Source organism: Cynocephalus volans, chromosome 7, assembly GCF_027409185.1.
Source record: "Cynocephalus volans isolate mCynVol1 chromosome 7, mCynVol1.pri, whole genome shotgun sequence".
NCBI classification, from domain to species: domain Eukaryota; kingdom Metazoa; phylum Chordata; class Mammalia; order Dermoptera; family Cynocephalidae; genus Cynocephalus; species Cynocephalus volans.
In genome coordinates, this window is record NC_084466.1 from 19668331 (window position 1) to 19740419 (window position 72089).

A 72089-nucleotide genomic window follows, 5' to 3' on the forward strand; every position below is an offset into this window, starting at 1 on the left:
CTTAATGCACCTAAAGAAGGACTAGACAGATTAGAGCTATGGGGAAAATGGAAAAATTAAGGATTTCTATAATTTATTCCCTTTAAATATTTTCCTTTATTTAGATTTTTCTGTTAAACCCATAATGCATATCGTCTATATATTGGATTGGGCAGTGATTAAACAGATGCATTTTCACTTACTAGTACTTGTTAAAAATTGGCTGCAGCAAAATGTGAGCACTGATAGGGAGGTGGTAACTTTTCTCCCAATGAAAGGTGAAAATGAACTTCACACAATACTTGCCTGTGTTTTACTTTAGTAAGTGAAGAATGTTAAGTAGCTAATCCTCAGAGCCTAAAAATTGTCAAAATGTCTAAAAATGTGCAAGAGAGATTATGAAACTTATTACATTTATTAAATGGAAATGAATGATCTTTGTTTGCATATTCTATCCATCATGTGTATTATAAGTCAACATATTTAACTTAATATTTCAATCTCTAAATATTTTGTGTAAGTTGTTTTTTTTTTTTTAAGTAGACATTCCATTGGCCCAGGGGATCTCTAAACAAAATATAGGGAAATAGCCATTGCCATCATCCTGAATAAGAACATTAATATAATTCATGAAAATAACCATAAAACACAGCACCCATGGGGACAAGTACCTGTGTTGGGGTGATGGCTCTCTGCTTGCCTTTGTGGTGTTCTCAATTGGAAGTTCATATTCAGATGGGACTATGTAACATCATTAATATATTATTTGCTGTACTTTGGGTTAATAAGACATTATGAAAATAGCACGTGCATGTGTTAGGAGAGAATATTCTCATATTGAATTCAAGCAGGGAAATTATGTGGATGTTGGACATAACAGTTTCATCTTTTGTGATCCAGAATGTAAATTTTTCCATTCTTGCATTCCATCTCCTGCTGTAAATAACATCCATACTCATTCTCTCTCAAACCCTCAATTCACTGTTCCCCCAGTATCTACTTCCATGTGACATATAATAAGGCAATGTGTAGTTTTCCACTTAACATTAAGTTTTCCACTGTAGACCTGTCTAACGGCAATTATGTCAGTTCTTTCTGTCCTTGTTCCTGTACATTTTCTGATTATAAATGCTGCTGTGTTTTTCCCTTGGTGTGTATATTTTTTCTTATCACCCACTTTAAGATTATATATATATATATATATATATATATATACATATAAATGATGTGTGTGTGTATAGTGTGTGTGTATATATATATATATATATATATATGATGTTACTTCATATATACAGGATGGTACTTCAAAAAGTTAGTGGAAAAATAAAATTAAAAAATACGAATCTTTCCATGAATTTTTTGAAGTACACCATATAGACACGCGCGCACGTGTGTGTGTGTGTGTGTGTGTGTGTGTGTGCGTGCGCGCATATATAAGGTTTTGTCACATTTGGATCTATACTCATATATTGATCTCGTCCACTTGATTTTAAGCCCCTCAAAGTGGTGAAAGTTGTGATTATATTTATTTTTGTGTTCTATTCCTTGGACTTATAAATAGCTATTCAGAGCATCCTATACTGGATTATTATAATAATAATCCTAAAGTGGATTATTTTTTGAATATATGACTTACTGCAAACAAGTTTGATGTGTAAATGAGCACTTTATTTTTTCAAAATTTATTTATTTATTTTTAATTAATTAAATAATTACTTATTTTCTAAAGACCTCAAATGGCTTTTTTGCTATTCTAGAATCGAACAACACATCATTAAGTAAAATAGAATAAGTGTTCCAATAAGCTGAGCAGAGGAGGTTGGCTTTATTAGAGTTAAACTTCCAGAATTCATGCTAGAAGGCAATGCAGGCAATGGGTCAAGCCCCAGAAACCTTAAAAAAATTCTTACTGTCACTGAGATTCAGTTTTATCATCTGTAAAATTTGCATGATAGTAAGGCCTTCTCCCAGGATAGAAGAGAAAATTAAATGAAATCATAAATATGCAAAACACTTTGCAATATTTTTACATAACACAGAAATATGGTTATTATTTGAATATTAGAGGCAAAGGCAGGAAAAGTGAGTTGACAAGCAAAGGTCACTTGGATGGTAAGTGAGAGAGACAGAAACACCATGCCAACCTCCTGACTCCTAGTCTGGGCCTGGCAAGGTAACTCATTGCTGGAGCACAAACTACCTACACCATTAAAAAGCTACTCCAATGTCATATAACATAAACAGAAACTCAATAATTTAGAGAAAATCATCTCTATCATCAAAGAATTGTTACCATAAAAATAACCAAACTACTTATATCTACAAGTACTTAAATTTCAAAGTTCAACAAAGGTGGTTCATTAATTTATGTGTAGGTTGAGCCGGTATGAAGTTAACACTTGACACATGTAGAATAAATACATTTCTACAAGATCCAGCCTCAATGAACATCAGCTACATAGAGACAATAAACCTTAATACAACATACTCAGCCTCTCGTGTTTTCCTGTAAAGACAGCAGCTTGCTTGTTTCCAAGGAATTTGAGGTAAACTAAGTTCTCCTTCAGGTTTTCCCATGGAACTCTGCTCCCTGACTATTAGGAGAGTGTGGGATGTTTTTGCAAAGCAGCAGATTATTAATTCAAAAGTATTCTGATGTAAGAAAGAAAACTGGCTAAGTGATAGGCATCGTTCTGAGGAAGGGTCAGTTTCAGTACAGAATGAAATGGCAAAAAATCATTTCTGAGTGTAAAATCCACAGAGAATATGTCCATAAAGATGGACTTGGACGATACTGTCCGATGGAATGTGAGTATATGGGAACCAGAGAGAAATGATTTTCCATGATCATATCCAAGAAGTCTTAAACTATTTACTACCTCTGCATATAAGGGCAAAATATGGGGTGTATAGTTCTAACTTCAACAAGTAATATATCATTAGTAGGAATGGTCAATTTATGAATATTAAAAGAGAAAGACTGAGATGGATATACTTTTTATTTATAAATAATAGTATGTAGTACATGTGCCTTTTTAAAAACTCCATTCACTTCTGTTTTCTAAAATTTCCTTGGATATGTGAAGCAAAATTTAAGCAGCTTGTGCAGATAAAGCTTTTAGAAGTTATTTAAATATTAGTTAAACCAAATTTATTGTATGAAGACTGTCACTTAACAACCAGATGGTACACATTATGCACATGATAAAGGTCTTTCATAACATTCTCACTAATATTAGCTTGTTTATGGAATACTAAAGCTGTGACACAAACTGTCAAGATTTGGGATGTTGTTATTCTAGTCCTAATGCATTCTGTAGGGTGTAAATAGAGCAGTGGTTGTAGATGCCAGAGAGGATGGCAAAAGTCATTACAGCAATGGGATTCAATTAAATTAAGAACAAAAAAAATCCCATACTAAAGAACAAATTTATCCTTCAAACAAAATCTATACTTTATTAAATTATTGTCTTGAGACAGTGTCTGTTTTTCTATGTAATATGGTTTCTCAATATTATTTGTGAAACTTACAGCCATTGTAAGTAGAAGAAATTTTTTTAGAAAACTGATTTTAATTGCAATGTTAGTTAAATATGCATAAATGTACAACTATGTACAGACTCTTTATAGTGTAGAGCTAAAATAAACTTACAAATTAAAATCAAACAATGATGAAATTAATAATATTAAAAATATCATTATATTAATATGATGGATGACTTAATCATCCCAACTCTAAGTCCCCCTGTACAGTGAATACATACAGATAGTGTGATGGTTAATTTTATGTGTCAACTTGACTGGGCCATGGGATACCCAGATAATTGGTCAAACGTTACTTTGAATGTTTCAGTGAGGGTGTTTTGGGATGACATTAACATGTTAATACATAGACTGGGTAATGTAGATTGCATTCCATGATGTGTGTGTGTCCCATCCGGTTAGTTGACAGCCTGAATAGAACAAAAATGCTCACCCTTCCTAAGAGAGAAATCTTTCTGTTTTTAAATTGGGACATTACTTTTTTCCTGAGTCTCAGGCCTGCCAGTCTTTGGAGTGGAACTACATTATAGATTCTCCTGGTTTCAAATCCTTGGGCTCAGAATTAGAATAAAACCACAGGCTTTCCTGCAGCTCCAGCTTGCAGACCCAGCTTGCAGACCCATCCTGCTGATCTTGGGACTTGGTAGTCTCCATAATCATGTGAGCCAATTTCTTATAATAAAAGTCTGCTTCTCTGTAGAACCCTGACTAATACAGATGTCAATAGTGCAAGTCCTTTTTATTTGGGCATACCCATGCTTCCATATGCCATGAGATAGCTTAATTCTTGTGCTTATTTTTCTTTGTGTAATCAATATTAAAAATATTGATTTCTCTGTAAAGCAAGATGACATTTGGCTTTCACTTGATGGAATCAGAGCATTTACACTTTTCCTTCACTCTATTCCTTTCTCATTCATTAGAACATTCACTCTGTTTCTTTCTTATTCATTAGAGGTGGACAAATAAGTAATACTTTTTTTAAAAATGTGATTCTAAACACATATATTGACATTGATGGTTTCCATTTGATTATAAAGCTGTTTTCTAGATGATCCAAACAGCATGGACATTGACATAAATTAACATAAAATATTTACTTAGAAAATAAAGTTTAAGTGAATCACAACCTTGATAATCATTCATGGATTTTGGCAGTGTTCTGCATATAACTATGGGTGAAATACCATATTAAATTGGAACAGTTAAAATGTAGAAAACAGAATCAGTTAAACCTCAGCTTAAATCCTGGTTATTTTGTTTATTAGCTATGAGCACTTGAAAAATAGGACAGTGCATATATAGCATTGAGCAATGTTGCTGGCACATGGTAAGCAATAAATATCAGCAGTTTTATTGATAAAGAGTGAACAATTCAAGCCTTACAAATTTGGAAACTTTCTAATCCAGTGCCTTTCTCTGCATCTTATATTCTGGAAGACCTGTTCTGTTCTTAACATTGTTCAATCATCAGCATGGAGCCACTCCTTCAGTGCTCAAAACTATACAAAGAGAAGAGAAGCTCTACGAAACTCTGTCAAACACAATCCAGTTGTTTTCAAATTTAGTTGCCCGTTAGTGTCATCCAGAGCAAATTCAAATATCCAGGTCTTGTCAGTGGACATCTTGATCTAATTGTCCTAAGTAAGGTCCTTATATTTACTATTCTTTAAATGCAGATAAGCATTGGGAGATGCCAGGTATGTAATTATTTTTCCTTCTCTTCTTATTCCTTTCTTAGGTGATAGTAGTCTTTAGAATTTTAAGGCATATTTTAGGACACTGTGTTTGGACAGATGTTCAGAAATGTTAAAATTTTTTCCCTTAGGGATTTTACTGTTTATGAAAAATGACAGACAATTGCAGACTAATGAAATATCATAGACCAATTGTACTTTGTTGATGGTGGGGGCCAGTCAGATGGAAGTGGTAGGCATCTTTCCAATGGCTTTGTTTGGCAAGTAAGTGCTGATGATGCTGAGGAGAATATCCAAAAATGACCAATAGGACTCTAATTCCAAAACTTTAATGGACAATGGAGAATAAACTAAAGTGATTTTATTTTAGTGCCCTCAAAATTTCAAGTACATTGAGAATACGATTGAGTTTGTTGAATTTTTTTTTTTTTTCACTTTCTGCCCTTTTTCAGCTAAATATAGTATGGGTGTTAACCAATCATTGATTTAATACTATTCTATTTCATATTTATTTCTTAGAAAGCCAAGAAGTGCTTGGAATAATATTTTGGTAGTATTTAAACACCATGTATTAAAAATTGAAATGTAAGTTTTGAATTTTATAGGTGAGCTATCTTGCCGAGATATAACAGGAAGGAGATTTTATATCAGCGTTCTAAAAGCATAAATGCTGCGATGATGCTTAAGTGGAAACCACTGCTTCTGGGCTTTGACAGCAATAGGAAATCTCATTAAAATGACCACCTGTATCACATCACATCTTTATGTAACTCTAAATGCTTATATTGACTGGAAGAGAATTTAATGAGAGTAGAGTTCAGGTGAACTCCACATAATTTTTTTCTTATTTTTAGCATGTAATATCTGATCATTCTTTATCTTACAAAAAACAATTTCTTTTGAATAGACTATATGCATGGATGTGGAAAGGGAGCCTGCACATTGGACCTGTTGTTGTTAGAAAATTTGGACTCATCTACGAGAGAATTTATTAGTCTAATACAAACAAATTGACATTGAGATTATTCAATAGAACTAACTCAGTAAATTAGAACTGTGAGAAACATGTCATTTAGGGATCATCAGATTTACCTTACTTAGTCTAGTTTGAATCAAATTGGATATTTTATTGTTTTTATTTCTAAAGAATGCATGTGGTCTAAAGTGATGGACCCCCAGCTAATAAATCTGGCGGAGCTAGGTATTTTTTGCTTCTTTTTTATGAGATTAAATAATAAATAAAACACAATTCTACTCTTTTGGGCACAGCATATCACATCAATTAAGTTCCATCTAGAACAAGGCTGAGAACATGGAGGTTAGGGATCAGTCAAAGGCACATCAAGGTAGCATTCGCTGGGGACATTGTTTTCTTACCATCTTTTAAATTTATGAAATATTCAGTCTATCAAAGGGCTTGTGCTCCAGTTTTGCATTTTTGAAATGCACCATGAAATATATTACATAAAGAACATCTCCTTTTTTCCCCCTTTATGGATAGTAACATATTCAACTTCCTCAGGAGGAATATAGAACATTATAAGTTGTCTGGCCATACCATGACATGTCAACAATTTTCCTCAAAATTTGCTGAGAAAAAAACACGGCAGCCCATGAAGCACTTACATCCCCAGTTGTCACAATTGGTTACCCTGCATGCACAGGAAGAAAAATGGAGACTCAGAATTATTCTTCTCCCAATTGTATCTTTGAGTAGCATAGTCATGGGAAATGTAAAAGTTCAGGAAACATTTCTTGCTCTCTAGAGTTTCAGAGATAAGCTTTCTCATCTCTCTTGGAAATATATTGGGCATTTACTGGTAGCAGTATTTAAATTCAGTAAACATTTGTTAGTTTCCTACATTTTTCCAGGAACTGGACTAGGTAATTTTGTATGTCCAATTGCCATTTATTCACATATGTTTTATAGATGATGCCAATGAGAATTTCCAAAATATTAAGTTAATATATTTGGGAAGTCAAAAATAATTGACTAATTGTTTACTTCACGGTGCAAATTACCTACATCCAAAGTCATAATAGAGGGTAAAGAGCACATAAGCATTTATCTAAATGCATAAAATCAGGAACTCCACACACACACACACACACACACACACACACACACACACACGCACACACACACACACACACACACTACCTTTGTAAAAATACAATGAAAATGCAAAAAGATTTGTTAAGAAAATCTATTCTATCTTTAGGTTTCTGTTTGGATTAACTCTGATTAAGCCCTCTGCCAGCTTTCCACTACACCTCTTCCTAAGTACTGTCACATTCTGTGCCTATGAGCCCTGGTTTATACCCATGCTTGCTTTATGTGGTAACTGAGCTTTAATTAGAATGTTAAGTAATATACCGCATTGTAGTTGAGGGTAAGTGTCCTAGCAGCAGAAATATCACTGAGTTCGTTTCTCTGTGACTGAGATAACTGGTACCTGATTATAAACAATACCCTTTTTCACTGCAAATTCTTTCTGAGAATTAATATGAAAAGCAGTCTCTGTTTAAAACAAGGTTCTTAAATAGCAGGTTCACAAGACAACAGTAGTCACTCACAAAATCAGTCAAGCCCAATTCTTTCCCCACCATGCTCCCTTGACATCCTAGTTTCCTAATTTGTAGAATAAGATGGTTAGTATAGATATCTTCAATGTGTCTTCTAGTTCTAGCAAACTAAGTCATCATTATTTGAATCACGTTACTGCCTAACAGCCAGAGGTAAGGGGTGGATGGCTAAATCCTGACCATATGAGGTTCTGTCCCTCTGTCCTAAGAGTCTGCCTTTCATATAAAGATAACGGTTGCACCCTTATTCTGTAAAGACTACTTTGAAGAGAGTGAAACTACATAGTTACATCAGCCGTGTAATTTTCTCACTTGCCATTTAGCAACATTGATGACAGATTTAGTCAAATTACAGCTGTTTTTTCAAGGACAAAGACGATGTCACGCACGTGTAATATTTGGAAGCAGCGAGTGATGTATCGTTAATGAACCAAGAAAACTTCCTTTCTTTAGACCTTATAAAATGCAGAGCCACATCCTGCTTTTGGTCAGTGTGCTCTTTGTGATCTAACCCTTCAGGTGTGAGCTATTTTTATATATGCTATCTATCTAAGATTCTCTCTAAGAATACCAAAAGAGTAGATGGAAGGTGGATGCCTTTGGAAATATCTTTGTCTTTCTTTAGTCCCAAATTCAATTGTATAAAGTTTATAGTGTTTGCTATTCCTTTTGCTGTCCCTGATCTTATTTTTGGTATTGATTAAGCACAGATATACTTGGATCAGTTTTATTCAATGCAGCTGAATTCAGTATATTAAGTATTTGCTGAAGGGTGGGAGAATTATATCAGAAAGTTTAGTTTATGGTTCTAAGGGATTGTATAGCATTTAATGTTTAATACAATGAAGTCACACTGGTTCAGCAGGAGGAGTAAAGTTCATGGTTGATACAGACTGGGGTGTTTAAGAGATTGACAGGAGAAATATAGGTTGTGCTTTTAAACTACACTATAAAAGGAATCAAAAAATATAAAAACAATCCACATTATAATTACATGAGTTAGTCGAATTTTAATTACTGAAAATAATTTAACAAACATTGCTTTTTAAACAATTACAATACTAGTGGCAAGAAAAATGCTTGGCACATAGTTGGTGCTCAAAAATATTTGTTGAAGCAGTTAATAAATTAATGGGTCTATGTGAGCACTATGTGTGCATGTCAATAGTAGCAAATGGAAATGATAATAAAAAATAAGAGATTTGGGAAGATAAGTCCAGAATATCTAACAGGTAAATAATGGGATATCCAGAAATAGAAAAGGCCTTAAAAGGAAAAGAATAATAATTAAATAAAAATTTAACCAAGGTGGTGAAAGACTTGTACAATGACAACAATTAAACATTGCTGAAGGAAATCAGAGAAGACACAAATAAATGAAAGGAATTCTATGTTCGTGGACTGAAATACTTAATATTGTTAAAATATTCATATTATCCAAGATGATCTGTAGATTTAATGCAATTGCTGTCAAAATCCCAATGGTATTTTTTAAGAAATAGAAAAATTCATCCTGAAATTCATAAGAGTTCTAAAGGGATCCCAAGTAGCCAAAACAATTTTGAAAAAAATAAATAAATAAAAAGGCTCACCCTTCCTGATTTCAAAACATATTACAAATTTATAGTAACCTAAATGGTGCAGTACTGGCATGACTACCAACAAATAGAACAATCGAATAGATTAGAGATCGTAGATATAAACCCTTGGATTTATGGCTAAATGATCTTTAACAAGGGTGCCAAGATTAGTCAATGTGGAAAGAACAGTCTCTTTAACAACTTGTGTAAGGAAAACTGGATATCCATATCCAAAATAAAAATAAATGAAGTTGAAACCTTATCTTACAAAGCATACAAGAACTAACTCAAAATGGATTAAAGACCTAATCATAAGACCTAAAACTGTAAAACTCCTAAAGAAAATATGGAGGAAAACTTCTTGATGTTGAACTTGGAAATGATTTCTTGGATGTAATAACAAAAGACTGGCAACAAAAGCAAACATAGATAAATGGGACTACATGAAACTTAAAAAAAACTTTTGTGCATCAAAGGACATAATCAACAGAGTGAAAATACATCTTACAAAATGGTAGAAAACATCTGGAAATCGTATATCTGATAAGAGGTTAATATCCAGAATATATAGGGAACTCCTACAACTCAACAACAAAAAATCAAAGTTAAACAATCAATTTTTTAATCAAATAGATTAAAAAATGGGCAAATGATGTGATTATATATTTCTTCTGAAATAATATGCATCTGGCCAACAAGAATATAAAAATTGCTTAACATCACTGATAATCAAAAAAATGAAAATCAATAAGGATACCAATTAGGATAGCTACTATTATCAGAGCATAAAGTAATAAGCGTTGGTGAGAATAGATAAATTTGCTTTGTTTTTTTAATTGGTGATGAATATTCGTGGGGTACAGAGCAAATTGTCATCAGTCGTGCCTAAGCTGTGATGGTCAGATCCATACTGGCAGCATGCCCGTTACCACAAATCGAGATTATACCCGCTGCCCCCACCCAATTATCCCCCAAGCTATCCCTGACCACCCTCCTCATCCCCCTTTCCCACTCCACTTTGTGTCCCTAGGTGTGTTCTCTCCTCTGCAAGTCCAGTACCCCACTGTGGCTTTTCCTTTTCCTTCCTTCTTTCTCTCTTAGCTCCCACTTATGAGCGAGTACATATGGTATTTATCCTTCTGTGCTTTGCTTATTTCACTCAACATAAGTTTCTCCAAGCTCATCCATGTCCTTGCAAATGGGAGAATTTCATTCTTTTTTATGGCTGAGTAGTATTCTGTGGTGTATATATACCAGTTTTTCCTTATCCAATTGTCCATCAGTGAACATTTAGGTTGGTTCCGTATCTTGGCTATTGTGAACAGAGCTGCAATGAACATAGGAGTGCACGGATCCCTTTGACATGATGATTTCCATTCCTTTGGGTATATACTCAGAAGTGGGATTGCTAGATCATATGGAAGATCTATCTGTTATTGTTTGTGAAACCTCCATACTGTTTTCCATAGTGGTTGTACTAATTTATAGTCCCACTAACAGTGTAGGAGTGTTCCCTTCTCTCCACATCCTCAACAGCATTTATTTTTCTCTTTTTGATTATAGCCAGTCTCACCAGGGTAAGATGATATCTCAGTGTGGTTTTAATTGGCATTTCCCTGTGACTAGTGATGTTGAGCATTTTTTCATGTATCTGTTGTCCATTTTTATGTCTTCCTTTGAAAAATATCTATTCAGTTCATTTGCCCAATTTTTAATTGGGTTATTTGTTTGTTTACTGTGTAATTGCTTGAATTCATTGTATATTATGGATATTTATCTCTTGCCAAATGCATAGTTAGTAAAAAATGTTCTCCCACTCTGTAGGTTGTCATTCCACTCTGTTGATTGTTTCCTTTGCTGTGCAGAAGCTTTTTAGTTTGATATAATCCCATTTGTTTATTTTTCCTTTTGTTGCTTGTGATTTCAGGTTTATGCTCATAAAGCCTGTGCCCAGACCTAGTTCCTGAAGTGTTTCACCTATATTTTCCCTTAGTAATTTTACAGTTTCAGGTCTTATACTTAAGTCTTCAATCCATTTTGAGTTGCTTTTAGTGTATGGTGAGAGGTGCCTGTCTAGTTTCATTCTTCTGCATATGGATATCCAATCTTCCTGGCACCACTTACTGAAGAGGTAGTCTTTTCTCCAATGTATGTTTTTGTTCTCTTTGTCAAATCTCAGATAGCTGTAAACCTGAGGGGTGAATTCTAGGTTCTGTATTCTGCTCCACAGGTCTGTCTGTCTATTTCTATGCCTTTTTGGTTACTATAACTTTGTAGTATAATCTGAAGTCAGGTAGTGTTATGCCTCTGGCTTTGCTTACTATGCTGCTTTGGTTACTACAGCTTTGTAGTATAATTTGAAGTCAGGTAGTGTTATGCCTCCAGCTTTTTTTTTTTTTTTTTTTGCTCAGAATTGGTTTGGCTATTCAGGGTCTTTTATTGTTCCACACGAATGTTGAGATTGTTTTCTCCATTTCTGTGAAGAATGTCATTGGTATTTTGATCGGGATTGCATTGAATCTGTAGATCACTTTGGGTAATACAGGCATTCACAATGTTAATTCTACCAACCCAAGAGCATGGAATATCTTTCCATCTTCTTGTGTCCTCTTTAATTTCCCAGTGGTTTGTAGTTCTCTTCGTAGGGATTTTTCACATCTTGGTCAGCTTTATTCCTAAATATTTTATTTTTGTTGGTGGCTACTGTAAATGGGCTAGCTTTCTTGATTTCTTTTTCTGCATGTTCACTGTTGAAGTTTAGAAATGTTACTTATTTTTGTGTGTTGATTTTGTATCCTGAAACTTTGCTGAAATAATTTATCAACTCTAGGGTTTTTTTTATTTTTCTCTGAGTTGGAAAAAGCTATCCAGACATTTATATGGAACAACAAAAGACCACACATAGACAAAGCAATCCTGAGCAAAAATGAATAAACAAACAAACAAATAAATAAATAAAAATAAAGCTGGAGGCATAACACTACCTGACTTTAAATTATATTACAAAGCTATAATAATCAAAACAGCATGGTACTGGCATAAAAATAGACACACAGACCAATGGAATAGAATAGAGAACCCGGAAATCAATCCACACACCTATAGCCATCTGATCTTTGACAACGGCAGCAAAGCTACATACTGGGGAAGAGACCACCTTTTCAACAACGAGTTCTGGGAAAACTGGATACTCATATGTAGGAGAATGAAACTAGACCCATATCTTTTTACAAATGTTGATATTTCTGATAAGATGAACTGCTCAATTTAAAAATGTATTATATGAAAATTTTAAATATAATTAATATGCAGGAGGCACTAACTTTGGTACAATTTTGGTTTGTAAACTATAAAGTGATGTGGTTCACATAGTTTTGGAAATACTTTGTATATTATATTGTACTCATTATATATAGAACATGTGGAATGAGTATAATAATGCATGTATAATTTTTCAGGGAGAAACTGTTTAGTGAAAATGAAAGTTGGGAATTCAAACATGTTAAAGAGAAAGAGATTATTAAGTTATAATATTCTGATCACATGAAAATGTTGAGTGAAGAACACAGCCAAATTGTTTATAAAATAGAGCGAACATTTCAATTATGAATAATAAACACAAGCTCCATTCTTGTTTATTTCAGTAAACAAACTCCATCTTTATTTCAATATTATCACAATAAACCAATTCTTAGGCAGAGAAAAAAATACTAAGTTTTTGGAGTGATATGTCATCAGGAGAGTCCTATTCAATGGGATCTTGAGTGGACTTTGGAAGAAATTGGAAGAAAGGAAAACTATTGGGATATGTGAAAGAGTTTGGGTTATGGGGAAAAGGGAATACAGTCAAACATTGGCTAACCTAACCATACTTCTGATTCATTAAAGGGATTTCTATCTCAGACATGTATTTTAAATGTAACAGACACATAAATACATACAAGTTTCTTAGGTATTGAACATTACAGTTAATGTAAGTTTTTCTTATGACCTGTCAGTTAGTACCACGGTGATTACATTATCATAAGTGCTCAGGCAGTGAGTGCTGATGATCCTTGATATACTTGACTCAATTGAATGGCACTTTCCAGGTGGTTCATTTAAGTCACTATTGGATCACCGTTTTGCAAATATTTTGTGTTCTTGACTCATATCTAATAACAATTGTGAAAGTGATTGTGATGGAATTGACAGGGATGAGTACTGTACTGAATTTAAAATGCATGTTTTATGCAGCTGGAGGTCTGTTGATTCTTTAGAGTTTTTAAAAATTACGTTTTATATGGGATTTATGACTAATGTAATGTCATATTTTTAGATATTGCATTTTTAGTTCTATTATGTGCATTTTTATACATGTTCAAATTCTCTGTGTAATTTCCCATCTTCTTATATATTTTCTACAGCTTTTTAAAATGTTCTTACACGTGTTAGTCATAGTTATTTTAAAGAACTTGTCAGACAACTTGTACATAAAGATCATCTATGGGTCTGTTTATGTTGCCTATTTTTTTATCTTGGATTTTAGTCATATGTGTCATTCTTTTCATGTGTCTACTAAGTTTTGCTCGAATTGTGTATAAAAATTACAGAGGCACCATGTGATATTGTTTTCTATTGAGTAGGTTCACCTTCCTGTGCTACACGTAGGGAAATGGCTAATCACTTTCAACCAATCAAGAGAGAAGCTGAGTAGAACCAGGATCGTGGTCTTGTTAAGGCTCACTTTACCTCTGGTTTATTCTGGCTCTCCAGAGTTTCCATTAGGAGTCTAGAGTATTATCCATTGTCCTCTATCTGACAAGTTTTATGCTGTGATGTATATCTCTTAAGACTGCTGAAGAGGATGCATTGCTTTTCAGATGTTTTCTTCTTAAATTTTTAACCCTTCCCCTACCTTTCAAAGCCCCAGAATTCAGCAAATATATTGAGAGAACATTTATCATTTGGGTTTTCCCTCCCCATAGTGTTCTATCATTGTGTGTGCAAAGCCTAGAATTTCAGTCTGCTGTTGGACCTCTAATTGGCAACTACCCCTGCAAGTAAAAGTCAAGTTAAAGCTGCTGCATAAATCAGCTCATCTTTGCAAGATTTCCTCCTCTCTGAAATCTTAGCTTCCCCAGTTATTATTGTCTCAGTGGTTCTTTGCTGCCTTCTAAAAGATGATCTACATTTCCTAATTGGATTTCCAGTATTTTTCCAGTAAGAGTATGTCTGCTGCTTACAACTCCATTCCATAGGAAAGTGAAAGTTCTTGCTTTCTGAATCCTTCCATTTGTATAAGTGTGGTTGGGTACATCTCAGGGTGCATTTCCTTTTTCTCAGTAATCTACAGATGCTGTTCTGGTATTGTCTAACTTCCAATGAAAGAGATATGAAGTTGATTCTAGTCTGATTATTTATCCACTGTAACTAATTGTATCCATCAGTCTGGAACTTGTAAGATTTTCTTTTTATTTTAGGTGCTGGGGCCTTTCTAGGATGTGCCTGGGTATACGGATTATTTTTTTCCATCCATTATTCTTAGATCTTAATATGCCTTTGAAATATTTTCAGGAAAATTTTCTTCTGTATTTAATTAACTATATTTAATTATTACTCTTGTCCTTTTAAGGACTTTTCTCTTTCTGGACATCCCATTATTTACCTGCTAGATGTTCCAGGGTTATCATCCAAATCCGTTATTTTTATTATCATTTCCATTTGTTCCTATTGACTTCAAGATATTTCTTCCATTTTAGCATCTAGGTCTGTACAATGATCATCAGTTTTATAAATATATCTAAAAATATTAATTTGGGATATATAATATTTAAAATAATAGTCTTTTTGTTACTCTTGGATCTATTTAAGTATTATATTGAAGAATGTCATATAAAGGAATAAACACAAATATACTTCAGACAGCACCCTATAAACCTCAAACGAGAGGAGGGAATTGCCTTATTGGATATTTGAGCATCCTGTAAAACTACTGTAACCAAATGTTATGGAATTGTCATAAACAAATAGACAAGTGATACAGAATATAAACACCAGAAAAAAAAACCTATATTTTTTGACAGCTTAAACAAAAAAATCTCTTTTAGGCTAGTGAAACTAAGATGGATTTTTAAATGACTGGTTCTGGAACAACTGGAAGAATACAAATTCAGATTTCAATCTTGCATAATTTTTAGGAACAAATTCCAGATGAAATTCAAACTTGAATAAAGATATAAACAGTAAAAGTCCTGAAAGAAAACCTTGGAGGACACTTGTAGAGTCCAGTAATAAGAGGACAATATTGAATAAAACTGGAAATCATAAGCTATCAAAGAAAAAATATATATTAGAATAGAAAAATTAAGAACTTTAGTAACACAAATTATACCTAAACAAATAGACAAAAAAGCAAAGTTTTGTAAAATATTTTAATGCCGAGGAAACATGACAAAATAAAAGTCATTCCTGCAATCAAACAGTTGAATTGACAAGCAATCCAATAAAAAGTGGTAAAAGGACATGGAAAGGAAATTAATATGAAAGCGGATGTCATATAATAAAATACATGACAAAAATGTTCAGATTCTAATTTAGGGAAGTAAAAATTAAATTTACAGTGGGATAGCATTCTATACCATTCATAACTGCATAAAATAAAAAGACACACACGATACACATATTGCTGTTGGGGATACATGCAAGAGGGATGTCACGTATACTATTTCTGGTGAAGATATCAATTCTTAGAGCTCTTTAAAAAACATTCTCATAATATTAAATTTTAATTATATTAAACCACATGTTAACTATGTCAACTATTTGAAGTAATTAGAAATCTATTTTATAAAAATAGAAGTACTATAAAATAAGGATGTATTCCCAATCATGTTTATTGCAAAATTTTACAATGACAAAAAACAAAACGAAAATCATCGCAAGATACAAGGTGATTATCTATCAGCAGAAAAATGTTTAAGTTATGATGCAATAATAGTATGAAATATTATGCAATCATTAAAAATAATGCATAGGAGCCAACCAGGTTAACTTGGAGAGATTTCCTTATATTGTTGTTGACTGAGAAAATCAAAACACAGAAAATGAGTACATCCCCAATTTTTATAAAACAAAAAGATGATCTCTATTGATATTTACGTATTATTACTTGAGGATGGAAAAAATGTGAAAAATTTTACTTAAATCAAGGAAGGGAATAGAGTCAAAAAGGAATAGCAAAATTATAATATAATAAAATCATGTATTATATGGATTTATATGTAATTGTATTAAGACATGTATATTTGTGAAAATGATATTAAAATAATTTAAAAAGTAGCTTTGAATAAAATTATTCATGTGGGAGGATCTAACCTTGGTGATAAATTCAACAATTAAGAGATTCTGTATGGTGGATTACCTGAGGTATTACTATGGTGGGTAAAAATTTGGAAGTACAATGCTCAGTTGACATTACGATAATTTCCCCAGCTTTACAAACCAAGCTCAATAGCTAAGAAATTGATAGTCAAGACTTTCTCTTATTCTCTCCTCTTAGTCATGACTAATAAATGCAGTTTATCAAAAAATGAAACTATAGAGGGTGTACCCAAGGAAGATTTCCTGCCTTTGTGGTAAATTTGATTCTTGCCAGTCTTTACCCTTTAGCCAGTTTTACAATACGGCCCTACATGGTTGGATCTGCAGTCTAGTCTAGTTCACTTTCTGAGATAATAAACTGTAAATTAGATGCCAATTAGCTTATTATATATTTTCTTTAAAGTATATACCAGTTTTCTTTTTTATAATTTGTAATTTGGGGTCTCTCAGACCAATATTGTATGTGGGAGCATGGACGATAGATGTTAGAAATAGCTATTTTAATACTGATCCCTGCTATACTCTTTGTCAACACATGAAGCAATCTATTCAGAATGACACTGAGTTTTTTTTCTTTTTTTTTTGAAACTTTTATTGAACCTTTTTTTGGCCTTTGATTCTGTGGGATGGTATTGATTATAGACTAACTTTGTGACTTCTATACAGATACATGTTACTGATGCTTTAATATGACCTTGGAAGTCAGGGTCAGTAGAAATAATCTGTGGATGAATCATACAGCAATACCTATTGGGATAAAACTGTGGTACATCTTAATTCCTTCTTTTAAACCTGGTAAATTACCATTCAATGACATGTTTGGGTAAAATGTGTGATTTTTTTTTTCTACCATTGAAATAGAGAATTAAAAACTTAGAGTTCTCTTGCAAGTAAATGAAGTGGCTTTATTTCATAAACTAGAAATTGTCTTAATAGAAAAATTGCTTTTTCATTTATTAACTACCAGGAAGTGAAATCTTCCTGTTTTTCCTCTCCAATTAATCGCTGAGTCTTGGAAAGTTTATTCTCTGTCTCTTGAATCCATCCACATCTGTCTGATCCCACTGCGACTGTTCTCATCCAGACCATTATTGGTACTTTCCTGACTTCTGAGCTAGGGCTGCAAAAATTCAAATCAGATTATATTGTTCCTATTTCTATTGATCTTTGGATGAAATCTATATTCCAGTATGACTTACAAAGCCCTTTGTTATCTGATTTTTGACTCTTTCAATAACTTTAAATTTGTTCCTATAGATATACTAAATTTCCTTCAATTATGTAAAGGTTTTATAGCCACACACTTGGAACAATCTTCACCTTCCCTGTGTCACCTTGTACCCTTGCCTATCTGTGAGGTTGTTTGTGGTCTCCTTAATTGGCTTAGCATTTTTTGCAATAATATCCCACAATACAGTAGATGCCCATAATAAGTATTACAGTAAAATAGTAATGACATTGTATTGTAAAAATGTGAATTACAGTAATTTATTGCATGTTATAAACTGGCTAGAAGAGAGAAACTTAAATGCTGTCATCACAAAGAAATGATAATTTTTTGTGATGACAAATAAGCTAATTACCCTGCTTTGATTATCACACATTATATTCAAATATTTATTGAAATATAACTGTACCCACAAATATGTACAACAAATATGTGTCAATTAAAAGATAAAAAAAAAAAACATTAAAAAAGTGTGAATAATGTCTGTATCACTTCCAACCCTGTGAGTTCAAGATAGAACAGGGACTGTTTATACCTTTCACATGCTGTATCCCACAGTGCAGAATAACAAAAAAAATCAACAAGCTGTCAAGGAATCAAGGAGTATATAAGTTAATGAACCAGTGAATGAAGACTATGTATATTAACGATTTATCCAGATTTTCTAAAATCTATTCTAAAGTTAAATAGATAATCAGAGGATCAGATATTTGGATTACAATACTTTAACTCTGTATCAACTTGGTTTTCTAAAATCTGTTTAGATGGCATGCTATCACCTTACATATTGTTCCATTTCCTGAGAGATACTCTCCACCTTCTTACACTAGTCATGAACAGTTCTGTAGCAATCCTCCCTGGCTTTGGTAGCAGTTACATCCATACTATTGCTAAGCAATTAGTTTTCTTTTACATATATAGATATCGTGAATCATGTAAGTATATGACCTAGTTTCCTCTTTCTGTTGACTTCTGGAAAGCTCAGCTTCCCTCAAATATTATAGGTTTTAAAGGAATAAATTTTATACATTAACCTAACTTCAGGTTTTATTTTAATTTCCCAGTTTCCTCTACTTCATTGTTAAATGTATCTCATTGTGCTATATTGTGGGCATTTTTGGAAGCCACCTTGAATCCCCCAAATCATGGGAAAATTGAATTAAGGTGGATGAGGAGGTGATGGAGTGGGGCACCATGAGGGGTGAGCAGGGATTAAAATATGTAGAATTTAACTGTGGTGAGGTGTATGGAATTTAGGTAAGGGGGAAATGAAGAAACTATAAGATTGAATAGCTACTTTATTCAAAGACCTATGATAGCAATAGTCTGTTAAAGAGGATTAGTGAGAAGGAGGAAGAAAAGCTTAGTAATACAAACAAAAATATTTTATTTTAATGATCCCCGGCAAATCCATTATATAATTGGAAATTTACTCCACTAAGTTGACAGAATTCGTGTTCTAGTTTTTAGTTCTACTATCTTTGTGAATGCCCAAATTAATGTCAAACGCAGGAAGCGCTGCTTAAGAAATACATGCACACAAATACCAAGTTGATCTTTAATAATTCATAGTCACATTGAGCTCTATGTTTAAATACGTTATTATTTTAAATATGCATATAATAGGTAAGTGGATAATTCCCAAGAGTATTTCAGTGAAGTACATGCATGGTTGGTCAGCTCATCTACCTGGATAGTGATGTATTTGGCATAAGTGTGTACATATTTCAAGCAAGGTCAGAGTACTTTTCTGCTTCAGGTCTCAAAAAGACAATCATAATTACTTTGTACACATAAGCTGTGAGGGTAATTAACTGATACTATTTTTGGCCATCTTACCTGGCTACATGGAATAAGCCATAAATAGAGGGAGAGAAATCAACAGGAAAAAAGAAATCACATCTTAGAAATACAGAGAGAGCTCAGATGACATCATTGGGGTACCTCAATCTGGACATGCCTGAAGTCAGACATATTCTGGACTTTTCAGTTACATGGAATCAATAAATTTCCTTACTTCTTTAGTTAGTTTTAATGCTTTTTTTTGTCGATTCAGACTCATGATTATTATAGTCTTCATCTCTTTGATGCTACAACTTCTCCCAAAAAAAAGTCTGAGTCAAAATAATTTAACATGCATCTAAAAATTTCCAGTCTTCCTAAACATTTCTTTGAATATGAAGATAAACAAGAGGAAGATTCTGAGCTCCTAGCTGGGAGTAATCTTATAATAAAACATTATGGCACAAAAAGGCCAATTTAATTAAATTGATTGGAATAAATAATTCTAAAATGATACCTATTTCCCAAGTTAGAAAAAAAAGTGAAAAAGTAGTACGAAAAGATTTATGATTTATGAAAGAAGATTTAGTTAAGTTCAAGAATAATGATTTCCCTTAATTTGGGATAATTAAAATATGCTGCACACCTAATATACAGCAACAGAATTTTGATTTTATCACTTTACTGATTCAAGCCAAGCCTAGCCATGAATACGACTTTGTGTAATTTTCTCACTGGAATCATTTCCTGGTGTTATTGCGAACATGAAATCCTTGTGAAAGTAAGCTTTCACCAACCGAATGAGTCTTACATCAAGTTCTAAACCTAGAGCAAACAAGTTACTGTTCTCAGAACATTTTCTTTGGATTTGTTACCAAACAGATCTACGTTGAAACAGCCAAGTACCACTGCTCTGAAATAGAAAACTCTTCTTTAAAAATAAAAAGGCAGTTTTTCTTTCTCCAAGTTAAATATGTTCTACTTTTCTGACAACCCTTTTTCAATTTACTATAAAACAGATTAACTGTGTTTTAAAATTATTTGCAGTTGATACTTGGAGAATTCAAATGTTTTGCTATTTCATAGTCTAAGAACTAGTGTAATATCTGCATATTTAATTTTTTTTTCATTCGATAGAATGCCAAGCGTGGCTGAAAAGAAATTGTCTTAAAAGAGGGGCTTCTTATAATTCTCAATAAGTAAAACTCCTTTATAGTGATTGTGCAAAGTATTTAAAAATCCCACAACACGTAGAATGGTATTATAGACTTAAATAGCAGTGCTCTGAACATATATTTAAATGTAGACTTGGCTTTCTGAATGTGGTTTATTCTACCTATTATTCTGGAAGTAAAAGATATAAAAGCAATGCAGATCTCTGGTGTTTCTGTTTTGAGGTACTATATTCAGAAACATATTAATTTCTGGACCACTGGTGATTTAGAACACAGATTGAAGTGTGGGCCTTTGACTGGATAATCATGTGAACCAAGCCTCTGAACTCTGCTATAGAAAATTAGCCAGAAATGTAAAGGGATATCATGAAGTGGATCTTGTAGAATCCAAGGATATGCATCAAATATTTCCAAAACATCCTATTTTAACTTACTTTGGGTTATGTAGACCAATCTTAACCTAGAGACCAAACATGGAAAAAAGACCATGGAAAATGATTAATCGAATTTAAGACATAAAATAGGAATTATGACATAGTCAAGGACATTTACACAATCACAGATAATAAATAAAATTTGGAAGGCCAGTTGCAGATGCAGTTAGAAACAATTGCTCTTCTGGTAGTTATGTGGTCATGAAAGCCTCAGTTTGAATATTTCTGACTTGTTTTTGACATTAACCTGAACACTTCCAAGTGTCTGAATGACTCTTATCCTTTTACCTTGAGTTGAGCCAAAAATGTTAATTTGTATTTGAAACAAGCCATAAAAATAACTTAAATAATTGAAAATTAATTTGACTGGAATATTTTACACTATGTAAATTGCAAATACAATTACTAAAAAACTTATATACTGCTTTGCAATCTTTATCTCCCTTTAATAGATTTTCCTAAATACTTTTCTTGCTTAAAAAAGAATCAAGAAGATGTAAAATAAAGGCAAAAACCAGAGACCTTATTTTAATGATAGACAACATTAAGGGGTACCCATTCAGAACCTAAATCACATTTTATATGCATATTTTTGTATTTGGATGTACACTATATTTAAATTAATTTCTCAAAGACATTATGAGAGACAACAATGGGTGAAAATATCATGAGATTAAAATTTCTCTACTGAAAATTGTATTCTATTTTGAGTAATAGAATATAAGACTTGAGAAGGTTGTCACATGCATTTTGTTCTGCAGAAATTATGCTCTGGCAAAACAAAATATAATAATGAACTTGAGATTTTCCTTCATGTTCACATTCAGCAAATTCAGAATAAAGTAAGCAAACCTTTAATTATTTCTGTAGTGAGTCTGACCATCTTCTGAAAAAAAAAAAAAATATGTCTTGATTTGAAATAAAACTTTCTGGTGTTTGTGGCTTGGTACTGTTCTGTCAATAACTTGTATCTGAACAAACTCATCTTCCAGAAATATTTCTGGGAACACCTAGGTCAAATGATTTCTGTTTCAGAAAATGTATCCTGGCATTGTGATGATTCTCTTTCAGTGTTCTGGACATAGATTCTGGGGTAAGTATTCAGAGCATGGCTATGGTGCTTTGTGTAGATATATATTACATCTGTTTCTGTTTCTCACTTAGATTCCTTGACTGTATTGGAAGATGGCTCTGGGTGGTACATCTGCCATGATGAATGTCTCCTGAGGGTGCATTTTAATTTAATGCTATGCCTGTGAAGTTTTAGTAGATGTCTTTGAATGTGAGGTGGAACATTATGTTCATTTTTATAAAGTACCAGCCTGAGCTCTAGGATCCTTCTAATAGTACATTAGAATTGAGCTGAGATTTCCTACTGTGCATGGTCATGCTTCACCAAAGATCATCACAAGACAAATGGAGGTCCAGGGGATCTAAGTGGTATTAAATGACTCATAGCTGTGTCGGGTTATATTGTAATGTTTCTAAGTGTTTGACTGACTCTATATCACATCAAACATACAGTGAAAAAGTGCAAAATATAGCCAGTCAGCCAGATGTTTTGCATACAATTGGGCAAACATGTCAACATGTTTGGGTGAGACATCTGGAAGTTTTAAGTGTTATTTAACTGACATTATGAAGGAAGACATTAATATGAATAGCTAATTTAAGATAACTAAATGAAAACAAAAATGTTTTTAACTGTAAGTGGTCACCATCTTTGAGTGCCCTCATATTTACACAAAACAGGGCAAAATGTTTAAGTCACACTACCACGCAGATGTGCAGGGGGGAAAAGCAGCTTTTTTATTTTGTTTTTAACCAACCTAGTCTTCCTTCTGAGCCTTCAGCAGCTGGTTTGGGAACAGGATGAATTGGGATGGAGAATTAACATTTAAACAGTCTTGTGTGGTGGTGCTCAGTTTCTTTTGGATAAGAATATTCAGTTTTCCAGATGTGGGCTTCCCTCACTTCTTCCTCTATGATTTGCCTGCATGGCTGGAGGTGCATGTAACTTATGAGTCTTCAGATAATAGGCATAGTGTTGAAATCCTCAGATGTGGTATCCTGTGGCTTCCTCAGTGTCTCTGGTGCCTCTTCCATCTGGAAACGGTTGGTAGAACTTGGGCTCTCTTCTCTTTTGCTTTTCTCTCTCTCCTTTAGTTTCCTGGCACCCCACAGTTTACTCTACCCGGACTTATTCCTGGCTCTGTCTCCCCTGTAGTTTTAGTCCAGGAGGTCTGTTCTGTAGCCTCTGTGTAAGTGTAGCAGAATCTCCCATTGACTTCCAGTCAGGGCTCTTAGCTACTGTAACTTCCAACTATGTCGTCAAGGAACCAAGAGGACTTTAGAAAGGTAAAAAGATTGTGCCAACTGTGACTGCTGCCTCAGCAGTAACCCAGATGGGTGGGGGTGAACACCCGGTATAGTCTCTTCCTAGAGTCTCAGATTCGCAAGTGGGGCCGGAGCTGTCTCTCTCCCTCATTGTTATCTCATCCAGCTAAAGTTCTTCCCTCTCTCTCTTGCAATTCAGAATTGAAAAACTTAAAACACATGCTTGACCTACTTCCATTATCTCCCCTCCAACATCTCTCTCGTTGGAAAGTTGTAAGGACATGGTCTTCTCCCAGTCTCATGAGTAATGTCCAGAGATATTTTTGCTATACCTGAGAATGCTGAGTCTAAATCATCCAGAATTAGCCAATGATATATATATATATATTTTTTTTTAATTTTATTTTGTCGATATACATTGTGGCTGATTATTGCTCCCAATCACCAAAACCTCCCTCCCTTCTTCCTCCCCCCCTCCCCCCCAACAATGTCCTTTCTGATTGCTTGTCGTATCAACTTCAAATAATTGTGGTTGTTATATCTTCTTCCCCCCCCCCCGGTTTGTGTGTGTGTGTGTCTCTGTGTCTGTGTGTGTGTGTGTGAATTTATATATTAATTTTTAGCTCCCACCAATAAGTGAGAACATGTGGTAATTCTCTTTCTGTGCCTGACTTGTTTCACTTAATATAATTCTCTCAAGGTCCATCCATGTTGTTGCAAATGGCAGTATTTCATTCGTTTTTATAGCTGAGTAGTATTCCATTGTGTAGATGTACCACATTTTCCGTATCCACTCATCCGATGATGGGCATTTGGGCTGGTTCCAACTCTTGGCTATTGTAAAGAGTGCTGCGATAAACATTGGGAAACAGGTATACCTTCGACTTGATGATTGCCATTCCTCTGGGTATATTCCCAACAGTGGGATAGCTGGGTCGTATGGTAGATCTATCTGCAATTGTTTGAGGAACCTCCATACCCTTTTCCATAGAGGCTGCACCATTTTGCAGTCCCACCAACAATGTATGAGAGTTCCTTTTTCTCTGCAGCCTCGCCAGCATTTATTGTTCATAGACTTTTGGATTTTAGCCATCCTAACTGGGGTTAGATGGTATCTCAATGTGGTTTTGATTTGCATTTCCCGGATGCTGAGTGATGTTGAGCATTTTTTCATATGTCTGTTGGCCATTTGGATATCTTCCTTAGAGAAATGCCTACTTAGCTCTTTTGCCCATTTTTTAATTGGGTTGCTTGTTTTCTTCTTGTACAGTTGTTTGAGTTCCTTATATATTCTTGATATTAATCCTTTGTCAGATATATATTTTGCAAATATTTTCTCCCACTCTGTTGGTTGTCTTTTAACTCTTTTAATTGTTTCTTTTGCTGTGCAGAAGCTTTTTAGTTTGATATAATCCCATTTGTTTATTTTTCCTTTGGTTGCCCGTGCTTTTGGGGTCGTATTCATGAAGTCTGTGCCCAGTCCTATTTCCTGAAGTGTTTCTCCTATGTTTTCTTTAAGAAGTTTTATTGTTTCAGGGTGTATATTTAAATCCTTAATCCATTTTGAGTTGATTTTAGTATACGGCGAGAGGTATGGATCATTCTCCTGCATATGGATATCCAGTTATTCCAGCACCATTTGCTGAAGAGGCAGTCCCTTCTCCAGTGAATAGGCTTGGTGCCTTTGTCAAAGATCAGCTGACAGTAAGTGTGTGGGTTGATTTCTGGATTCTCTATTCTATTCCATTGGTCAGTGTGTCTGTTTTTATGCCAGTACCATACTGTTTTGGTTATTATAGCTTTGTAGTATAGCTTAAAGTCAGGTAGTGTTATGCCTCCAGCTTTATTTTTTTTGCTCAGCATTGCTTTGGCTATGCGTGGTCTTTTATTGTTCCATATAAATGTCTGGATAGTTTTTTCCATTTCTGAGAAAAATGTCTTTGGAATTTTGATGGGGATTGCATTGAATTTGTATATCACTTTGGGAAGTATGGACATTTTCACTATGTTGATTCTTCCAATCCAAGAGCATGGGATATCTTTCCATCTTCTTGATTCATCTGAAATACAAGGAATCATTCGAGACTACTATAAACAACTATACGCCAACAAATTTGAAAATCTGGAGGAAATGGATAAATTTCTGGACACACACAAGCTCCCAAAACTGAACCGTGAAGACGTAGAAAATTTGAACAGACCAATAACAATAAAGGAGATTGAAGCTGTTATCAGAAGGCTCCCAACAAAGAAAAGCCCAGGACCAGATGGATTCACAGCAGAATTTTACCAAACATTCAAAGAGGAATTGACACCGATTCTTTACAAACTATTCCAAAAGATTGAAACGGACGCAAATCTCCCAAACTCATTCTATGAAGCAAACATCATCCTGATACCAAAACCAGGTAAAGATATAACCAAAAAAGAAAACTACAGGCCAATATCCTTGATGAATATAGATGCAAAAATCCTCACTAAATTACTAGCAAACAGAATACAGCAACACATACGTAACATTATTCATCACGATCAAGTGGGATTCATCCCAGGGATGCAAGGTTGGTTCAACATACGCAAATCAATAAATGTGATACACCATATTAATAAACTCAAACACAAGGACCATATGATCATCTCTATAGATGCTGAAAAAGCATTTGATAAAGTTCAGCACTCATTCATGACAAAGACCCTCTATAAGTTAGGTATAGAGGGAAAGTATCTCAACATAATTAAAGCCATATATACCAAACCCACAGCCAATATCATCCTGAATGGGGAAAAGCTGAAAGCTTTTCTTTAAGAACAGGAACTAGACAAGGATGCCCACTCTCACCAGTCCTATTCAACATAGTGTTGGAAGTACTAGCCAGAGCAATCAGAGAAGAGAAGGAAATAAAGGGCATTCAGATTGGAAAAGATGAAGTCAAACTGTCCCTGTTTGCAGATGACATGATCCTATATATCGAACAGCCTAAAACCTCTACAAAAAAACTGCTGGAATTGATAAATGATTTCAGCACAGTAGCAGGATACAAAATCAACACACAAAAATCAGTAGCATTTCTTTTCTCCAATAGTGAACAGAAAGAGAAATCAAGAAAGCCTGCCCATTTACAATAGCCACCAAAAAAATAAAATACTTGGGAATTGAGTTAACCAAGGAGGTGAAAAATCTCTATAATGAGAACTACAAACCACTGCTGAGAGAAATTAGAGACAATGATATATTTTTTAAAAAATTCTTTCAGTAGTTAATGGCTTGAAAGTCTGCTGTAGGGATGCAAAATCCTACTCTGGAAGGTCAGAAGCCGATTATTTTCTGCCTTCCCCTTTGTATTCTTCCTGTCTCATTTCTAGTCTGCTTCCTGCCTCCTACCCTCTCCCCCTCCTTTTTTTTTTTAATGGATGAGACCTTAGCCTTACTAGGCCTACAAAGGCATGTACTGACATGATAAGTTTCGTTATAAAAATAATAATTTTCAATTTTTAAAAGAAAAATATTAAAGAATTTTATGACATGAAAAGTAAGGATTTACTCCAACAAGTTAACTTGAAAATAATAGATGACAGGAAAAACATATTTGAAATGTCTAGCATTAATGAGGATTAGGCTATCCAAAAAACTACAAAACAACAATAAAATGTCATCAAACTTTGTGATAAACTGTAATATGAACAATAGCCCATTGAAGAAAAAATTTTAAATAATAATATTAAACAAGCAAATGAAAGTTACCTAATCTCACTAGTAATTACAGAAACACAGCATATCAATAAAATGCATTTTACATCAATTATCCTAGTAAAAATTAAAATGTAGGTAGGGGTGTCGGATTATAGGAACCTTACATCCTGATAGTTACATTATATATACCTGTGTCTAATGACCTAGAAATTCCGTCTCTTGGGATATATCCTAAGGAGAATTTCAAACATGTCAACAGGATGTATTAGTTTTCTATTGTCATGGAATAAATTACTACTGTCTTGATGGCTCCAATGACACAGATTTATTGTCTCACAGTTCATTTGCGTAAGAGTCTAGGTTTGTCTTAGTTGGGTCTTCTGCTTAGGGTCTCAAAAGCCGATACTTTAGATACTGTCTGGGCTATGGTATTATCTGAGACTCAGGTTTTCTTCAAAGCTCATGTGGTTGTCAGAATTTATTTTTCCACAGCTGTCGAACTCATGGCACCTTGGTTTTTCAAGGTGAGTAAGAGAACTGTTATTCAGGAAGGGCCAAGTTTCTGTCATATGGGTTTTTACCCTATTAAGTCAAGCCAGCCCAGGATAATCTGTCTTTCCACTAACTCAAAACTAACTGATCTGGGACCTTAACCACCTATGCAATATCCCTTCATTTTTGCCAGGTACCATAATCTAATCACAGGCGAGAAATCCCATCGTGTTCACAGGCCTTGACCATCCTTAAGTGGAAGAGATAGACAAGGGCATGGATTACAGGTCATCTTAGAATTCTGTCTTCTACAAGATTATACATGAGAATATTTAACGAAACATAGTCTGTCATGGCAAGATATTAGAAGCACTCTTGAGGCCCATCAATAGGGAATAGATAGATAAGAACTGAAAAATATATTCCAAAGAAAAACCTGCTGTTTTTAAAATCAATTGATTTTATGTATTCATAGCATAATGAATAAGTATGAAAAACATAGCACTGAGTAAAATAGATATGAAATGGAATTAGATCTATAGCATAATGCTATTTATGTACACCCAAAATGCGTGTACGTCAAAATGATTTACATTTTACAAAGACATATAGAGAACAATGAAAAAATGCCCATAAACATAGTATAAAAGTAACAATGAGGACAATCAGAGGAAGAAAGAGAGTTAAAAGAATATGATTAATTAAATAAGTCATATATGAAATTCTAGGTAGATAACACTTTTTTACTCTGCTCAGTATGCATTTGGTATACATACTATGTTTAGGCAAGTGTTTAACTCATGCTATACAGTGTATACAGTGTTATATATCCAGCATAACGTGGGGCTATTTTGGCACTTTCTTTGGCAAAATGCCAGTTGGAGTTTTGAAAGTGACTGTAATGTATATTGAATTAATAATGTTCACATTGTTTTGTTTTTTCAGAATTATTTTACACCACTTTTGTCTTTGTATTCTTTACCTGTAGATTACAAGTACTTTTGCATTGATTTTAATCTTTAGTGCATGTAAAGTTTTAGAAATACCTTTGGTGTCCTTAAAAATTCAATGTAAATTTATATGCACCATAAATTATGAAATTTCCTACTGTCTAAATCTTCATTCTTAATGTCTTTTGACTTCCACCAGAACCTCAGAAAGGAAGGAAACTCAGGCAAACTGATCGTGCTTTGATTACATCTGGAGAAGGGGTCTTCCCAGCAACACGGCTGGGAAGACGTGCTGCATATTTGATAAAAGATCATAGAGATTAACAAAACTTCAAATTCCCTCTCCAGGAGATTTCTTAGCCTCCCAAGTAGAATGGTGTGCCTAAATAATACAGTTTGTCTGACTTGTGTTAATAGATTAAAAAAAAAAGAAAAGTTTTAAAATTTCTAGTTCACCTTGGACAAGCACTGAGTCAAAAGTTTCTTAACGGTAAAACATTCAGAAAATTCCACTGCTTTTTTTATGCCATGACATACAAAATATATTGGAACATATGAAGTATTATTTAAAGTTTTATATTTTTCTTCCTGATGAATGTAACTGTGGACATAGGCTTGTAGATTGTTTATCATAAGGGATAATCTTTTCTTTTGGAAGTATATGCATATTACGCTAGAAGATGAGAAGATTTTTTTCAAAAGGTGTTTGCTTTTTGACGTTAGAATAAGACACTGATTTGAATTCACTGTGTTCACTTTACTGATACATTAGTGTATACGTCAGCAAAGAAACTTTGGTTCACAGAGCCAAGAATGTTAGTGTCCTTCCTTCTAGCTGCTTCTATTTCATATTCTCCTTCTGTTTAACACAAATGTTTGAGCACCTAATATGTTCCAGGGGACTGAGAGTTTTGGATTCTTACAGTAAGAATCTTACATTCTAGGTAAGCAGCGAGAGGGCTTCACATGAAACTATAGCAAGCAAGAAAAGAAAGATGTGTTAGAGGACCAGGGAAAAGCAGAAGGTGGTTGAGGACTGGACACTGCCAGCACTGGCTTCACAGGAAACAGGAGTCTTCAACGCTGGGTTCAGAAAGCTGGGCCTGGGGTCAGGGGTCAGCTTCAGAAAGTGTCTGTCAAGTTTGCCAGATGTGAAAATGTGAAATTTTTTCCTAGAAAAGAGGATGTTTTGTCTAAAGGGCGGAGGTCTAGTAGGGACTAGGTAGGTGGAAAAGAGAAGTGTAGACTGGAGAAAGGACGTAAGAGGAGATGGAAAGCAGAGGGGGGAAAAAAAACCCCTAGAATCTGAGCAAACAAATGAAGTTTTATAATATAGAATTTAAGAGCTTTAACTGCAACATCAGGGAGAGAAAACTAAAGAGGTTTGCCCCAGGCGGTTCTGATGAGCGTAAATGAGAGTGCAATGTAGAGGTATTGATAGGAGGGCAGGCTACATAACAATTGAAAGAAAAAAAAAAATCAACTGTAGTGTAGAGGGAAAAAAAAGAATCAGGAAAAGGAATAACCCTGATACTGGTCCAGAGAAATTGAGCTTGTATTGAGATAAATTGTATTGCCATAAACAGAAATATAAGGGAATTGGGGAAAGAAATAAATCTTTTATGTCTTTATTTAGGTTATGTTTTAATAGGATGAGGCACATATCTATATATAACTTTAATATAGTGTGCTATTGCCATTATTATAATTCAGTATGGTGTTCTTTGTATAGTTTCTTAGATCTCACTGCAGTTTTTTAATTGCAATGCTATTAGTTAAGCACAGCTTGTTATACTTTTGTATATGAGCTTTTCAATATTAATGACATTTTTGGCAAGCCCCACATATTTTTAAGATGATTTTATTTTAGTATATTTCCTTATTGTGGATCATTTACCAGAACCAAACAGATGGAATGAACATGGTGGTACATTCCATGCTATTCACGTCCTTCTGAGATCATTTATTTCTCTGGTCACTCAAGGTTTAATATAAATTTCTGGGCTTACTCTTTTACTTTCATTAAACTACATTATAGCAAATGAACCAAATCCAAATAATTATTCTAATAAATTGTTATTTGTGTGGTCCTTTATATATTCTCAAGTCATTTTTATACATTATATCATCTGAAGGAAAGTAAAATTTTATACAGATACTGACATTAAAAAAATGCTTTATTTGCACAGCTGATAGATGTTTGTTGTAGCCAGCTATTTTTCTGTGCACCTGGCTCACCTGTTTTTACAGAAATATTCTAATTCTTTACTTCTCAATTTTTGTTGCGGCAACCTTTTTGAAATGACAGTTTAATTGCAAAGTGGAAAAAATATAGTAGTTTCTATCTAGGGGTCATTTTTGTCCTTTTACTAAATATGGTTATCTCTTTTAACCTTTCAGTTGAAAAAACTACTAAGAGATATGGTTCTATCTTCTTTGGCACTCACGACTTTTTCACACTCTCTCAAAAAGCATTTACTGCAAAGAATCCAGCTTCTCTTCAAGTAATACTTTTTAATGAAAAAAAAAAAATCACTATCTGGGTTTTGACTATCTGCTGAACAGTTACCACTATGACAAAACTCAAGATATAACCCATAAGAGTTCCACGTTGCTTTTGAAATTTCTATTGCCATAAGATATGCCTGCTTCTCTTTGGGAAGTTCAAGGACAATCAAGATTTTCTTTTCTTTTCTTTTTTAAAATTTTACTTCTCAAAATGCATTTTAGTAGATTTTCATGCCCCTTTACCCATTCCTCTCCCCCCACTCTCTTCCCCCGCTCCTCCACGTCGTATCTGTTCACTTGACTTAAATAGTTCAAGGAATTTTTGTGGTTATTCTGTATTCTTCTCCCTGCCCCCTTATTTGTTTGTGTGTTTAATTATTTATTTATTTTTTGCTCCCACAAATAAGTGAGAACATATGGTATTTCTCTTTCTGTGCCTGACTTGCTTCACTTGATATAATTTTCTCTAGGTCCATCCATGTTGTTGCAAATGGTAGTATTTTGTTCTTTTTGATAGCAGAGTGGTATTCCACTATGTAGATATACTACAGTTTCCTTATCCAGTCATCAGATGATGGACATTTGGGCTGGTTCCAGCTCTTGGCTATTGTAAAGAGTGCTGCAATAAACATTGGAGTACAGGTACCACCCCAGTATGATGATTTCCATTCCCCTGGGTATATTCCCAGCAGTGGGATAGCTGGATCATATGGTAGATCTATCTGTAATTGTCTGAGGAATCTCCATATCATTTTCCATAAAGGCTGCACCATTTTGCAGCCCCAACAGTGAATGAGAGTTCATTTTTCTCTGCAACTTCTCCAGCATTTATCATTCTCAGTCTTTTGGATGTTAGCCATCCGAAGATTTTCAATTCTTAATTTGTTCCTCCTCCGCAGGTAAAAATACAGGTATTTTATCCACATAATATGATGCTATTGCCACAGGACACAACAGAAAAAGTCTTTTAGAATCCTCGTTTCACTTACATTATCTCAGTTAATGATTACACATTGGTCATAAATTTAAAAACATTTTGGGGTTGCAGTTATTCTAGTTTCTATTGAGCTGCCTGCTCTTCACCTTCAACTTCATGATAGTCACAAAAATCAGGGTCATTTACCAATAAGGAGCCTAAAATATTTTATAACCAGGAATGTAGAGTATAGTCTATTTCAAGTAAATTTCAAGTCATACTTGGTTTGAGTCAGGAGCTCCACCACTTACTAACTTCTCCATTTTTCAAATCTTTTTGTCTTTAAAATGGAAATAATAGTAGCCGCACTCCCTTCAGCTATTGTGAGAATGAGTGACAGTGTAAAACTTTTTAGCCCAGTGACTGCCATATACTTAGTACTAAGTAGCATTTTATGATAGTCATTTTACTTATTCCATAAATTTTACTTTGGGAAAAAACTTACATAGAAATAATTTGACAGATAATACTAAAGTTAATAAAAAATTAGCATTTATTTAATTTTTCTGTTTCATGTATACTTGACTTTAATTATTTGAGGCAATTGAGGGAATTAGTTTTATTTTACAGGGATAAAAACAAAACAAACCAAAAATCAAGGGTCTGAATAATTTTAAATAACTTGTCCCAAATTACACAGGAATAGTTTGTTCCAGTCCTAAAGCCTATACAGTTTCTATAATACGTACATATTAGCGTGGTTCCTGTCTGGTAACTATATACCCTCCTAAAGATGCTCAACCGTGAATCACAGTTTATTCTTTTCCATTTTTTTTCCTTCTATATGAGCATTCTTGGAAGTGAAATACAAACAAATCATGAATTTACAATAAGATTATGTTTGTAAGCCCATTTCTAGACCCATTTTGGGGGACATGGAGTTAGTTTTACCATAGGGAAAAAAATATTTAAGGTGGCACTTGGGTTCCCGGAAGAGCACAAAAGTTAACTAATATATAATGACTTTTAATTTAAATAAATTAAATTTGGCTATTTCATTTGAATAGCTTCAGTATTCTGGTAAGTTAAATGCATAATTGTGGGCCAGCTTACAAATACAAACATATTTGCTAAATTATTGGTTTATAAGAAAGGGCCATGAAAATTCATTACATTTGGTAATGTTGTATATGCTAATTATCCTGTTTTGAGCATCACATATTGAACACAGGTATAGATATTCAACTCTGAACCCCACAGATATGTACAATCAACTATGTTTTATTTTAAAAAAAGAAAGAAAGAAAGAAAGAAAGAAAAGAAAATGCATTCTGGCAAATGGTGAGAAAGCAACACGGATGATAGAGGAAAGACTGGGCTTCCAACTTCGGCTATGCTAACTGCTTGTCTAGAAGTGGAGTTCTCTGCCATGAACTGACCTTGCCCAGTGCTGTGGAATCACAGCCAGGTGGTATGTAGCAGTCCTGCAAGAAGAGACCTGGACACCATTTGTAACTCATTAGGACTGTTGAAACCAATGTGTCAACATAAGAAATATTCAAATGATTATGAATTGGCTGTTTTTGAGAGGAAATGTCTACATAATTCTAATTGCACAAATTGTGACAAGGAAGTATAGGAAATACAAATGAAGACTTTGTTTGAAGTCCCAGAAATCTTCTGTAACAAATGCCAAATGGGATGTAGAACATTAACAGTTTTTGTTGTTGTTGTTGTTGTTTATTCATTAATTCATTCCTTTAACAGAAGTGATTCCCACCAGAACTACATACTGTTCCAGGAAAGATAGTTAAAGGTCAATGACTTCCAATATAAGTGCTTTGGCAGAGGGAGCAGCGGACACAATCTCAGAAGGCATATCAGGAGCACCAAACCTTGTCTATATTAAGGGTGATGGGGAAGAAATAGCTCAAATCTTAATAGAAAAAATGACTTTTAAGCATAAAGCTCAAGATTATTGGCTCTGCAGCAGATGGTCAAATGTTGGCTTTGCCAGTTACTGCCTTTCTGATCTTGGGTAGTTCCTTAACTTCACTGTGTTTCAGATTCCTCATTGTAAAACAGTGATATTAATAATAATAAATAGAGAAGTCATGAGAATTAAAGAAGTTAATGTGTTTAGAATAAGACTTTATATGTATTGAAATTACTCAAAATATATTGGGATACTTATTTTCTGCCTCAGCTGAGAATTGAAAAAGACAAAAATATGTTTTCTACATGGAATGAAGAGCCTACAGAAAAATATCCGGACAATTGTAAGGGACAATGTATTTAGGGACAGAAAGAAATTCAGTGTAGCAGTAATATTAAGTGCGAGGTGGGAAGATGGGAGAAATGGAAGCCAGAGGGTTGGCAATGTCAGGTAACTATGGGCTTTATAAGCTTTATTAATACATTCAGATTTATCCTAATGTTATTGGGAGACAACTAAAGAAGTGATGTAATCAGATTTGCATTTTGATAGAATCACTCTGTCTGCTGGAAAGTTAGTTAGTTAGATAACTAACTTCTTTATTTATCTCCCATTAGCACTAACTCATTCATGAGTAAGGGATGATGAATGGGTTTCAAAGGGAAAGGACTGGGAGCAAGATGCTGTTGAAGGATGATGGTTGTGACTGTGGCTATGGAAAAAAGAAGGAAAAAAAAATCCTGGCAGTTTTGAGATATGTCTCTGAACGTAAAACAGATTGTATGAGGTGGTTGCTTGAATGTGAAGTTGAAGGAGGAGCTGGTGTCTTTGATGGCTGACTTAGAGACTAAATCGTTAATGGTGAATTCACAGAAAAAGAAACATGAGAGACGGAGCAGACTGTGGAGGTGGGTGGATGGGGTGTAAATTTGGTTTTACACATTCTGTGTTTTGTGATTCTGAATCGAGATAAAGATTTGGGCGTTTATTAGTATACGGTGATTAAAACCTTAAGTATGGAAGAGATGTTCAAGAGACAGGAAGCAGAGAAGAGGACTTAGGATAGAACAACGAAGGACGTGGGATGAGCATGTAATGGAGATTAGGAGGAATAGTGGAGAGAGAAGGAAAGCCAAGAGGGTGGTGTCAGAACAAAGAGTGACACATCCATCCTCTTTTTTTCAATGAGGGAGGAGTTGGTCATGCTGAAAACTCAGAGTTAAGTAGAGGAAAGACTGAAAAGTGTCTGCTGAATATGCACATAAGTAGTTGAGAAAATTATAAGTATAAGATTCCTCTCCTGCCCCCAACAAATAAAATAGTGCATAATACCACACCTCATGTTCTGAATCTTATCACATCTTTGTTTTCTTTGCCAACATATACCCACCCCAGGCAGGATGAATCTGGAATGATAATACATACCCTGACTCCTAGTGAAGACTAGAAAAACATATGATTTAATGAAAAAAAAAAAAAAAAGGATGATGAAAAGCAAATTTTATTTATAAAAGATAAATTAGATACACAGAATAGAGAGCTGAAAGACATTTTACAGTGCTAACCAAACAGCCTCATTTTATGAACAAGGGAATTAAAGTTCAGCAAAGTTGCCTGAACTTATTTTCCTTTTATTCTTCCTGATCACCTTCTTCATTCCTTTTGGATGTGTGTTGAATTTTAAACATTCTTCCAGTTCTGATGAAGTCCACATATACAACATTGTATAAAAGTAATTTAAGTTAATCCATTCTAAGCATGTGCTAGATATTTTCTATACATAGATGAGAAGAAAACATTATATATGTTTTAAAACCTTTGGCATGCTAGCACAGTGTTGTTAAATAAGACTCATTCTTTGTGACTTTTCTGGTTAACAGGAAATAAAATTACGAGTACTGAAAGAGTTAACTAAATCACTTTTCATAGGGTGAGAATGTGAAATGAACAGAACCTCACATACATAAGAAATAAACTCTTGAAACACTGGTACTTTCTGCTCAAGGTTTTAGTTTCCCCCTTATACAATTTTATTTTTGATGGGATAAAGCAAGCAGTAAGTAACAAACACCAGGGAAGAAAGTCCAAATAAGCCTAAGGAAACTTAATTTAAGCTTCTTCCTTATGTGATCTGTCTACAGTGCTTTAGAAAGAACTGTATTTGCCAGTGGGTTAGGGCAGTGCATTATTTTTGAATCAATCTTTCCTTTTTTCCAAGTTCCTAATACTTCTCATTCTGTTCTAGTCAGACACTTGAATGATGGAAGTTCTCTATTATTTATCAAATACCTCAAGCTGTTCCTGTCAAGTTTCTCAATTCATTTCCTACAGATATTCCACAAAAATACAGCCAAAAAGCTTCTCTGCCAGGCATGAGCCCATCTGAATAAAGAATACGGAAGCCAGACATTTTGCAATAAAGGAAATGGACTGGAAACACGAATTCTTTCAATACCTGCAGTTTGTTTACTTTGTACCAGCTGTTAAACCCCACTTTCAACAATCTAATTATTCATCATCATCTTTCCAGCTCTCATCACTAGTACGAAGAGATAACTCCTTCTCCAGACAGCAAGGACATATCCAGAATAGCTCTGTTTTCTATCCTCTTTTTAGTAAGGTTAAAGGCATTTAGTTTTAATAGTCAACTAAATTATTTTTTTTATAAAGCATAATGAATAAGTATCAAGTTTCAAATAAACTTCAAAATATGAAAAGAAAAAAGAAGCAATTTAGACAAACTATTCATTACCTGGTGGAACATTTTATAGAAATGCCGATTTATAACCAAAATGTTCTGCAATGTAAGATTTTTTTTTCCATTCAGAATATTTAAATAAGAAACAAATAAAAAACCCAAAATATTATTTTTCATTAAATCCTTCTTCTTCTGAGTGCATTATGATTAACTAACATGGTTTGGAAGACTCAAGTGGGAATAAAACATACTAAACATGTTTGAATTTTTTTGGTCTGTTTCTCAGACCTTTGGTATAACGGTGTACTTACATAACTTGAAGAGGGTCCCAAGAAAAAAATAAATATGTTGGCTTAGAAAATAAGATTTCTAAAGAAATGTCAAGAAAGAATAGGAGACTATCTGAAATTGGATAACTATTTTAACAATTCTGATTAATTTTTCAAAGATCACATATATTCAAGAAGTGGTATATAGTAAATCCAATAGTTTGATGGTGATAGTTTAATTCATTGTGTAGGCTTGTGAACACAGTCTTAAAACTTAGAAGACTATGTAGGCAAAAAGCTGAGCTTTCCTCAGTATTAATCATTAGCCCATATATTTCTCTCAAGCAGATGATTAAGGAAGAATTTATTGACAATAGAAGAGCTAAATATTAGTATTGTTAAATATGATTCTATCTGAAAACAACGTATGGACTACATGAATTTTCAGTCAGCATTTTATAGTCTTAAATTCTATGATTTTAAAGATAATTAAACGTTTTAGATATTTTAAACTATAAATCCATATGTACACATTTCTCTCCTGTACAGTCTTGTCCTAGATGCTATGGAGAAAATAATTGTCAATAATTCATTCATTTCCTCAAAGAATATGTAATGCAACAGGGAGCAAGACTATCAGAAAAATAGTAAATGATATGACACAGTGCTAGGAGAGTTCAGAGGAAAGGATTATTCATACTTTAGAAAGTCAGGAAAAGTTTCATAGTGGGAATCTGAGTGACAGGAAGGCCAAAAGAAATGGGGACAAAGATACAAAAAAAAAAAAAAAAAAAGGTCCATTGAGAGAGAGAGGTGGAATAATGATACAGTCTGTGGTCAAAGGAGCTCTTTTCAGGTGATTTCAATCTCTGCAGGAAACTATGAAGCTAGTTTAACCATAGGGAATAAAATTAGTGAAGATGAGTTTGGGGGCTGAAAACAGTTAAGTGTGACGGTTAAGAGCTTGGGCTTTGGTGTCAGCTGCCTGGCTGCACAATCCTGAATCTGTCACTCATTGGTTATATAATCCTGGCCATAACCCTGTGTGACTCAGGTTTATTCTCTGTGAACAGGGGAAAATAACAATATTCTATTGGTGCGGTGTTTGTGAGGATTAAATAAATTAACACAAACAAGTGATTAGAACATTGCCCAGCACTTAGTGAAAATCAACAATTGCTAGCTGATATTACTATTATTAGTAATAATAAGATTGGGGATAGTTTGGAAAAGGCTGAGGAAAGAATACTATCAATAACCAATTAATGATGATTGAAGGATTGCCATGTAGACAGAGTTTCAGTTATGTCAGGGTAGTGTAATTTCAGAAAAATTTCTCATTCTCCTGATATTCCACATGATTTTACCTAGACTTAACTACAGCATGTATCTCTTTGTTTTCTATGACACTTACATATGGAAAGGTTTTATTTTGATCCTAGAAGTTAATGATGGTAACTAATTTGTTTTCAAATCTTCAGTGAATGTGGGCTAGCACCATACGCATAGAAAATGCTTATGAACTCTTTTTTTTAATATTTATTTTTTAACTCTTTAAGTTTATTTATTTATTTTTTAAAATTTTTGTTTTACATTCTACGATGTTGCAGAGAGACTGGTGGGAAGGGGAGAGGGGAAAGGGGAAGAAAATAGGGTGGGAGAAGGAGGAAAGAGAAGGGGTGGGGTTGAGGCCTGTGGCCCCCTCATTCCTGCAGGGGAAACCAGGGGGCTTCTGGGGGTGTACATGTCAGGGGGATGTGGCTGGAGCCCTCATCTGCCCCCCATGGTCCCAGCTTGTGGTTGTTGCTGGGCTGGATGCAGGTGTTGGTGGGGCATGGCTGAGGCCCTAGGCCCCCCACTCTTGGGACTGGCTATGAGTGTTGGGGGGCATGGCTGAGGCCCCTAGCCTTCCTCCATCCTTGGCTTACTAGTCCAGGCGACTTTCAGTCCTTCTAGGTTTTATAGGTGTTCTTTGGTGATGTGAGACCTTTACTGGTTAATATCAAACTTTGTCTATGGTCTGTAGGTATTTTGTTTCTTCTTTCAGTTCTGTGTTGGATTGTTTGCTGTTCCCACCACTTAAATTCTGAACTGGGACTAATATTTGTCCTTTGCTTACTTCTAAAATGGGTGAATATCCTGTGGGGACTAGTACTTGAGCTTTGTGGCTGAGTTAAATTGCTGCTTTGCAGCTGATTTCTTGGGGAAGGCTTTTTGTGCAGTTCAGGTTTTAATGGATGACTTTATAGGTACTTCTGGGTCTAGTGAAATCTGGTGCACCTGGGTTGTGTGGAAACTCTGGTCTGGGCCTGAGTCTTTTCATCAAATTGCACCCCCTGCAGATCTGTATTCCTGACCAGTCTCCTCTAAGTGGTCCTGTGCTGATTGGGGGGCAAATCAGCTGTCCTTGGTGTGCCCCAGTATTCCTCTGGTGGACCCATCTCTCCCACCACCTGTGCTCCAAACACTTTCCATGGGGCAGGCTGTGGACTGATCCCTTCGATGACTAAACAACCTCTGAGTGGCTCCTTTTTTTCAGTTGTGGCTCCTTGTTCCTATGTGGGTCTATGGGAACCCCATTAGTCGTCTTGCTGATCTGGGGACCACCAAGGCCCTCTTCTCCCCTGCAGCCTCCAAACAACTTCATCTGAAGGGCACAGCTGTGACTTTTGCCAGCTTCTGCTCCATGTGCTCATCAGCTGCAGTCTTGAAGTGGCCGGGGCTCAAAATTGTCGGAGTGGTCCTTTCTTCCTCTCATCATGGCTTCTCCCACCTTTATACACTCCATAGGTCTCTCCTCCTCGTCCCCTGAGCTCTAACAGCCCCAGTTTGGCTGTCATTGCTTTTTAATCATTGGAAATTTGTTGATTTGTGGGAGAGAGCGATGCTGGTGACCATCTATTCTGCCATCTTGACTGGAAGCCTATGAACTCTTTTTGAGTGAAAGAATGAATAAATAAATGAATGGTGATGGTTTAAGTGCTGAGAAATTTTGGTTGGAACCTTTGAGCAGAGTTAAAAGGACTAAGTCTTTGGACATTCCCACTGTGAGGAAAGTAGGAGGAAGAAAGAATCCACCAAGAAGGGCAGTTAGAGGCTTAGAAGGAGAAATAGTATTTAGTGGAGACTTGGACTCTAAGTAGGATTGCTTGGTAAGAAGATTTGGTTTTCGTGAAGATTATTTTTTGTCCAAGTCTGTAACATTGCATTTGTATCAGGTTTTATATTTAAATTCTTCCAAGCCATCAACTAATAGTCCTTTAAAAATAACTCTAATGCATACCGTATGTTATTTTAATGGAAGAATAATAAATGATGAGTGTTGTGAAATCAGCATGCATTCTAAACTCATATCAAAGAAAGAAAAGTATTTCTCTTGCATTGATTTTCCTGGTCTTGTAAATGTGGAACCTCCTTGTTATTCCAGAAAAAAATTAAAGAGTGTAAAGTAGTACTTAGGTCCTTTCTAAGAAATACTAATGTCTTCTACTTATACAATGTTGATAGAAAGAGATAATTTGTTAGAAATTCATTCAAATGCTGAGAAGAGATTTTTAAAGAATACTTAGTCTAGCCGTCAATATGCACTATTCTTTAGTCCCACGAGGAATTTGTATTATTTGTTCTTATAAGGAAACAAGAACTAGTGTATTTTCTTAGTGATTTTACTTTATGTGACACATGGTATTGATAAAAGACTTAAAAAATTATGTTCCTAAATGAAAATATTTGAAAAAGACATTGATGTTTTAGCATTCTAAAACATAGAAAGCATAGATTTATATTACTTTCATATTTCTTGATGCATAATGAACATTTGTGTATGTGTGGGTTGGGGGAAGATGGGTCAGAATAATTAAAAATAAATATGATAATTTAGAACAGTTTATTCTTTACTTTTTTAGATTGCTTTAAGGATAGCTTCATTCTTCTTTTGAAATATCATTCAAAGCTCCCAACCTTAAGGTTAGAATCCTTCAGTAACATGTGACATGAACCCACCCCCGCTTGGTTACTGCTAACTAGACCAGGGATAGGCAATGAGAGGGAGTAGATCACCACAGAGACCAGGCAGGGCTAACCAAGTTCTGTCACTCAGGAATTTGAAGTTGGGACACGTAGGGACAAGATCAATTATTTGTAGAAACTGGTCTTGGAGTTTAGATATTTCAGGGACTCAAAGCGCTGTGTTGAAGGAGTCAGGACAGACGTGTAATTGGAGAAGAGGGAACCAGAATGTAGAATAAGAGTCTCCCACCTACGGGTTCTGTCTCTTAGGAGACCTGGAAGCCCTTTGTGGCCTGAGTTCTACAAGATACCCCAGACCTTCCAGTACTTTCTCCTTTCTGCCCAAGCTACTTTCAGAGAGTTTCTTGGTTTTGAAAACAAAGCCATCCCTGATGAAGTTATGCAACAATAATTTTAAGTAAAAAGCAAGCTGAAAGAGAAGAAACCAGTGCTATGCAAAAACAGCTGAAAAAGACAAACTGGTCATTACAGACAGCACAGGTCGTGCTCAGTGTAGCTAAATCTTTCCAAAACTAGCAGTTTCCCTGCCGGGTAACCAACAAATCTTAGAACCTTATTGTTAATTTTACTTCCCCCCGCCCCCCCCAAATCCTTCTGCTCAGTCTACAAGCTCCATTATTTTAGTTTATAGATGATGAAACTGAAGCCCAAGGAGGGAAATCATGTGACTCAAGGCCCTGGACTGGATCTAGTTTCCAGCAGATCCAGGGGTAGATGGCTTGGTTTCATGACCTGTCCAATAGCCCTTCCTATCACTTTACCTTTGAGGCTATAGGGCCATAACAGAATGGAACATTCTATATAACAGACATAGTGAGAAAATATGTTCCTATATATAAGCAATTTGGATACATTTCAAAATCCAGTCTTTGGCTTTCTCCATAAATATTCATTAACTACTTAAATTCATCTTGTCCTGTAGCTTTCAACATCCTCCATGTGCTCATGACCACCAAATTATATTTTCAGCTCTGTTCTTTCCCCGGGGCTCTCGTATTTTATTTCCCACGGCTTATTCAACCTCTCTACCTAGATGTTTAGTAGTTATCTCAAACTTGACAAGCACAAATCTAAACTCTTGATTTCCACCCCCAAACTTTGTTCCCTTGTGTTTCCATTTAGTACCTTCATTGATTAGTAACTCAGTCCCAAAACTTTGGAATTGTCCTTGGCTTCACATTTCACACCCAATCTGACAGCACAGCACTTTGGCTCTGCCGTCAAAATGTACCCCAATCGTGACTACTTTTCCCCACTCTACCACTGTCACTGGAGTCCAGGCTACCTCCACTAGTTTCTATTGCCTCAGATATTCCATTCTTAGCACACCAGCCAGAATAATTTTGTACTCACGCAAATATGATTTATGTAACTTTCCTGCTTACAGTTCTCCTGTGGTTTCAGAATACACATAGAAAAAGGCTCTGACTGCTCTTCTGCCCTGATTTTTTTCCCCCAAATTTTCTCCTTTGATTACTTGCTTTATCCACTCTGGACCCTTGCTTTTTCTCTAACACAATAATATTTTTTGCCTCAGGCTTTTGTATTTGGGGATTCCTCTGCTTGGAAGGTTCTCATCTGTGTCTTCATCTGCCACTCTATTTGTGATTTTCCTCAAATGTCCCTTCTTCATGGAGTCTTGCTTTGATCTCTCTTCCTAAATTATGACAATCCCGTTCTTTTCATCTTTACCTCCTTGCACTGCCTTATTTCTTTCACAGAACTTATAGCTACCTGGCATTATATTATGTATCTGTCTTTCTTTATTGTCAGCTATCCTACCAGAATGAAGCTACAAAAGCAAGAAACATTATTTATTTCGCTCACTGATGGATTCTCGGAACTTAGAATCACATCTGGCATATCATAGGTTTCAAATAAATATATGTTGAGTGTACTTAAGCTTTCTAAGGTATAAAATTATCATTAGTAATAAAGCAACAATTTTTCAAAATGTGAAATGAGATTTGGGAAGGTGGAAGAATTTTAAGCACACATATTTGACACATTTAAAGTGCACATGTTTAGTGTACAATTTGATAATGTATTCTTTAACATATGTATATTTCCATGAAATATTACCACAACCAAGATAGTGAAGGGTAGTTTCCATTATTTTGGTCTGTCTTTCAAAGGCAGAAGTTCTTAATTTTGATGAAGTTCATTTTTAATTTTTTGTTTATGGGTTGTATTTTTGTTGTTATATCTAAGAAGCCTTTGTCTAACCCAAGGTCACAAAGATTTTGTCCTGTTTTCTTTTGGGAGTTTGGTAGGTTTTGGATTTATTTTTAAGTCTATGATAGATTTTGAGTTAATTTTTGTACATCGTGCAAGGTAGTATTTATTAATGTTCATATTGATATATATATATCCAATGATTCCAGGACCATTTATTGATAATAATATTTTTTTATCCACTGAATTGGCTTTGTAACTTTGTTAAAAATGAATTGACCGTATTACTATGGTTCTGCACTCTCTATCCAGTTCCTTTTATTTATTTGTCTATCTTGATAATAACAGTAATGCACTGTTTTAATAACTGTCTCATTCTACTAAGTCTTTAAGTCAGGTAGTGTAAGTCCCCCAACTAAATTCTTTTTGAAAATTGTTTTGGTGATTCTAAGTCCTCTGTATTAATTTTAGAATCTGTTTGTTAATTTCTACAAAAGCTTGCAGGGATTTTGATTTTGATTCCAATGAATGTAGAGATTAATTTAGGAAGACTTGATTTCTTAATAATACTGAATCTGTGGCTAGCTGGTTAGCTCAGTTGGTTAGAGTGCAGTGTTATAACATCAAGGTCAAGGGTTCAGATCCCCATACCCACCAACCACCAAAAAGAAAAAAAAAAAAACCTCAAAAAGCAAAACAAAATTTAAAAAAACCCAGCATAACTTCATATGGGATCACCCAAAGGGAGAGCCCAAGGAAATGAGCACGTGACTAGGGAGCACCAGTATTTCCAGTATGGTCAGAGGAAATAATGGCCTGAACAAAGTCTGAAAGTAGTAACCACCGAAGTGAAAAAAAGAAAAAAGAAAAAAAAACAAACTTGTAAAAAGTAAGTTAAAAAAAACCTCAAAAAACATGGGAACAATATTGAATCTTCCAAGCACGTGAGCGTGGTACATCTCTACAGTTATTTAGGTCTTCTTTACTTCCACTCAGTAATGTTTTTAGTTTGCAGTGTACACGAATTGCCCATTTTTGACAGGTTTTAATATTTTGATAAAGAATACTAAGAACATTTTGACTAAAAGTATTGCAACGTCTTTGCATTTCCCATGACCCCAAATACCTATCACTTCTTTAACTGAAGTCATTATGTGCTTTCATGTTAAAGAATTCCTAAAACAAACCTAACCCAAGTATTTACATTAAAGTAGTTAGGAAGTATGGGGAGGGGGAGAAAGGGTGGCAGTGGAAGCAATGGGAATGCTAAAAGAGGGATGATAACCAGGGGAAATTTTATGGAGCACTGGGATTAAAGAATATTAGAATTTTTAAGTAAGGACAATGTTAAAATTTATTCTGAATTATGTCAAATCATAATCAGAACTAAAGGAAACATTTTGAAATTATTTTGATCCATCCTCAGTGGCCTTAACTAAAAATGGTCATTAGTTTCCTTAATGAATTCCAATTTTGTTTCAACAAAAATGGAACAAGAGACTCTTTTCTGAAACTGCCAGGATGCCTTAGAGAGGCATTACAGAACACTAAGTCAGAGCAATAAAACCAGTCCTGCATGGTAAAGATTACCTAAAACACAATAATTTGTTTCTATAATATGAGCTTTGAAAGACCAGGATTTAAAATATGAGTCTTTTAATTTTATTATCATTTTTCCTATATCATAGGGGAAAAAAAGCACTTATTTCACAATAATTAGTGCATTACATTTTAGCTAGCACTTACTAGGAAAATCAAGAATAAATTATTCAGAGGGGTTCTAAGGTAAAGAATTTTGGAAAAATTTGGAGCTATTCAAAATCTAAAACACAAGAAAATTTTGTATGTCGATCTTATACCCTGAAATTTTGCTGTATTCGTTTATTAGCTCTAGTAGCTTTCTTGTGGATTCTTTAGGATCATGTTATCTGCAAACAGAGTTTTACTTTTTCCTTTTCTATTTGGATGCCTTTTATTTCTTTTTGTTATATAATTTCTCTAGCTAGAACTTCCAGTACAATGTTAAATAATAGTAATAAAAGCAGGCATCATTGTCTTCTTAATCTTACAAAAACACTTCCAGTTTCACACTATTGAGTATAATGTAAGTGTGAGCTATTCATAGATGCCCTTTTTCATATTCAAGCAGTTCTCTTCTATTTCTGTTTTAAAAAATTATTAATAAAAGGGTGTTGGATTTGTGAAATGCCTTTTTCTGTGTGAATTAAGCTAATTGGGTGGACTTATTCCTTTGTTCTATTTATATAGTATATTATATTGAGTTAATCGTATTTGTATACACTACCAATGAACAATTCACTTCCATAAGAAAACACTTTCATTTACAATGGCATCAAAAAGAATAAAATATTTAGGAAAAAATTCAACCAAGGAGGTGAAACACTTGTATACTGTAAACTACAAAACATTGCTGAAAGAAATATAAAAAGATGTATGTAAATAGAAAGACAACCTATATTCACGATTATAAGAGCTAACAAAGTTAAGATGTCAGTAGATCTTAATGTAATTTGTATCAAAATTCTAAAAGCATATTTGTTATAGAGAGCAAAAAGCTGATCCTCAAAATCATATAAGGCCCCAAATAGCCAAAATAAACTTGAAAAAGAGGAACAAATTTTAAGGATTCACACTTCCTGATTGCAAAACATACTACAAAGCCAAAATAATCACACAGTGTGATGGTGGCATATACAATATTAGCTATACAGACCAATGGAATAGAACTGAGTCCAGACAGAAACTCTCATATATATGGTCAGTTGATTTGTGACAAGAATGCCAAGTCCATTCAATGAGTAAAGAACAGTCTCTTCAACAGATGGTGCAGGAAAAACTGGATTTCTACATGCAAAAGAATGACGTTAGACCCCTACTTCACACCATAAACAAAAACTAACTCAAAATTAATCAATGACCTAAATTTAGGAGCTAAAACTATAAAACTCTTAGAAGAAAATATAGGGTAAATCTTCATGACCTTGGTTTTGGCAATGGGTTCTTAGATCTGACATCAAAGGCACAGACAAGAAGAGAAAAGATAGACTAATTAGAATCTAATAAAATTAAAAATGTTTTTCATCAAAGTACATTGTCAAGAAAGTGAAAAGACAAGCCATGGAATGGAAGAAAATATTGTAAATCTAATACCTAAAACGTTTTAATATCCAGAATATGTACAGAACACTTACAACTCAACGACAACAGAATACCCCACTGAAAAAGTTGGCAAAGGACTTGAATAGATATTTTTCGGAAGAAGAGATACAAGTGGCCAATTTGCACATAAAAAGGTGCTTAAAATCATTAGTCATTAGGGAATTACAAATTAAAAATCAAAAGCACAACGAGATACCATTTCACCCCATTAGGATGGCTATAATAAAAAAATAGGAAAATAAGTACAGGTGAGTATGTACAGAAATTGGAATGTTTTACACTGCTGTTGGGAATTTTAAATATTTCATCCACCATAGAGAATACTTTGGTTGTATCTCAAAAAGCTAAACATAGAATTGCTATGAGACACAACAATTCCAACTATTTTATTCCTCGGTATATAGCCCAAGAAATTAAAAAGAGATGCTGGTGTGCTGACGTTTATTGCAGCATTATTTGTAGTCGCCAAAAAGTGTAAACAATCCAAGTTTGCCTCAACAGGGGAATGGATAAACAAAATGTGGTATACACACACAATGAAATATTATTCAGCCATGAGGAATGAAGCTCTGATACATGGATGAATCTTAAAAACATTATGAAAAGTGAAATAAGACACAAAAGAGTAAATCTTGTAGGAAGGATTCCACTTATATGAAGTATATAGAATAGAAAAATTCTTAAAGACCAAAAGTAAGATTAAAAATAAGATTAAAGATTCACCCCTCCCTCCAAGAGGTGGAGGGAGGGTGAATGGGGACTTATTGCATAAGGGTTGCAGAGTTCCTGTTGGGGCAGTGGGAAAGATTTGAAAGTAGACAGTGGCAATGGGGGTACGACATTGCAAATATAATTAATGCCATTGAATTTTATGCTAAAAAATGGTTAAAGGGGCAAGTTTCATGTTATATATATTTGACCACAAAGAAAAAATTATTTCCCTAGTAGCCATTTTTAAAGATAAATTAAGCAGCTAGAATTAAGGTTTACTTTGTGAGATAATTTATAGACTAAGCTGATTTATTTACATAGATCATCCTTTGCAAATTATGGGTGACCTCGAAACGTATATGAGACTAATTACCTTCTAATAACACTATATATATCAAGATGAGCTTTATGGTTAATATCAGCTGCTTATTAGGAGTGGTTAATAAAGGCACAATTTTGTAATTACTTAGCAGAATTATTATTAGTTTTAAAAGTATATAGGTTTTTAATTAATGTATATGAAAATTTATTTGAAAGTTTAATATTAAGGTAGAAGGAGGGCATTCGCAATGTGATACAAATATAAATAGATCTTTTATATAAGAGATAATTCCTTCATTAAATAAGTGTTACAAAAGATTTTAATTGTATATGACTATAATGTTTAAGGGAAATTAATCCATTTTATTAGTGATAAACTATATGACACTGTGTGTGTGTGTGTGTGTGTGTGTGTGTGTGTGTGTGTGTGTGTGTGTGTGTGTGTGTGAATGTGTGTGAATTCATCCCAAATTCAATTTTGGATTACCCAATACATTATAGTGTTTTGCATTGCTGGTTTGGAACCTGGAACTCAGAGAGAATTATTTCCTCCTGTTTATGACCATTTTCAGTTACTTTCATGGAAATAACTAACAGGATTTACTCAGTCTTTAATTTTTTCAAGCATTTGTCATCTTTTCTGCAAAGAAAGTTTATTATATTTTAAATATTGTACTATATAATGATGAGCTTATATGTCTACAATATAAAAATGTATTATTACTTAAAGTGATTAAAATAGATGAGAACTATTTTTAAGTTGAATTCAAAGACAGAAAACAATTACAAATTTTTTAAATTACAGGTAATTAGTATGTGAATCTACATTGAAAATGGCCTTTTAGAGACTCAGCTGTGACACAGTGCTTTTAGAGCTGGAGGACCTGAGTCTGAGTTTGGGCTTTGACATTTATTACATGGGGCAAGTCATCTAACCTCCTGTTTTTGTAAAGTGCACCATCAGTATTGTACAATTCACCCTTCTCACCTCACTTGATGGTGAATTAACATGTTTGTGAACATGCTTTGTGAAGAACAAGCTTGATATGAAGAAGTATTACAGTATGAGTCATTCCAATGGCAAAGCTCATTGGTTTTTTGGTGTCTATATTGACTAATGGAAAGCACATCAAACTCAGTTATATGAAAGACAAAATGTCATTTTTATTAGTGGAATACCAACTACTCTTGCATGACAACAGCTACTAATTCTTTCTTTCTTTCACATATGTAGTAATTTAATAGAGAGGAACCATCCACCCCTTTGAACTCTTCAAAGTTGAGAAGAAACTGAGACTAAATGAAGCTTGATGATTTTTCCAAGGATAAACAGATGAGAGCAAAATTCATCCTAAAGCCCACGTGTTCTGTCTCCCAGTTTTACACGTTTGGGAATTAGCAATGTCTAATCAGTACAAAGGGGAGAGTACGGAGGAGAATACTAGATGCTAGTATCTTGTCTTTCCTCAGAAAAATGCACTGACTTCAGGTGAGAAATGATCTCATTTAAGACCCTTAAGGTAACCTTGGAATTAATGGATAAGAATTTCAAGGTCAAGTTCTTGGAGGAAATGCTGTTCATTAATAAGAAAATAAATGAAATGGAAAAGTTTTAAAAATATACTAGAGTCTGCCCACAAGTTGAAAAATATAAAAAGTTGGAAAATGTCAAAAATTAAATATCAAATAATATGAGTGATATTTTGTAATCTAGAATTGCATTTTAGCTAACTGATTAATTTAGCAGTATAGATTTCAGGGTGAACATTATAAATAAATGTAGTATTTTGTAAAAAAACAATCATAGTTTGAGTTCTATAGATACTTGATAACAATTTCAGAACTCTTACAATGGAGCTTTCACGGGTTTCGACTTGAGTTTGAAAATAATTCACTTACTAGAAATATCCACCAATGCCAGCACCATCATGATCAAACCTCTAAAAATAATAAAATAAAAGGAAAAGACAATTGATATTTACCTAAGCATAGAACTCTTTGCTATAACTTGGGTACATTGTATGTTTCTAAGTGAAGAAACTAAAAGAGTATGTCAAACTCTAAGAAGCAGTTGTGCTATTTCGTGTGTGTGCATGTGTGTTATGTGTATATGTGTGCTTGTGTTTTTAACCTTCTTAAGGAGAAAAGCAATTTGATTTCAAAGCATTCGAGAATCTGTGGAAGCCAGTCACCTCAGGTGTAAAAAACTGCGATGATTGTAGTAAAATTTGTGCAGCAGATTTTTGAAAAGTTTTATTGATTTTTCTTTTGATGATTATATATGCTTTTAGAGGAAGAATGTATGCACTGTTGGAAATGTTAGAATTCTTCCTGTAACCTAGAGTTTTTGCCAACTGATAAGTGACACCTTTGTTCATATATCCAATCATACAATTACTATATGAAACTTAAATGGTTAATAATTTTTATACATTATTGACATGGAATATATTTATGTGTATAACTGCTTTTACATTTCAAATAAAATACTCACTTAAAATAAATTAGTTAAATTTAATACCTGGCACATTCATTCAGGAAAAAATCCGAAGTGATTGTCCAGTATTACATATTAATGTACTTAAAGATGTGTCAGTAGTACTGCCTTTACAAATAGGCACCTTTTAAAAAATCCTGTTATCATTCCAACTTTACAATAAAGGAAATAATTTTTGCTGTTTGCAACTTCCCCTATGATTTTTATTGGGATGAAAGCCTGAAGATCAAAAGTGTTCACAAATGCCAAGTTATTTTATCAACAATGTGCCCAGTCACTCTCTTGCCACTTTTCTTTGCCAGAAGAAAACAAATGCCGGTTGCTTTCATGCAGACAACACTGAATTCTGACAAGGAGGCAAAATGATACAAAGCCAACAAATACCAGAAGAATAATGCATGGAATCTCGCCTCAAACTGAGAGTACACAGTCAAGCAGTGGTGACTTAAAAGCTGACTCTAGTCTTGATTTTGATAATCTACCTCAGGTTTCAAAGCATAATTTAAGAAAAATTGTTCTTCAGAAACAAATATTATGAACAAGTTGCACAGATGGCTATTAAGCATAATATATAATTTGATTTTTGTATGTCTCCTCTTTTCACTTTTTGTTGTTTTTCTTTATTCAAATAATGTCTATTGTGTCTCAAACTGTTAAATTATGGTTTTGGGTATGGGAATTATTGGCAAACAAGATTTCCCCTACTGCACAAAGTTAAACAATTATGATATTAATTATAAATATAAGAATATAATAGCAAATCTTTTCATGGTGCTTGCTAAATTTCAGGTATTATGCTAAGCTCTTTATGTATATCACTCTTTTAATTTTCACAGCAACCCTATGAAGTATTATAATTATCTCTGTTGAACAGATGAGAAGACTGAGGAGGAGCAAAATAAAGGAAGTTGCCCCATAACTCACAATGAATAAATGGAAGAACTCTTTCTCAAGCCCAAACATATCTGATGCCAAAGGCTGTTTGTGCTCTACCACCTTTTGATAGAATCAATAGCAATTTTGTCACCCAAGGGCTCTAAGAAAGGTCTATTTAAGCATTACATATTAGAGGACAGGAATATTCTGTCAGGTAGACTTAATTATTCTACAAAACCACAAGGATGCTTCATATCAGACAGGTTTTGCTGTCTATAAGCTACCAGGTGATTGCAGAAAAGAATTCCAATTGACTCAGAGAAAATCTTTGAGCCCAACAGTAGTTTACCTCTCAGGTAAGATAAGCTGAGTTTTTACAGCAGCCATCCACACTGTAACTTAATTTCCTCTGCAAAACTCAACTCCGGCCTTCTCGTTCAGAAAAGTCAGAGCCAACTTTTTATTGGGGGGAAGGAATGTGAAGTGTATTGTCTCCATGATGCTAAGCAAACCCTTGAAAAGGGAAACAATAAATGATTTAGCTTTTCCATATGACAGCCACCATCCACTTACCACCGTGAGAAATGTAGATATTAGCTGCATGTACTCATTCATAAGTGGGAGCTAAGAGAGAAAGAGGAAAGGAAAGGAAGTTCACAGTGGTGCGCTGGACTTGCAGAGGGAGAGAACATTACTTGGGAACAAAGTGGAGTGGAGGTAAAGGGGGAAGGGGAGGGAGGCTGGGGGTACCTAGGTGGGGGACATGGAGAACAAATGCAATTTGTAGTAATGGGCACGCTGCCAGTATGGATCTGGCATCTTGGGCACGAGGGGTGACAATCAGCTTTGTATCTCATGCTTATTCATAACCAATAAATAAATAAATAAATAAATAAAATGAGAGAAGCTGTTCTCTTTTCAAGGTGAAAGGAAGTGAACATGATCAGAAGGATAAAAAATAAAGCTGCAAGAAAAAGTTGAAAGTGTAGGAATACATGAAATTAGAGAAGAGAAAGCTGTTAATGCAAGACCTTAGATGATACATAATTATTTGAAGGAGACGACAGCAAGACATTTATATAGTGATACTACAATAAGAGGAGTAGATATTACGCAAAGGAAAGAACCTCTTTTTTAAATTTCAATTTATCAATATACAATGTAGCTGATTTTCATGTTCTGAATTGTAAAGGGAATTAGGATCTGAAGGGAGTTTATGGGATTTCCGATATGGAGATTTAAAAAAATTAAAATGTGCTGAATAGTTTGATTGCTTGAGGCAAGAAACTACTCTCCATCATTAGAGGTCACTGAATTTATGCTTTGAGATCTGATTATTCATAATTGTAGAAAAGACATATTAGTCAGTGGCACAATATTAATATAGTGTTTAAATCAGCATTATTTTAATAAAACATTTAGCTACTGATTAAAGTGGATTAGAGACATTTTCCTTTACTGAGTACTGCTTTTGTTTTAGTTATAAAGCATAATATTTTTATATTTGCTTAACAAATATTAAACTGTTGAGGAAAGTGGTTTTAACAGGTTAAACAAACAAATGATGACATTTCCTATTCTGTTTTCTAACAGTACTTAAAATTTTGGGGGATGTGTTGGAAATGTAGACTATTCCAGCTCACATTCCCAGAAATTCTTTGGCAGGGTTAATCATGAGCCTCAGACTCCAAATACTTCAGTAAAAATGCTGTGTATCACTTGCCATGTGGACATGGAAGTTTTTGAACTGTATTTATTTTCTAAGATCCCAAATGTTTTGCAATGGTCGTAACCAATATTTTAAAAAGGTAACTGTGTTAAAAGTCATTAGTTTTTAAAGTGGTTTAGATAGATTATACTCATATATACAAGCATATATATGCATATATATATATATAATTTGTTATGTATAATGTATGTAAGTGTACTTCAAAAAGTTCATGCAAAGATTCGTATTAACTTTCAATTCTATTTTTCCGAGAACTTTTTGTATATATGTATATTTTGTATAAATATACATATATACAAAATTTGTTACTCAAAAAAATCTATTTTTCTTTTCTTGCTCTTTTTCAGTTACATCTGGAAGCCAAGAATAATTAGGAGGAGTTTTGTAAATGTTCAAATGGCCTTACATTCCCACTAAAAACGTTTAACATTTACAACTATATAGATACTGAAAAGTCTCCATTTAAGGGAATTAGAAATGTTTAGAGAATACTAAAGATATTATTTTAGGGATGGAGAATATGACATTCTCCCCTCCCCCATAAAAAACCCCAAACTCCCTAGGGTATTATTGTTGAAAATTGAGGACATCAAAAGTTAAATCCTTGATCTGCTCTTGATTAGTTCTATATCATTGAAGAAGTCATTAAACTACTTAGAACTCTTCCCTTTATCTATCAAATGAGAGAAACGGGTCTTTTAGATAATTATAGGGACCTTTACAACTTAGATCTGTGTCATTCTTTAGCTGTATCTATTTCTTTTCTGAACCACCTGTTATCTTTATCCATAAAGTGGGAGCAATATTCTTAGAACATTGGTTATTCCAGTTGCAGTGCAATATTACAGTGGAAGGTAATGCCCAGGAAAATTTTTAAATGTTTTCACCACAAAATGCAATACTTACCTTTTGAACAGAGTTTTCACATTTTATGAATTGCTCTAACATCTCTTATCTCACAAAGAGACATCTTAAATGCTATGTAGTTAGGTTTTGGCTTAAGCAAAAATAAATGAAGGAGGGATTTGTGTTTGGTTCTTGTAAAATGTTCTTATATCCTGAAGATGAGAAGAGAAGCCAAGAAGTGTGTTTATCAGGAGAGTAAGGATGTTGTACTCATCTTGGGTTCTCAGAAGAAAGTTTGTCAATGTAAATTCCTTAGTGAATATCAGTGGTTAAAATACTACTTATTATTATACTGCCATTGCTTCTTCAAGAAGGCTATTTTTGTCCAATGGGTGGAAGCTTTGAGGATGTTGTAAATAGAATACTTGGATCAAAGTAAACAGTTTTGAGATTTTTAACTTATGTGGAAGGAAAAAAAAATAGAGAAAGAATGGTTATCTAGGTTTGGATAGTCAAGATGTTTGGATATCAAGGTTTGGATAGTCAAGATCCAGGGCCTTTATTGTGTCTCTGGGATTGGAATTACACTTGATCTTAGCCAAAAGGCCGAGAAGCGATGGGATTGGAATCGATAGAAAATGAGAACTAGCTAACCTATCGTCACAGGGACATTTAAAAATTCTAGGAATGTAATGTAACAAAATGGAAAACTTGAACCTGAGCTGATACTCTGTCAACTGTACTTTTATTTTTCTTCCCTCTTCCGGACAACACGAATTGAGTGCATATTTATCTATAATGAAATGGCAAAAAAAAAGGAGAAAAGCAACTGATACACATTCAAAAAATAGTGTGTGTGGAGGGGGGCAAGAGGGACAGGTTGGGGTAGGTGGTTTCTTTTATTGGGATGACTACCTGGTAGTATTAACACAACCAACCAAATCCAGGGCTCAGCAATCACATGGATTGAAACAATTGTAAAATTAAACCAACTGAAAAAACTCCCCTGAAACTTGTTACCCATTAACAACTATTTTCAAAGTCTTGCGCTTTTAAATTCATTTCCCAGATATTTCTGATTCCCTCCTCCTATTGCAATGTAAATTTTTATATCATATACACCATTCATTTCTATCACTTATTTAAAAATTGAGGCTAATTAATCTGATCAACTAGTGTTAATATGTTAATGAATAAAGCATAATGTCTAAATCATGTAGGTGTTAAAGAATTTTTAATGAATAAATGCATAGGGAAGTCTACCAATTTAATGTATAAACATTTCATATTAATATGTGTTCATTTGGACACAGTAGCTTAATCTGAGATTTTTAAGTGGATGAGAGGAATATTCTCTGGATAGCAGGCATGTTGGAGTGTGTGAAATCAACCACGAGGTCAGGCACCTTCAACTTATGTGTATATCAAAGACACCCATATGTCCTCATTTACCCCAAGGAAGGGGAGGAAATCTACAAGAGGGATTTTTGTTTCACTGAATAAAAAAAGAAATCAAAATCTGATCATAAGACTTGCTAAGTATTCAAACAGATTGATAAAAAAAAAAGTCAAAATTTTTTCTGAAGGGTTTTCTAATTTACCTGCTTCTGATGAATATTACACAAAGCTTAAAACTGGAGCCAAAGCAAAGAAAAAGGTGAAGGATCTAGGATATTACATATTTTATTACTGGAGGTCACTTAGAACAGTCAATAGTTACAAATCATAAAACTACTTTTAGAGTTTTCTTATTGCAATATGTGTTCATTATTAAACTAATACAACTCTAATTTTTGAGTGTTTGTCAGTTTTGTTTGTTTACTGTACTTTCTGAACATATATTAGAAATTTTTCAATGCTGTGAAAAGGAAAATTTACCACAGCCTAATTTGAAAGTGAGGTTTTAGTTTGTAAAGGATAAAAATTGTAGCAAGAGAGTCCAACTTCATCTCTAATATGAAATTTAAAGATTAAATTAAAAACAGACATGAAAATTCCACAAACAGCTGAGGTAATATTCCTGTCTGAATGCCTTAAAGTTTTATATCCTGAGAAGTAAATTTTTTTGAATTACAGTGTATGTTATCATCACACATGGCAAACTGAATAATTTTTCTTTCTCAAACACTCTAAAAATGTTCAATATGGAGAATATTTAATTTTCAAGCAAGGATAAAAAAGTGTATAAATGATTCTACAGCTAGCTCAAACTTGGAAACAAAAAAGAAGCATTCTGTCAAATCTGCCTGCATCGATTTAGTATCAATGGTGAACAGAGCAGTAGGAGTGCCTGCCTTGCTCACCACTGTGGTCCAAATTGCTGAGCCCATTGCACATTGTTGTGTCCAACAGATGTTCATACACAAACATACAGAAACTATATCCAGTGTCGGAATTTGATTGGGCTGCATAGAAACAGCATGCTTAGGCCTTAGGATGTCCAATTTTCTAGGGGATGGACTCGTCAACATTGTGTGCCTTATCCTCTTTTGCATGCCCATTTAACATACGTAAAACAACATGGCTTGCTGATATGGAGGGATATGAAAGTACTTGGGGATAGGAAGTTAGCACTAAAAGTTATTAAGAGAAATTGGGGGGAAAAGTGAGGAGTGGAGAGGGAAGGAATTAATACTAACTGTGCATTCCACATTCTAGACTCTGCTCTATCAGCTGTCAATCTACTATCGATCTATCTATCTATCTGTCTGTCTGTCTATCTATCTACCTGTCTATCTATACCTATCTATCATCTATTTATATCAATCACCTATTTATATCTATCATCTACTTATATCTATCTGTCTATTGACATACCACCTATCTCTTTCTATCATCTATCACATTTAATGCCTAGCACTTAGTAGGTGTTCTCTATATTTTTAAAAATATTGGATGAACCTTCAAAGCATTTTCATGGCATTAAAAAATTGAGGTATATTTTATTTTAATCTTCCTTTCAAAGATGGAAGGAAGAGGTGAGCTCAGAAAGTATAAATAATATTTACATATATATGATTTCTGTGTGGCAGAACATAATTCAAAGTTAGGTTTGTTTGCCCCCAAACATCTTCTTTCTGTATTCTCTAAGGAAGGTTATTTGAACAAGACACAGTGAGAAAATACAGATTAAAAGAAGCATTGCCATAGAATTGTTGGACTGGAAGAACTCTTAACGATTGTGTAATTGAATCTCCTTATTTTAAAGATGAAGAAATAAATACAGAAAAAGATTAGTGGGGATTGAGTCAAAAGTATAATGACAGAGAATATATTTATATTTTAAGTGATCATAAATTCTACAGAAGTAGGTAATTCTTTGTCAAGTCATATGATTATTTTTTGAAAACAGGTTTTATATTTAATAGGTAAATTAATATTCTTTATTATTATTAGCTTTGACATTTTGATCCTCTAATCAAAAAACCAAGATAGAAAGCTTTATAAAAGTTCTCTGTAGCAGTGTTCTCATTTCAAAATATATTGAATGAGGGTCTTTCACAGTGCTTCAATGAGAGTCGTTGTACCTTACAAAATACTTGTGGATATTTGTGGTCTCAGAGTCCATACATTTTTCATTTTTTAGGGTTTGTGTACTTCTCTATTAGGCTGATCCACTGATAAATTAAACAGAAACAGATAAAGCAACAATGGCTTTTAAAATAAATATAGGAGCCTTTAAATATAATGAGATTTCCATTAGAAATAGAAACCTGAAGGTTACTTACTCACTGTGAAAATGTTAAAGAAAACCCAACCAACATAACTAAATACCAATAATTTGCTGAGTGTTGTGGTACTGGATAGTGATTTTAAGGAAATCATAAAAAAGGAAAACAGAAAATTTAAAAAAATCAAAAACCAACCAAACATATGTTGCTGCTTTTCTTGTTTTGAATAAGGTGGTAAGATTGGTTTCGATCCAAATTGATAGGAATTTGGGCATTCCACTCTAGCACTAGAGAATCTTGCTACCCAAGGATCAGTAATGTTGTAGCTTTCTGGGATTATTCATTAAGAAATGCTAAAGGTTTTCAGCTTCCTGTCTTTTGTCTAGCAAAGAGCTAGTGTTAGCCTCTCTACTCACTTGCATTAAAAATGTTTTTCATCTTTCTTCTTATTCTGTAGTGTGCTAGTAAATGTTTAACAATCGGTCCTCTACTAAGTGTGAGGGAAATCCTGGTTTGTTGCACTTGCAACAATATCCATGGCTAATTTCAAGCTACCAACTTCACCTTGTTGGTAATAGATGTGCACAATCAGCTCAAGTTGGTGTGATTTGGCCCCAGCATATCACTGCAATTAATATGTATGCTAAATGAAGTCTGGACATATTGGATGAACCCACATGAGAAAATGCCTAGTGAAGCACAGATACATTTGCTGATGTGGGTTGGTATAGAAGAACACAAAATGATATAAACTCACTAAAAGATAGGAAATGACAATTCAGGGAAAGACTTGATGACTGCAATAGCATTCTATCTTGATAGCCTACAATTCTTCACCTACCACTTTCATGATCTTTCCACCAAGCACTAGATACATACAATTTTATTAACTGAGTGAAGTGAGTTGTGAATGACCCAGCCTTTTCAGTCCAGTGAAACACCTAGCATATTTGGTTCTTAGAGCAGATTACTGATTTTTTAAACCTTCCTCATCTATGAGACAGAATTATTTTCAGTAAGAATCTTATAAACATCAGCAATAACCTCATTTTCTTGATTGAATTTTCAGTTTTAAAACATATAATTAAAGATTAAAATTTTAAAATTCAATTTTGAAGAAATTTTGAAAATTTCATACAATACTTTATGGATTAACTAAAATTTGAACTGAACAAAACAAAAACATTATGCCTTATAAGTTTTACTCTGTTTTACTGTTTTAATATTTAAATAGAAATAAAAACCTTAATTGGTCATATAAAATGACAGAAATGAAATAAAGCAAATTCTTTTCCTTCATATTTACAATCTTTTTTTTTTTTTTTTTTTTTTTTTTTTTTTTTTTACTATTAATTTATCATTTAAATTCAGGGCTCTGTAGTACCGCAGGGGATGTAGACAAAAACTGAGTCGTAAGTGAACTCCAGCAGCTCTGAACTCGAAATGATGTATGTCAGCTTGTATGAAGGGGTTGACTGCATAACTGGGAATTCTCCAAACATCCACGTAAAACGTAATGTCTATTAAGCAAAGAGCAATTACAAAAGTAAAATGTGTATACACACACACATGCACATGCACACACTAAAATTCAACAGTAACCACGGATTCAGGAAATTTGACTAACAAAATATTTTTTTCTGGAAGAAGAATCTTCTTACTGATTTTGAGTAGAATAGTTACCACCTGGTGATAATAAAAAACAGGTCTACTTTTATTTGGTTTTATTGCTGAAGTTCTCTACAAACATTGAATTCCCTTATTGCTTACAACTAGGGTGGACAAATGCCATTGCCCATCCTTGTTATGCCACTCAGTGAGCTTCCTACACACACACACACACACACACATATAATGAATGCATACATGCATCCACATGTATGTGTGTGTGTCCTCAGTACCAATTCACAAGTTTTTTGCTCCATTCAGACTGACTGTTAAATTTCACTGAATAAACTTTTCAAATATTTTTAATGTTTTTAAAGTTTCCAAGCCACTTCTGTTTCCTAAATTCTGAGCATTGTCTCCACTTTCTACTTTACTGAAAATTTTCAAAACGTTCTGTCTGAAATTCTCAGGCTAGGGAGTCTGCATCTCAGTGTTTCTTTCTTCCTATATCATCACCTAACCTTCCTCTGTCTTTCATTCCCTTTCTCCTTCCTTTATTCCTTCTTCACGTGAAAGCATTCAATCTCCTTTCTCAAAGTCTTTTCTCCATTGAATGGAGTAATATGCCTTTTTATTTTATTTTATTTTTTAGTTGAAACATAATTGACTATATATTTATGGGGTACAGAGTTGACTATCAGCATTTGCATACATTACGTGATGATCAAATCAGAGTTATCAGTATATTCATCATTACAAATAATAATTATTCTTTGTCTCCATTACCCAATTTCTACCTAACCCCTTCCCCACTCCTCCTTTCCCATCTCTAGTAACCATAGTTCTATTCTCTCCTTCTGAAAGTTCAACATGTTACTGCGGCTGTTCATTTCCTCCCTCCCTCCCTCCCTCCCTCCCTCCGTTCCTTCCTTCCTCCTTTCCTTCCTTTCCTTTCCTTTCCTTTCCTTTCCTTTCCTTTCCTTTCCTTTCCTTTCCTTTCCTTTCCTTTCCTTCCCTTCCCTTCCCTTCCCTTCCCTTCCCTTCCCTTCCCTTCCCTTCCCTTCCCTTCCCTTCCCTTCCCCTTCCCCTTCCCCTTCCCTTCCCTTCCCTTCCCTTTCCTTCTTTCTTTCTTTCCTCCCACTTATGAATGAGGACATGTGGTATTTCTCTTAATCCTATTCCATGTTTTCTACTTTAATAGTCCAGATTCTTCCCACATTCTTTATTTTTATTTTATAATAACAAAAACAAAGAATTTTAGCAGTCTTTTCTCTCAACTTATTATTCTATCATTTTCCTATTAGTTTATAATCTCTTGAAAGCCACTCAAGGTCTGCCAAGTCCAATACCATTTTCATTGCTTCCTCTCCACTGATCATTCTCTGATCAGCAGATGCACCGGATTGCACATTTCGTTTTGAATTTCTTTCTTCTTTTGACTTCTAGAAACTTGTATTTCTTCATTCTCTTCTGACTTTTCTAACTATCCTTCAACTTAATTCTCTGGCTTTTCTTTTCCCTTTGACTTGTAAATCGAGCTATTTTATGAGATTTTGTTGTTTCTGCCATTAACTATGTGATCCTGAGAAAATTACCTAATCTTTCTGTCCTGGCTCACTCATCTATGAGAATAGATTTAATAATGGTTATAAGAATTAAATGTATTAATATTTGTAAAGTGCATAAAATAGGGTTTGATAGCTTGACACATAAGTGACATGCAGGTGTTTGTTAAATAAATAAAATAGATAAACCATTCCTACCATCTTTTCAATTTATTCTTCTCTCTTGAGTAATTGCATCAAGTATCATTCTGTCAATAGTTTTCTCTATTTATATGGCTTTCAAAAATTTTTTTGCATTTGACTTACATTTTATCTGCTTCACTCAAGATAAACATTTACAATCGTTTCCTTTTCAGCCTCTGGTAAAAACTCAACAGAACACATAACTGAGTGCATAGGGTCTATGTGGCAGCTATGGAATGGGCTGCTCCAACCTTCCTTCCAATAAAAGCTTTATGAGAAAAATGAAGTTGGTTGGCAATCACCGTCTGCCATGATACTGACATTTGTTGCAGTCCTTAGTATGCTCTCAGCCAGTGACTGAAAAGGGACAGTACTGGAGGCAGGCCATTCCTTCCCAGAGTAGGACTCCTGTGTGGAGCAATATTTGCTCTGGAACAAGCCATCGGACTTTCTCAGAGGTGCATTATACACTGAGACTTTTCTTACCCAATGCTCCTTCCTTCCCATTTTCCTTTCACAGTGTGAGACCAGCATCACAGTGTGATGCCCTTCCCTGCTCCTCTTTTTTAAATTTCATAGAAAATTTCTTGCACATCTAATTTTATATTGATGTTTGCCTTTTGTGTTAGCCATACTAATTCAGTATAAATGTTTAGAATCACTTACTATCATCAATAATTAGTGAAAAAATATCACAAAATACTTCCAAAACCAGGGATGGTCATGACCTCTTGAAAGATTATTTTTCAGAGTATAGCCATTTAGAAAATGTTGATGAATGTATTTTTGTTAGAAAAATTGGGATAAAAATGTTATGTATGTACTAACTAAATTTCTTATTATTGATAAAGACAGAAAATTAATTCATAAGTATTAATGTATTTACAAATTTGAATTTTTTCAGTGTTTTTCTTAATATCATTTTATTATTCTCATTTGCAGACACACATTTCAATTTGAAGTATTTATTAATCTACCTATGGCTGTTTTTTTTTTGTTTGTTTTTGTTTTTTTTTTTTTTTTACCTTACTGCTGTCGATGATTTCCAATTGAATTGCTGTAGAAAAATGGGGTATTTAGGATAATATTGTTTGAAACGTATTGATATTTCTTTTTGACCTAGAATGTGGCCTGTATTTGTTAAGATGCCAAGTATGCTTTTTAAAAATGTATACTCTATATTTGTGGAATTCAGGTTTCTGTATTAACGTTTGATCATTTCTTGTTGTTTCTGAACTTCAAATTTTGTCATTGCTGATCTTTTTTCTACATGATTTATTATTACATGAAAGAGATATATGGACAGTTTACTCCACTTAACATCGTGATTTTCAGTTCCATCCATGTTGTTGCAAATGGCAGTACATAATTTTTTTTATAGCTGAATAGTATTCCATTGTGTATGTATACCACAGACTTTTTATCAATTTGTCCATGGATGGACATTTAGGTTAATTCCATCTCTTGACTATTGGGAGTAGTGTCACGATGAACATGGGGGTGTGGGTGTCTTTTTGACATATTGATTCTATCTCCTTTGGGTATATACCCAGTATGAGACAGCTGGGTTGTAAGGTAGATCGTTTTTCAGTTCTCCGAGGAACCTCCATACTGTTTTCCAAAATGACTAACTACCATTTACACTCCCACCAGGAATGTAGGAGAGTTCCTTTTACTCCGCATCCTCACCAGCATTTGTTATTTGCTCTCTTGTTTATAACAGCCATCCTAATTAGAGTGAGATGATATCTCATTGTGGTTTTAATTTGCATTTCCTTGATGAGTAGTGATGTTGAGCATTTTTCATTTGCCTGTTGGCTATTTGCATGTTTTCTTTTGGGAAATGTCTGTTCAGGTCCTCGATCCATTTTTTAATTGGGTTTTGGGTTTTTTATTTTTTTTTTGGCTGATGAGTCATTTAATTTCCTTATATATTCTGGATATTAGTCACTTGTCTGGTATTCCCTTTAAGTACAAGAATAATCATGAATAGAACAACTTAGTTTTTACATTGAGTAATATCTGATATTCTAAGACTGAATATATTTTCACAGCTTTTTCTTTATTTTCATCTTGATGGTGTTCTGTTGCTGTTATTTGAAGATGATCATAACCAATATTCTCACAAGTGTTTTCTGCATGGAGAGGACCACAATCTTCCAAGTAAATACAATCCAGGATCTGGATTCTAGACTAGACTCTGTATTCAAGACTATGGCAATATTTTCTGAAAATGTCCCCTATGACGTTAAAGCTAATGAGCATTATCATTAATACAAGGTTTAACAAACTATCTATATGCAAAGTCACAGAAATAAACTAGAAAGGATCACTTGGGGAGATTATTTTGATGAGATTTAGGTAGCAGATGCAATGATACTCAAAGAAATACAGATTTCAATGAACTATAATCTAAGACAGTGCAACAGATGATTAATAAATATTTTATTGATAGGAGTTTTGAATGATAAGAATTTTGAACAGAAAAATTTAAAGAATTTAAAGAATCAGTGCTTCCAAAACGTAAAATTCAGAGGAAACTGTACTGCAAGCAGATTGGACTATTATAATCCATGTAGAAGACACACCACTATGTTAATTAATCTACCTGCAGTAGAGATTTAAACATTTGTTGCAAAATAAAATCTGTAAATAAATTAAGCTGACCAACATTTGTGAGTATTCTGAAACACTTGGTATTCATACCTTAAATGTAATGAATAAATCAGCTGTCTGGTTTATGAATTCAACATTACAAATTTAGTTAGTCTGTATCATCTATTGGGAGATCAGTTACCTCTGTATAAACTTATAAATTAACCTTTGAACTTGTACACTTTGTATAAGGACAAGAATTCCCAGAGGAGTAGCTTTCATCTACACACTTGGTGGGTTAAGAAGTAGGTTCAGTAGTAAAATGCCTAATTATTGCTACTCCATGCAACTTGAGAAAGATGTAGAGTTAACATTTTTTCCTCAGACAGTAGTGAAATTAGAAGTTGCTTTATTCCAACCAAAGTATCATGGTAGTCCGTATAATCGCTCACAGTTTTGAATTGTAATACATACAAACACACACACACACACACACACACACACACACACACACACACACACAAGAGCAACAGGCATTTTGAGGAATAATACTGAAAGGAGAATTATGCTTTTATATCTAGTATTTCACAGATGTGTGTGTACAGAGACAAGTAAGTAACAAGGATTGAAGTGCTTTTTAAAATATTGATCGAGTTTTATACTGTGTCGTTTCGAGTGAGTGTATTTAGAGAGAAGAACCAACTACACAATGTAAATACCCAAGTCTAATATCGTTACCTTGTTTAAGTTGACCTACTTGGGATGCAGTGGAAGATCAGTGGCAAAACTCAAAATAGTAGTATGAAAGTAGAGGATGTGAATGAGACCAGGAAAGCCATGATTTCTTCCCCAGAGCTTCCTGTTTCTCCAATTCCTTAGTGAAGTGGGATTAGAATTAGTATCAAGATGATATGTCTTTGGGCCAGCCCTGTGGCGCACTCGGAAAAGTGTGGCTTTTGGAAGTGCAGCGGTGCTCCCGCAGGTTCGGATCCTATATAGGAATGGCTGGTGTGGTGCACTCACTGGCTGAGCACGGTGTGGCTGACACCAAGCCAAGGGTTGTGATCCCCTTACAGGTCACAAAAAGACAAAAAAAAAAAAAAAAGATGATATGTCTTTGGAATTAATTTCATTTGTATGAAGTACATGTTATCTGTGCCAGAAGTACTACGAAGTTCAGTCCATAATATAGGCCAGTCAATTTAATTTTACACTTACTCTTAATAAAGACCAGAAGTGAAATAACATTTTAAGAATTGTTATTCTGAATCCAGTAGACACTAATAGGGAGCAAATTATGAAAAGGCCAAGTCAACAGCACTTTCTAGAAAAATAACACCTTTGTAAGACTAATTGCTGTCTAGAAGTTCACCTGTTACAAACCACACCATACAACCTAAGATATTCAACAAATTGAAGCATTTTTTATAAAACATACATAATATAAGTAAGAAGCTGTCAGTAAAATGATCACTTATTAAAAAATAAGATAGGTTATTTGAATTTGAACAAAGCATTTATGAAAATGTTTTTGTGTCTGTACACAACCCCCTAAAATAAGACAGCAAAGTGTGCACTTTCAGTGTTGTGTTAGACTTTCAGGCCTTGCTTCATTCCCATGAACATAGCTTCAGCATCCTAATATTTCATCCTAACAAATTTGCCACATTCTGCAGCCTCAAGGACACATAGCATATACCATTTTCAAAGAAGCGTCGTTTAATTTAGTCAATCAAACTTTAAGATTTTATTTAGTGGCAGTACTCAGCATTGTGATAGTGCTGGCTGTACAGAAAATCAAAGGATGTGATCCCTGTCCTGGAGGCATATGGAGGTAAAAGGCAGAGGCAGGACATAAATAATTCTGTAGTGGTTCTAGAAAAGGGGATTCGGTGCTCTGTAGAGACAAAGGAGGCAGAAGGTGACCGTGCTCCAGGGTGTCAAGGAAAAGGTATGACATTGGAAGGCACTTACCAAATTGCAAAGTTGGGGTAAGACTTTCCCAGTTTTATGCAGAACATAGAGGGTTATTAAAAAAGGGGGGGCATCTATTAAGGGAATAGCGAGTGCCTGCTGAGTTTGAAGTATAACGTGTATGGAGAAAAGCAGCAGTCAACCTAGAAAGACGGCGTGTTACCAAGTCTGCCTGCGTCTGCTGTATCATGATTTACACTTGGATTTCATCTGATAGGGTGATGGAGTGTCATTAAAAAATTAAGACTTTTCCACATCCTTAGAAAAATGCTATGTATTAATGAGAGAAAGTTTGGAAGACATAGAACAGCAAACATTTTAAAACTGCCACCAAGTATCAGCCGATTCTATTAGACATGTGGTAGACAGAACAGTAACAATGCTCTCCCCCCCACAACGCCCCTGCTAAAGACGGCTACATCCTAATCTCCAGAACCTGTGAATATATTATTTTACGTGGCATAAGGGACTTTGCAGATGTGATTAAATTAAGTATTTTATAACATGCAGATTTTCCTGGATTAACTGAATGGGCCCTATAAGATCAAAGGGTTTTTTTTTTTATGAGGGAAATTGGGAGGCAAAAATGTCAGAGGCAGAGACGGAGATGTAATGAGAGAAGCAGCAGTGGGTGCATACGTGTGTGTGTGTGTGTGTGTGTGTGTGTGTGAGAGAGAGAGAGAGAGAGAGAGAGAGAGAGAGAGAGAGAGAGAAAGAGAGATTTAAAGATGCTACATTATCCTACTGGCTTTGAAGATGAGGAAGGAGCCATGAGCCAAGGAATGCAGGTAGCCTCTAGAAGCTGGAAGAAACAGCGGATGGATTGTTCCCTATAACCTCCAGGAAGAAGGCAGTCCTACAAATGTCTTGATTTTGGGACTTCTAATCACCAGAATTATAAGATAATAAATTTGCATTGTTTTAAGCCATTGAGTTTGTAGTAAATTGTTACAGCAGGGACAGAAACTAACGTGACATGCAAATTTTGAGAGGGCAGGGATTGTCTCTCCCTAACACAGTGACGAATCCCTCTTATGCTTGCCACAGAGTAGAGGCTTAAAAGCCATTTTGTGAAGAACAAATATTTTATCAAGAACACTAAAAATCACAGATTGCAAACTGTGGGTTGTATGATTTATTGGAAACTGATTTAAGACTAATGTCAAATTAAGGATTTTAAAGAAGGAGCATAAGATGATTAGATTCATGATTTAGAACAATAACTGTTGTGGGTGTGAGCTAAGAAGATGAGAGTGGCAGGAAGAGAACCCAGCTAAAAGATTACTGAAAATGTTTAGGTAAGAAATTACAGGGTTTTTACTGAGACAAAGATAAGAGAGAGAAGGAGGTGTGCACAGGGCTTTTGTGATTGAAGCCATCAGCAATTACCTGGACAATGGATTCCAGCCTGAATTTGCTTATTAGTCTTCAGTGTGACCTTTAAGAAGGCATTAGATTATTGGTAGCTCTATCATTCTACTATAACTTGGAGGGTAAAGAAAGACAAAGATCTGTTGACAAAATATACTATAATTGATTCATGATTGGCATATTTGAAGCAAAAATGAAGCTGCAAAGAGTTGCGCTACAGCGACTTTTCTTAGCTGACAAAGAATACTTATTTATTGGTCACTAAGTTAACATTTATGCTTCTTTTTCCTTTTTGTTATTTGAGGAAAATTACACTTCATGTGTTTTATTCTCCTCTGTGAAATGCCATTATTTCTGGAAATGGCTCAGTTGCACTTAATAGTGAAGCTTATTAAAGAGCTCTGCTTTGTTTGTTTCACATTATGTTAATATAGAACACAACAGCTGCAGGACAAGACCATAAATGGATGATATGCTTCAGTTCAAAGCCTTCAAATACTGTGACTCATTAAAAACCTGATGGGTAAATTGCCTGGTATCTCATTTTCAGTATAAAGAAATGGAGGACACAGGGAATGTGCGGCTCATGTCCTTTCAGCCTAGAGAAAATTGCCACAACTTCACATAAAAGAAAAGTTAATTTTATCTCTTTGTCAGTATCAAACAAGAGGCAAATTTATTTTAAGTTATTTTTTATTACACTTAAAAATCCCACATTAACAAAAATTCTTCCTAAAGATGAATTTTTCCTCTAAAAGATATAATTAAGTGATTTTCTTCATGCCAAATTAACAAATTTTAAACATCTTTTACTTTAGGAAGAAGAAAAATATTCCGATGTGAATGAATCTTTCAACCTCTCATGTGTCTCCCTTTCTTAGTTGCAAACTTACACACATTGACCTTGCATCTTCTCTGTACTAAATTGGGCTAAATTCAGGAATAAATACAGATGATTAAGAGAAGGCAGTACCCTGAAAAGAGCATAATTTGGTGGTGGACTTAGATAAATAAGCACTTATGATAGAGCTAAGGAACCTGATGTAATCTTGATTGGTGAGGAGTTCAAAGGGAGTGGGCAGAGAAGGTTTCCCAGCCTGGGAGTTCCAAGCAGGCAGGAAGTATGTATTATTCACACCTAAACAATGTCAGGATCACGAAAATCTCTCACTGCTCCCTCAATACAGAAAGTGACAATTTTTAAATCATCCTTGGATAATGTACAGAACATTACCAATTAGGCAAGATGGAAAGGTAGTTCAGGTAAAGATATGAGACACTTGTTAAGAGTGGGTTGTTGTTACAAACCTACAAGGCTGTACCTGCAAGGTCAGGTAGAGAAGATGTAGCTAGAAAAAGTTCACTGGAGTTAACCTGTGAAGGGCTTTGTTTTACACATAAAAGATGTGGGATTTTTTTTCTTTGAGCATTTAAGAGCCATTGGAATATTTCCAAGAAATGAAATTTGAGATTGAGAAAAGGGAGAATGAAGATGGTCTGGAGGCTAATTAGAGAGTTTGGTGGCAAGAAAACTAGTTAGCAGATCATTGCAAATTTCTCAAGAGAATTGGAAAGCCTAATAAGAGACAAAGACATTTGTGAAATATATGAAAGATACTTTACACTTATCTGCAAAATAATATATGTAATTTTTATTTAAGTCATCTGGTGAATTTTATTCTTACAATCAAAGATACAGACAGTCATGGGATACATCTGAAAATCTTACTAGAAAAAATTCTTTTTCAGGTGCCCAATTATTTTTCAGAATTTATCATTAGGAGAGTGAACTTTAGTAATAGACTTCAGTCATGTTCAGCAAGCAGAAACTCCCAGAAAGGTTGCAATCAATCTGGGAAAAATAGTGCAATACTTATTTCTCAAATTCCAGCAGCTTCTAGAGTACTATCTCCATCTGCCATTATGAGATTATTAGCTCACAAGGAAATGAAAGAGGGCGTAAAAAGTAAACCTTACCATTAAAACACATGAGCTGATAAGTATTACAGAGAATGCATATTTCATTCAGAAGTAATATATTATCCTAAATTCTGCAAATATGCTACTTTTTCCTATTACTTTCCTATAACTAATATCAGAAATGGTATTACAATTGAAGAGCTCTGCTTCCAGCAATTTATTTTTAAAAAGATAGAAATTTTAGTGACTAGAAAGAATATAATACCTCTTCTATAATACCAAGATCTGAATGCACTGACCTTTAAGGAGAATCACCATTATGAGTTTTCTTATTATATTTTGTTATTAATTTAAATACATGCTTCCTTGGGGGAAAAAAGAAAGTATATAAAATAAGAGATGAAACATTATATGTTAAATATATATCTTTGATTTGATTTGACCTATATTTGGGAGGGGATACATGATTCAGAAAAAAAAATTCATAAATGTGGCAAGAAATACTTTTGAATTAAATTAATCAACAAATATTTATTGAGCACCTACTGTGTGCCGATAACTCTTCTAGGCATTTGAAATACGGCAGAGAACAAAAGAAAGCTCCTATACTCATAGAACTTACTTTCCATGAAGAAAGTCATTAATCAATGAATAAACAAACCACTATTTGGCAGGTGGTGACAGAGCTATAAAGAATAATAAAGCTAGGTGAATGAGATAGAAAATGATATTGGGAGAGTACTGCAATGAGCTAGATGATCAGAGAAGTCCTCTCTGATAAAGTGACATTTGAGCAGGGACCTGAACAAAAAATAACATGAGCATATTTGGGAGAAGAGATTTCTACATGTACAGAGCAACAGGTGCAAAGGCCCTGTGGTTAGAGAGTACTTGGCTTGGTCACAGAGCTGCAGGGAAGCCATGGGAAGTAGTAGGAGTCAAGGTAGGAATTCCTATATTACTGTGAGTAAAATGAGAAGACTTTGGAAGTTTCTGAGTAGAGAATTATCATGACTTGGCTTCCATCACAAAAGAATCACTCTGGTACTTGCAGGAAGAGACGCTGGGCATAGGAAACAAGATGGGAATCAGGGAACAAGGAGGATCTTGAGGCAGTCTTGGTAAGGAATAATGGTGACTTAGACTAGGATGGTGACAGTGGAGGTTTTTAAAAATGGTTATGAATGTCTCCTGAAATTTGAGCCTACAGGATTTTCTGTTGGATTAATTCAGTGTGGGAGAGAAAAAAAGAGAATTCATTGTTTTGGATATGAGCATTTGGAAAAATGAAGTTGTTTTCTGAGTTAGCAAATTGGGAGATAAACAGATTTGGGGCATTAGTCGAGGTGGGGTATAATTAAATTTGATTTACCTATTAAATATCTAAATGGAGATATCAGATGAGCAATTGTATATAAAGTTTGGATTTCAGGAGAGAGGCTGAAGCTGGAGATAAAAAATTAAGAATTGTAATAAATATAGGAGGTGTACACAGGCATGGAATTTGATGAGATCTCCTAAGAAATGAGTGCAGGTGGAATGGTACAGACAGTTGAATTTGCACTGAGAAATTTAAAGGCACCTTTGTGAAAGATTAACTCTTCAGAAGATCTGGATAAGAAAGAAATACATTTTGAAAAATAAAGTAGGCCAAAGTCTAGATGTTATTTCTTGAGATGCCTGGTGTGAGAAAACACCATTAAGACAAGTGGTAAGCTTAGACGTCCTTGCCAGCCAAGCTATAAGAAAAGCCCTTAAACTCCCCACAAGGGTGGTATCAGACAAGGCAGAACAGAGAGACAGACTTTTATCCCTGCCGGGCTGTAAAGAAGTCCCACTCTGTAGTGTCAGGAGACCATAGGGGAGTCTGGACTTCTTCAACCACCCAACTGTATTGAGACACCCCTCTCTTCCCTCTCGCTAGGGTAGTGTCAAAGAAGCCTCGTAGAGACTCGGGACTTTCACCACAGCCCACAACAGTGGTAATGAAGAAAACTCCAATCTCCTGCTGTCAGTGGAGGCCTTCTGGGAGCTAGAACTCCCACCCCCACAGAAGTGATGAGAAGTACTCTCCTTGTGAGTCTCAGCTGAGGCCAAGTGGGGAATACTGGACTTTTATCCACACCCAGCAGTCATGAGGTGGTGCTCTCCCTTACCCTGCAGAAGTGGTGTCGGTGGAAGCCAACTAAAAGAAGGTTGAATAATATCTTGAGTCCCCTACACATAAAACCCAAAATGTTTTCAGGTTTCTACTGAAAACCATTCATCAAATCAAGAACCAGGAAGATGTCAAACTTAATGAAAAAAAGACAATCAACAGATGCCAACACCAAGATGACAAAGATATTACAATTTTCTGGCAAAGATTTTAGGGCAGCCATCATAACTATGCTTCAAACAACAATTACAAACATGTCTGGGGCAAAAATAAAAAAAAATAGAAAGTCTCAGCAAAGAAATAAAAGATGCCAAGAAGGTCAGCTAAGAAATATAAGATTTAATACATTCAGCAGAGAAGTTATGGAAAGAATATCATGAACAAAATTATAGAAGTCAAGCTGCTCATGGTGTGTCTTTCAAGGTAGAAAGATTTTGGCATAAGGATAGGACTGAACCACTAGGAAATCAACTTGACTACAGGAGAAGGCAGAAATCAGGGAAATAGGTGATGAAAGGTGTTCATTAACTCAAAAATGATGAGAATTTCTAATAATGATTAATATGTACAGGTTCCTGGGCTAGGGTATGAAAGCCCTCAAAAATTTAAGCTATGCTTCTGCCTTTAAGCTTTAAGGAAATTAAAGTCTAGTTAATGAGACAGGATACACATATACATACATTCAAAACAGAACAAAACAAAACCCAAGGTCTGCTTGGTTATTTGGGTATAAATAGAAAGACAGTATAGTATCATTTAGCTTAATGTGTTTCAGCTGGGGTCCTGTGATATATTTTGAGATATATCACATATTGAATTTTTATTTATATAATAATTTATAAAATAATGTAAACATACTCTGGATGTCAGCCTGCTGTCTGCAAACTTCAGGATTATTTCATTGGTGTTGTGTTTATCACTCATTGCATGGTATGGTAATCAGGTAAGTGTTTTAATTTTAGTGACCTAGTGAGAAGAAAAACCCACATGGACTTAAGAGGTAAATAAATGATGCTTTTGAAACCAGTGATGGTAAATGACACTGCAGCACATAGGAGCCATGAATGTTTGGGAATGTTTCAAATGAAAAGTGTGGGGAGGATTGCATCATCTCCCAGAGTACACAGCATTATTTATAGTCCTGCCATAATGCATTTCATGAAATGGTGCAATCTTCCAGCACTTTTCCTAAGCCTGCCAATGTACAAAACATAGCAATTAGTATACTATTCACATAGTGGGTGGAAATTTACTTTCACTTATCTTACTCATTTGAATGATATCAGTTTTATAATTTTGTTAGTATTAATTATAATTTATTTGATTTTATAGTTACAATCTGTAAGAAGGAGGATTTTATAAATAGGCTTATGCTTGCACTTATTTATATTACACTATTATGAAACTAATTTAAGTCGACACTAGTGATCTATGGGATAATTTTTCCTTTAAAATGGATCCACACATTCTTAATGCTGCAGAAATACTGATTTAAGTTGTTCAGCGGACAACTTGCC